Source organism: Dipodomys spectabilis, unplaced genomic scaffold (assembly GCF_019054845.1).
Source record: "Dipodomys spectabilis isolate Male_0828 unplaced genomic scaffold, ASM1905484v1 ptg000002l, whole genome shotgun sequence".
Taxonomy (NCBI): Eukaryota; Metazoa; Chordata; class Mammalia; order Rodentia; family Heteromyidae; genus Dipodomys; species Dipodomys spectabilis.
In genome coordinates, this window is record NW_024870679.1 from 47,349,863 (window position 1) to 47,420,212 (window position 70,350).

The window sequence follows — 70,350 nt, forward strand, 5'->3', positions numbered from 1 at the left end:
AGTTGAACCTGTCTGTTCCCCCAAAATAATGATTAATGGAGGCAGGAATTAAGTATCTGCCTGAGCCTCACATTGTCTAATGGAGAGGATGACCTCTGTTTCCTTCATCAATACTGGCTTCCCTGCCATCCCTCATTGTTCTCAGGCTGAGTTGGGTGTGTAAATCCCTTAGGTGTACTATTCAGAGGCAAACCTAATTTGTAGAAATTGTTCTCTGAAACCCAGGAATAAACTCTTGGCTATTTTCAGACAAAGATAGAGGTAGGAGTCTGTAGAAATGAGCTGGGAAAGAAGCTTAAAATACTCCACATTCCAGAAACACCCTCCCTTCCCCCCAGGAGATGGCTTTATTCCCACTCAGTTTCTTTGCAAAGTAGAGTCAAAGGAGCTGCTGCTCAGAGCCCTGTAGCTGGTGCTAGCTGTGTGGGTTTAGACAAATGGCTTAATTCTCTCAGCACCAACGTTCTAGTCTGTGAAATGGGGTTGACACCACCCCTACTGTCTAGGTTATTGTAAGGATTAAGATATGCAAATCAAGCCCACTCTGCTGGTTCCAACCTATAATCCTAGCTACTCCAAGAGGCTGAGATCTAAGGTTCGTTGTTCCTAGCCGTTCCAAGCCAGCCCAAGCAGAAAAGTCAGTGAGACTCTCATCTCTATTTAATCAACAAAAAGCCGGAACTGAAACAGGAAGCGTGGCTCAAGTGATAGGGTACGAGCCTTGAGTTGAAAAAGCATAACAAGAGTATAAGGCTGGAGTTAAAGTCCCAGTACTGGTACAGGGAAAAAAGAAAAGAAAAGAAAAAGAAGACTTGCCAAACTGTTAGTGCCCTATCATTTTATCAAATGCCCTTGAATTTTTTTCCAAAGTCTACTAAGGGAAGAAAGTACCATGAATCAGTTTCAACAAACAACCTCTAAAAAGGGACGTAGTAGAGCACAAAAAGCCTAAATGGAGTTGTGGCTCATGTGGTAGATCATTATCCTTGAGCAAAATTAATTCAGGAACAGTGCTCAGGCTCTGAGTTCAAACTCTATGGCAAGCACCAAAAAAAAAAAAAAAGTATTCTAGTAACCCAAGTCTGCTTAATCCAACATCTAAGTTAGGTTTGTGACCCAGGAAAGGCAAGTGGGGGAGCCAAGTAGAAAGTTTATCTAACAAGAGACTAAACTTGAAATTTTTATAAATATCATATCTCCATATATTGCTTACTTACCAAGCTGTGTTTTAGGATCACAGAGGGCTGCTGCTACCTTACAGAAGAATTAAGAGTTCAAAGCTTGATTGAGTAGAAAAGTCTATGAGACTCTTATTTCCAAATAACCGCCAGAAAACTGGAAATGGCACTGTGGCTAAAGTGGTAGAGCACTCGCCTTGAGCTGAAGAGTGCAGGGACAATGCCCAAGCCTAGAGTTCAAGCCCCATGACTGACAAAAAAAAAAAAAAAAGAATTAAGAGTAGCTGTGTGGTTTTTTTGTTTTTTGTTGGTCATGGGGCTTGAACTCTGGGCTTGGACACTGTCCCTGCACGCTTCAGCTGAAGGTGAGTGCTCTACCACTTGAGCCACAGTGCCACTTCTGGTTTTCTATGGTGCTTTATTGGAGTCTCATGGACTTTCCTGCCCTGAGTGGCTTTGAACCATGATCCTCAGATCTCAGCCTCCTGAGTAGCTAGGATTACAGGCGTGAGCCACTGGCATCCATTTTTTTTAATTTGTTTTGTTTTTTGGTGCCAGTCCTGAGTCTTGAACTCAGAGCCTGGTTGCTGCCCCTGACCATTTTTGCTCAAGGCTAGTGCTCTACCACTTGAACCATAGCTCCACTTCTGGCTTTTTTGGTGCTTACTTGGAGCTAAGAGTCTCAAGGACTTTCCCACCCAGGCTAGCTGCAAACCATGATCCTCAGATCTCAGCCTCCTTAGTAGTTAGGTTTACAGGCATGGGCTACTGGTACCCTGCTAGCTTCTCTTTTTCCTCAGGACCAGAACTTAAGTTTGGTAGGCTGAGGCCTTTGTTTGAAGGTTAGAGCTTTACACCTGAACCAAGCCTCCAACCCCTTACCTGGGTGGCTACGTCTCATGTGCCTATAATCTTATTTACTTAGGAGCCTGAGATCTGGGGGATATAGCTTGAAGACAGGTCTGGTTGAAAAGTCCATGAGATTCCAACTCCAATTAACCAGCAAAAAGCCTGGCAGAAGGTATGGCTCAAGCAGTAGAGAACAGCAAAACAAGCTCAAACCCCTGAGTTCAAACCCCATATGAACAACAACAAAAAGAGTACCAAGTGAAGTTGTAGCTCAAAGTGGTAGAGCACTAGCCTTGAGCAAAATATCTCAGGGACAGTGCCCAGGCCCCAAATTCAAACCCTATGACGAACAAAAAATTAAAAAAAAAAAAAAAAAAAGGGGTAGCTTCTTGACCTACTTAGGCTCTACAAGTTCAGACAGTCTATACCAACCTAAGTCTCTGCTATAAGGCAGGATTAGTGAAGGCAAAGCAGCCTTCTTTGACCATGATGCGCATAGCCTTTCCGAGCAGCATTTTCTGTTCAGTCCCAGACTAGGCCTCTTTGGAGCAAGACTATCCAACTCAGTAGTACATCAATGCTTCCCAGTGGTTGACTGCCATGGAACATTTGCTCCATTCAATCTCAGTAAGTGGCAGAATATTGGCCCAAAAGAGACCTTCAAGGGACAACTAAAGTGATGGGATTTCATGTTTACTTCCTCCTCCTCTACCCTCCCTGATGTTCAAGCAAGTTGACCTGGTTCTAGAGTGAGGTGAGGCTTGGAGATGAGTTTTTTTTTAATTTTTAATTTTTTTTTGTCGGTCATGGGGCCTGAACTCTGGGCCTGGCCGCTTTCCCTCAGCTCTTAGGCTCAAGCTAGCTCTCTTCCACTAGAGCCACAGTGGCACTTCTGGCTTTTTCTGCTTATGTGGGGCTGAGGAATCAAACCCAGGGCCTCATGCATGCGAGGCAAGCACTCTACCACTGAGCCACCTTCCCTGCCCCGCACACTTTTTTTTTTTGTGGATCCTGGGGCTTGAACTCGGGGTCCAAGTGCAGTTCCTAAGCTCTTTTGTTCAAGGTTAGTGCTCTACCACTTTGAGCCACAGAGCTACATCTAGTTTTATTGTGGCTAATTGCAGACAGCCCAGGCTGGCTTCGAATCACCATCCTCAGATCTCAGCCTCTTAAGTAGCTACAAGTGTGAGCCCCCAGCACCAGGCTTCACAGACTTTTTTCTTCTGCCTAGGCTGTCTTTCAACTGCAATAATCAGATCTAGAGTAGCTAGGATCTCAGCTCTGAATCGCTGGGATTACAGGTGTAAGCCCCTGGTGCCTGGCTTCTCTCACCTTTCATTTGCAACAAGTTTACAGTGACACTATGTGCAGGTAAGAGAGTCTTAGTTTTCCTTTCATTAATTGAAGAAAGAAAAGTCACACATTACACAAAAAAAAATTCTGAGAGAACTCTTCAGAAGACATCTTGCTGCCAGGTACTGGTGGCTCACACCTGTAATCCTAGCTACTCAGGAGGCTGAGATCTGAGGATCCAGGCTCAAAGCCAGCCTGGGCAAGAAAGTCTGAGACTATTATCTCCAATTAACCACCAGAAAACCAAAAGTGGCGCTGTGGCTCAAGTGGTAGACTGCTCGCCTTGAGCTGAAGAGTCAGAGACAGCGCTCAGGCCCAGAGTTAAGCCCCACGACCACCACCACCAACAACAAAAAAAGACATTGTGCAAAAGGTCATCATAGCACTAAGATAAGTCCTATCTGGAAGAATATAGGACTTGCTGGGCACTCGTAGTGTATGCTTGTAACCCTAGCTATGCAAGAGTCTAAGATCTAAGCATCACAGTTCAAAAGCTACCCAGGCAGACAAATCTGAAAGACTCTCACTTTCAATTAATCAGCAAAAAGCCAGACATGAAGGTGTGACTACTTTCAATTAATCAGCAAAAAGCCAGACATGAAGGTGTGACTCAAGTGGTAGAGCACATGCCTTGAGCAAAAAAGCTAAGCAAAGCTGGGTGCCAATGACTCAAGCCTTAATTCTAGCTACTCAGGAGACTAAGATCTAAGGATCATGGTTCAAAGTCAGCCTGGGCAGGAAAATCTGTGAGGTGCTTATCTCCAATTAAACACCAAAAGCCAGAAGTGGAACTGTAGCTCAAGTAGTATAGTGCTAGCTGTGGGCAGGAAAGCTCAGGGACAGCACCCAGGCCCTGAGTTCAGCTGGCACCAAAAAACCCAAAGAACAAATAAACAAAAACAACAACAACAACAACTTCATAATTTAGAAAGAAGTCCAAAGTCTATTATTGCTTTGTTGATTATGGGCAAAATCCTGGGAAATAACATGTATCCCTATCTCACAGGAGGTAAGGAAACTAAGACTAAGAAAGACATGATGAAAAGACCCAGAAGTGGTAGAGCTGGGATTTTTGAGCTTTCTGAAGCACAAATTCAGCACTCTTTGCAATTCACTAGAGAATTCATTTTCATGGAGTACTGAGCTGACATTGTTTAGGCATGTCTGAAATGGCATTTCAGGAACCCAGAGTGGAATGACCAGGTTAGCAACACGGTTAGAGAAATGCAGCCGACTGGGTCACTTGTGGCTACCCTGAAATAGTTTTCCTTGTATCCAGAAGACTCAGATGGTGTAAGCTGTCCCCACTGTGACATATTTGAGAAATCTTTTATTAGAAGATGTCCCAGAAGGCAACAGTTTAAAATCAGGCAATCAGAAATCACAACTAAATACAAAATTTCAGGTAAACTTGCCTTTCAAAATAAATCAGACCCTTGCAACAAGAGAATTGCCCGAGGTTTTTTTTTTCCTTGTACAAAAACAGTTAACACCACTTTGCAAAAGGCATACAAAAATACAGTATAAAACAAAACAAAACAACTCCCCCAGCAAATTACCCAGCAGCAGCTTATAAAACAGAAACTACTCAGGTGAGACATCAGTAACTTGTTCCATTCCTACACTCTCAAGACAGTTCTAGAAGTCAGTTGGCTCCCAAAAATCCTGCTTCCACAATTACAGAAGCTATTTCTGAAATTTCCGCAGAAGTTCTCTGAGGCTAGGAAGCAACCTCAGAAACAGATCACCATACACAGTAGGTTAGGAAGTAGCAGCTGGTTTTTCAGAGCCACAAATAGTGCTGACCACCTCTACCCTGCCCCTACTGTCTAACCCAGAGCCAGCAGGAATCTGCTGTCTGTGCAGAGTTCTGGAAGGGCTGCTCCTTCTTCCAGGCCAGGCTGCGCAGCTCCTGAGGTTGGCCACATGGCACCTGCTGGGTCAGAGCTGCAAGTCCAGCTGGGGCAATTTATAAGGGTTGGTTAAGCAGAGCTCCTGAAGGTGCCTTTACAACCACCAGGAAGCGAGTCCACCTTCTGGACCAATGGGTGAGTTCCAAAAGCTCTGCCTAGCACCTTAGTAAGGCCCAGGTTCTGGGAAAGGGATCTGACTCATATCACCTGGTAGAGAACCAGGCTGGTGGCTTGCAAAGCAGCAAGCTTCTTGGAGTTGCATGATGAGAAAGACAGGTTTACATGGTTCCAGTAGAATTTCAAATAGAGTCAAGGACGGAGACAAGAGGCAGGTAAGAAAGAGGAAATGGTACAGAGCTTCCTTCTGAGATGCCTTATACCTCCCTGCCTTAAGATTCCAAGATGGGTCTTAAATGGCCCTGGGGAAATAACTGGGTAAGGAACAAGTTCAAGAGTCAGGACTCCAAGCCTTCCTCGGTCTCGGGCTAGGACTGATTTTCCCTGTGTTTTGGGGAAACATGTCTGACCTGTGGGAAAGGATGCAGTAGAGCCCATTGCATAACAAAGGCAGAATGAAACAAACAACAACAAAAAAAAGTCCCTTGTGGGGGTGGAAAGGTCCCTCTCTCAGGGGAAAGGGCCCTATGAGCTCTGACTTGAAGAACTCAGAGGCCAAGCTCTTTAAATGTTCTCAAGGTGGCAGCATTGAGGGAGAATGGGAGAGGTGTTGCCCAACATCATTTTATATATATTTATATATATGTATATGAATATACATATATATATATATACACACACATATATTATATAAAGTTTCCACTCCTCAGCTACTGTAAAGTGTCTGACAGTGAGGTAATGGTCCATTGTTGATCAAGTCTGTGAGCTAGTCTTCACTCAGGACAGCTCGTGTGTCTCTTGGAAAAAGGAGCCTCAGAGAGCATCCAGGCCCAGCTGTCCTTGTGTCACCCCCAGAGACAGCAGTGGGAGCATCCTTTCCTAGCCCAAAGAGCCTGCCGAGTGTGAGATTTCATGCAGGCTGGAGCCCCTGACAACGTCCACCACCTGTTGCATAGCATCTGTCAGCCTTTTCTTCAGAGCTAGTGAGCTAGGCAGACCTCAAGACTCCTCAGTCAGCTGCCTGCTGAGAAAGCCAGAGGCGCCAGGGAGGACACAGCACTCACCATTGGTGAGGGAGGAGGGAGAGCTCGGTTTCAGGGTTTCCAAGAATGCAAGCCCTTATTGTGTGTGCACCGGCTGCAATGCATTCTGGGACCTACTGTTCAGACCATCGAGCCTGGAACCAAAATGTGCAAATTACTAGAGGGGAAAGGGAAGTTAAAAAATAAACGCGTGTCTTTGTAAGACAAAAGAGTCAGGCTTTTTGATCAGTTAGTAGCCACTGAGGTATGCGATTCTTTTCTGCAGTTGCTGCTGCCGGCACCGGAGCTGTCTTTTCTCGGTAGCCATCCTCTTCTCAGCTCCAACCAGGGCTTGCAAGTATTCCAAGGCCTTGCTTAAGATCACTACTTTGGGGGCCTTGGAGCAGCTGGCCAGGGTGGGTACCTGGTCCCTCAATGCCAAGAACCTTGAGCGAAGGTCATTCCGCCTTTTGCGCTCCAAGAAGTTATGGTTCTTCCTCTTGGTCACATCCTCAGTATCAGAACTGACAGGTTTAGGATGGCAAGACGGAGGAGTCTCACTTTCTACAGGTTCAGGGCTCACGATTTCTTCATCTTCTTCATCCTCCTTTTCCTCAGGGGTGTCTTTTTCCAAAGTCTCTTCCTGGGGATCTCTCTCTGGAGCCTCTTCTTGGGAGCAACTTTCTGGGGGGAAACGAGCCGCATAGTTGTGCTGCTGCTGATGGATGGATATATGGAAGCGTTTCATGCAGGGGTCCAGAGGGTCTGCTCGCACAGTGATGGTAACTGGCTTCCGTAGACTCAGAGACTGTCTCTTCTCCACCGTCACGACATCGATTTCTTCACCCTCTGTCCAAGAAGAGAGATGAAATGCATCTATTAGAAATGCATGCACAAACCCTACACCCTTAGCTTTCTACGGAGGGGCTACATAGAGACATTTTTCTCAATGTTGATTATCAACAAATCGAAGTGAGGAAAAAGGTGGTTGATTCATTTGTATTTGAGGTAAGGGCAGAGTGAAGGGAAAACAAACAAGAAGGAAAATATTCTCCAATTTCCTTTTGCACAGCAAGGCTTAGAAAAGAACAAAAGGCAGACCCAAGCCAACAGCCCCCAGTCGGCACAAGCTCTCCCCTCCCCCACTCAGGGGATGGAGAGAAAGAGCTACCGGCCTGGGACAAAGTTTAGCTATAAAGATCTTCCCCAGTCGGGCTCTTTCATGCCCCATCAGAATTGTAAATGAGGGGTCTGTGGGCAGAGCTGCCCTTTGTTCCTGCCCAGAACAGCCTGCACTTGGGAATTGTTACTTTTCACAAGTTATAAATCCTATTATTCTCCCACCTCTCTATTCTGCTATCCTTTCAGAGGAATATGCACAGAAGGGAGGGCCACAGGCAGTCCTTCTCACCCACAGAGGGGAGAGGAAAGGTTTCCCTTAGGGGCGTTTTGCTTCTGGGTTCAATGGGTTTCTCGAGTCATCCATCATTTATAGGTCGTCTGCCCCACCCCCTTCTTGGGACCAGAAGAAGGTTAGATTTGGAATCACAGGTCACTGAGAGCTGCAGGAACTTTACAAAGGTACAAGTGACCTTTCCAAGCTACCTACAGCAGAGGTAGAAAATGAGGAACAGAAGAATAACCCTGGATCGAAACCCCCAGAGACACTTGGCCATTTCCCTACCATTCCCTGGCTTGACTCTCTATTAGATTAACCCAACCAGGGAAGAGACAATTAGAAGAAAAACCATTCTGCTTCCCACATTTTGCAGCCCCCACACAGAAGGCTACCTTAATGCATTCTGGCCCCACAAGAGAAGAGCTTGGTTCTCAGCCTCTTTTGCATATCAGGAAGCTTGAGGCCCTTTGTCAGGAAGGCTTCCATTGTGTGGACAATCACATTATTTCTCCATTAATAAAACCTGACCATTCAGCCCTCCTGGCCCCAAAGCTGGTGATTGGCTGGCTAGGCTGTGTTTGGAATGTTGTTTTACTCAGCCCCTAGCTCCTATTGGCTGAGCTCTGCAGTCAGTCACACTCCCCACCCCCCCCTCATTGTTTGCAATCTGTTGCATTTTGTTCTAGGCCATGTGGCCAGAGAGTGAACCTGAAGCCCACAAACAGGTTCAGGTTTAAGAACAGGTCAGAAAATGATTCAGAAGGCTTTCCTCTATCACAAACCTTTACTTTCAGTGTTAAACCTCAAGGCTGGTAAAGATCCATGTAAGGAAGAAATCATTTATGACCTGCTTCACTTTTCAAAGTAGTTCTCTGCCTCTCCCAGATAAGGAACTATCTTCAGAGGGACAATCGCATTGCAAAGGGAGAAACTGAGAGACCCAGATCAGCCACATCTCCTTCCTTATCACTTCGGTGATGTTCTGGGTCTTAGACTTCTAAACTCCCGAAACAATACTTTCTACTCTATTATTACACCAGCCCTTGTGCAGATACACCTTTATTGGTTTCTTGATTTCAAGACTTCTGTTCCAGCCATTAAACAAACACAAGCTCTTGATGAAAAGAGAAAGCAGGCTAAAAAAAGACCCTAATAGTGAATGGGGAGGGAGGATGGAGTATCTTAAGTTTTTGTTATCCTCACTCTTTCCCTTTAGTGCATGACAACTTCCATACCCCATATCCAAATTCTCAAAACACTCTTGTTAGTTATTCTTCAAAGCTAGTTTTTTTTCCCTGTCTTGATTATGTGCCAATAACATCAGTCTGCACCCTACAAGAGTACCCTCTACAATACTTCTCATGGGTGGAGTGGACTAAGAGACTGGGATGAGAACATCCTCTGGTGATAGAAGACACCAGTCTGCCCTCAGTGAGGTTTGCATTTGTGTCAAGTATTGGAGAGAGAGTATGGCCTCAGTACCTCATCCACACATTGGCACAGAAAAAGGGCCAGGGCCAGTGAACTTTTGTTAAACTCAGGAGAGCTGCTGAAGCCCTCAGATGTATTAGGAGGAAGCTAAGACATCTTTGTACCTTACATCAAAGCAGCAGGTGAGGTATAACCTTTCTCAGATAAGCTATACATCAAGCAAGAAGTGCCTGATTGGGATAGAGGGCTGGGAGAAGCTGGCTAGATGGTAGAAAGCTAGGCTCACTTCTAGTGGTTTCCTGACTTTAAGGCCTCCGTTTGTCATGTTAAAGAGAAACATTTATTCCTCTCTTACCGGTCTCACAAGTGATGTACAGTGGTAAAGGAATGTACAATAGGAAATCATTCCCTCTTTTCCTCTTCCAGGAGGAAACTATTGGCATTTTAAAGTAAAGCAGACAGGGGATGGAGATTTTTGTTTGTTTGTTTTAAAGGATGAAGATTTTGGCTTTGCAAAAAAGCTCCTCAGCTTCTTCTCTCCCTAACGGAGTGTGTTTCCCAGGAGGAAAAAAAAAAAAAAGGCAGTAACAAAACAGCTTCAAGCTTGGAGTGACTCCTAAGGGACTTCTTCCAACCTTCCAAGGACAGAAATCCCCTACAGTCCAGCTGGAGTATTTATTATTCTTTAAGCACCAACCCTCACCGAGTCTCCCTTGTCCCCAGAGGCTCCAATCACCATCTGAGGGACGCTGGCTCCCTCCTCACTTCTCCAAACTGTTTACCAACACACCCACGTGCCAGACAGACACTGCTAGGGGCTACCCCGACAGCTTCAGCTAGAAAAAAAAAGGGGGGAGGGAAGGTGATAGCAAGGCTTGAGAAGAGCCAATGCTCGTGACCTCAGACGGTGTTAAAGGTTTGGCCACCCATGGGGGTGCCCCCTCTCCCTTTTAGGTGGCCCGGGGTCGTCCTTACCCGAATCGCTGGGGCTCTCAGACCCCGAGCAGGCCTGGGGTTTGGGCTCGCTCAGCTGACAGGGGGTGGCAGGCGCCGGGGTGCTGGCTTCTAGGCTGGGAGTGCAGTCCGGGGTGGCGGGTGCCTTGGGCGGGTTCCCCCGCGGCACGCCAGGGGTGAGCCGATCGCTCACCACTCTCTCCAGCCGTTCCCTGGCGGAGAAGCCGCTCCACATGCAGTCACGGCGGATGATGGAAGCGTAGTTCCTGCCCCAAGCTTTCGAATGACCCCGACATTCCGCTTCGTCCCCTCCGGGCCACGGCTCCGGAGGACCAGCCCCGGAGGTTGGGTCCCCGGCGGCGCCGAGATCGGAGCCCCAAGGCGGCGACGTGGGGGGCGACGGCACCAGCTCGAATTTCTTCCAGATGTCCTCGCTGGGCGCCGTGGAGCGGTAGAAATCCTCCCCGCAGTCATAGTCGTAGAAATAGTGCTGGTAGGAGTCGAAGTCCATGTCCGCTCCCTGCGGGAGGGCAGCGGGGACGTGCAGACTAGGGTACCCGCCCGAAGGAAGAGGCGACCCCAGGCTCTCCGGCGCCCCCGGCTAGCCGGGCTCCGGTCCCTCCCCAACCCCACCACCGGGCTTGCAGTCTGCGCCCTGCCCTTCCGTCCCAGAGCGCCTGGCCCCGGGTCACAGCGCCCCGGGAAGCGGCTCCCAGCGCGCGGACCAGGCAGCGGGGAGCGAGTTCAAAGCAAACTTTGCCAGCACCGCCCGCAGCGGAGCGCGGCTCCCAGGGCCCCTCTGGGCCGGGCCGAGCGGGGGCGCGCGGCGTTCACTGGGCAGCCCGCAGTCAACTCGCGTCCCCCTCCTCCTCCCCCGTCCCCCCCCCCCCCCCCCCGCTAGGGCCCGATACCATCCCCGGGACCCGCGCCTATGCCTGGGGCCACCCGCAGTCTCACCTCGCTCCAGCCGCCCGCCACCTGGAGCGGACTGGCTCCCCGCCGGCTCGGGGCAGCCTGGCAGCCTGCACACACACACATGCGCGCCGCCGAGCGCGCGCCCCGTACTCACGAGCGCGCCCCTCCCCGCGCGCGCGCCCGTCCGGCCCCGGCCTCGCTCGAGCACAGCGGCCGGCGCGGGAGCGCGAGCTGCAGGCGCATTGTTTCCCGGCTGCCTTATATCTCGTCGCGCGCCCCGGGCTCGGGGACTGGGGGGGTGGACCCTAGGGAACAAGCCCCGCCCCCTGACCCGCCCCTCTCCCCGCAGTCGACAGGTGGGGCCTGCCGCACCCCCTGGCAGCGCCGGTCAGCTCCTTTCCATCCCTTGTAGCCCCTTACTAAATAAATGGCACCCTGGGGAGCGCGGAGCTCCCGCAGCCCATGGGTCGCCTGGTGGAGGCAGCACTCTAGAGAGGCGCCGGTGGTCCCCCGCCCGCCGACCTAAGGCCCGTCGAGCCCGCTCTGGGCCAGAGAACAAGACTACTCCTCGCCCCACCCGGCGAGCCTACTCCCCTCCCTTCCTCCTTCCCCCCCACTCCTCCCCACCCCGCCCCGCGCCCCGACGGCTTCAGGTGCGTCCGGGTTGCGGCAGGGGCTCCGGGAACTGCACTTCCACCGCGCCACCTGGTGGCCCTCAGCTCGGATCTAGAGTTAGCTCGGTCATCGCTTCGTTAACGTTGGCCCATTCAAGTTTAGTGGCCCAATCTCGAATGGTAGTGAATGAGAATAGTGAAGATTTCGACCACACATTCTGAGCCTCGAGTTCATCTGTAAAATGAAGGAATGGGGACCCTAACCTCCCAGGGTGTAGGGAGGATTTCCGAGGATAAGAATATCTATGGGGCTGGGAAGGTGGCTCAGTGGTAGAGTGCTTGCCTTGCATGCATGAGGCCCTGGGTTCGATTCCTCAGCACCACATAAGCAAAAAAAAAAAAAAAAAAAGCCGGAAGTGGCGCTGTGGCTTAAGTGGTAGAGCGCTAGCCTTGAGCTGAAGAGCTGAGGGACAGCGCCCAGGCTCAGAGTTCAGGCCCCACGACCGGACCCCCCCCCCCCAAAAAAAAAAAAAAAAGAATAGGGAAGGTGATAGGATCCATGGACGCGGGGTTGGAGGGGCTTAATCTCTGGAGCCTGCCTGGGGGCTGTCAGTAGTCTGGAATACATTTTCTCCAAGTCAAGGTCAAGTTGTCATCTACCTTTCTTCCTTCCCCTATTTCCTCATCGCAGCCTTACTCCCTCTTTTTCAAGGAAAAAGAATTTGGCCTATTGATGTCTGTGAACTTCATTAAAACCCTTGCTTTCCCACTAACTGTAAAGGTCTGAGATGTACACCTAAAGGAAAACTTAAAGATAGCAGCCAGGGAATCTAGAAGCCTCTACCTGGTATTTGTTTACTCCTACCCAATTGCCTCCTGTCTCTCTCTCTTTCTATTCGACCTTTGTGGTCCAAGAGCCCCAAACTACACACAGTTGGCAAGCAATTGGTTGTGATTGATGCAGAGGATTCAAGATTTGAGTTGATGTATGGGTGGACAGGAAGGCAGGGAAGATGACACCTTCAACTTTGGATTTGTCAGGTCTAAGGTAGATGTGGGACATCTCTGAAGGCAGGAACAAGCTCAGTGATTCTTTTGCAATTACTGCCCCTAGGACAGATTGTAGAGACAGTTGGGAACTGACTTACTGAGTGACCTAATCAACCAGATTGAGACAACCTGTATACCTGGCACTGCGTTGAATAGAAGGCTCAGAAGATTCCACATTTGGTTGCAGCCCTGAAGCACACGGATTGGAGACTTGTTTTCTGATTTACAGGTGTTTGGGATGGTTCCAGTACCACTCATGGTTTTTGCTTACAAGTGATAGAAACTAATCTGATAAATTTAGCAGAAAATGGCCATTGGATGAAAATATGGGTATATAATTCATGGGAGACTGGACACCTACCTATGCTTGGAGAATGGGCTTTTTTTTTTTTTTTCTAGAGTGGAGCCCCTACTCAGCAGCAGCAGCCCCTTCCTATATTTTCATTGTTGTAGATACTATCTGGGGGCAATCAGGAGTGCCCTCACTTCTAAGAGGAGGAAAAGAGGAAATAAATTGTCTTTTAAGCTGAGATCTGAGGATCTTGGTTCAAAGCCAGGCTAGGCAGAAGACTCTATGAGGTTCTCATCTCCAGTTTAACCACCAAAAAGCCAGAAGTAAAGAGAAGGCTCAAGTGTTACAGTGCAAGCCTTGAATGAAAAAGCCAAGCAAGAATGCAAGGCCCTGAGTTCAAGCACCAGTAGACACACACACACAGAAAACCAGCAGAGATCTGGACTGCTAAGGAAGCCAGAGATCAGGAGATTTGCCAAGGCAATCATTGATATCACCAATGCACTCTTTGGGAATAAAAATACTGGTCTAGGGTCAGAGAAGATAAAGCAGCATCTTCTCTGAAGCCACCCAGTTCATTCTCCACCTGACTCATGCTGTGGATCACCAAGCAACCCTCTGAAAATCATTCTGTTCCCCCATGTAGATCCGCCCACAGGGAGAGAATGCACTCAACAGCAAACAGAAAGATCCAGGCTGCTTCAAAGCCCTGCTTCCCTTTAGAAATTAATGAATTGGCATCTGATTTGAAATATCAGTCTCATGAGCCTGGTTAATGTGTGTCTGTTCCATAGAGATGCTGCTGTTTTTAGGACTAACAACTGTGCTTTCTGAGCTAATGTCTGGACCCAGAATGGTGATAAATTCACCAAGGTAACAAATGCGCCTCTAGGGACATCCAAATTATCTGCATTTTTAAAAAAAATCTCCTTAAACACACACACACACACACACACACACACACACACATTTACCCCTCCCCCACTGAAGCATCTGAGTTTATATATATACATAGCAAAAGAATCCCAGGATTTTCCCTCTATGTTTTTATCTTCCTTTTTCATGGTCTGATTCCTGCTGAAGTTGTGAGCACAAAGAAACCAAACTAATGGGAGAGAGTAGATTCTTCCTGCATTTTTCTAGGCCTTTGAGTTGCACATCAAATCCAGGAATTATGACCCACCCTGGTTTCCTGTAAGATTAACAACAATTTTCCCAGCTTTGTGCTCATCCATCTATCTATCTATCTATCTATCTGTATATATATACATGTATATATATATATATATATGTATATATATATGTATATATATATATATATATGTTTTTTGTTTTTTTTTGTGAGTCCTGCGGCTTGAACTCAGGACTTGAGCACTGTCCTTGAGCTTCTTTTGCTCAAGGCTAGCACTCTACCACTTGAGTCAAGTGACACTTCCAGCTTTTTCTGTTTATGTGGTACTGAGGAATCAAACCCAGGGCTTCATGCATGCTAGGCAAGTACTCTACCACTAAGCCACATTCCTAGTCCCTCAACAATGATTTAAAAACCAACCATGTACTCGTACTATATCAGCAGTTAAAAACTGGATGGTGACTTTGAAGATAGACTAGGGAAAAAAACCTTCAATGATCTCATTGGCAGAAAGAGATGGCAGAAAGTGCTAACATTTCTCTGTCTCTGTCTCTGTCCTTCTCTGTACTATGACTTGAACTCAGGGCCTGGGCACTGACCAATAGCTTTTTCACTGAAGACTGACCTTCTACCACAAGAACTCCAGCTCTACTTAAGACTTTTTTGGTGGTTAATTGAAGATGAGTGTCATAGACTTTCCTGCCCAGGCTGACTTTGAACTGAGATCCTCAGATCTCAGCCTCTTGAGTAGCTAGGATTACAGCCCTGAGCCACTGGCACCCAGTTTGTAATTATTCTTTTTTTTTTTTTTGGGTCCGGTCATGGGGCCTGAACTCTGGACCTGGGCGCTGTCCCTCAGATCTTCAGCTCAAGGCTAGCGCTCTACCACTTGAGCCACAGCGCCACTTCTGGCTTTTTTCTTTTTGCTTATGTGGTGCTGAGGAATCGAACCCAGGGCCTCATGCATGCAAGGCAAGCGCTCTACCACTGAGCTACCTTCCCAGCCCCCTGTAATTAGTCTTTTAATTGGCTTTGGTACCTAATATTTCCATATTATACAGTTAGTCTAGTTTTACTGACCTTGAAACTTCTATTGACATCCTAGAATAGAAAATAACTAATACTTCTCTTGTCTACTCTCATGCTTCCCATTCTCTCCCAGTAGAATTATAGGTCAATTTTAAAATAAATATTTAGTATCCACACTATTTAGACTATACAAATATACCACCACTACATTTTCTTTCTCAAATAATTTTGTGTATATATGCCAGTTCTAGAACTTGAACTCAGGGCCTAGGTACTGTCCCTTAGTTTCTTCACCAAGGCCGATGCTCTACCACTTGAGCCCCAACTCTACTTCACACTTTTGGTTGTTAATTGGAGATAAGGAGATAAGAGTGTCATGGACTTTTCTGTCTGTCCTGATGTAGAAGTACAATACTCAGACCTCAGCCTCTTGAGTAGATATTTTTTTTTCAGAGTTCTTTTGCCTTTTTCTTTTGCTTACATTTTTCTATATCTGTTATGAAGTTAACACTACTAATTATTGCCAGAGCTACAAAGATCACTCCATATGATCATGATCAAACATCCAGGTAAATCAGTCTAGAAAGTTGCTTTTCTTCCCTTTCTCTCTTAGAATTGTTTTTCTTTGAGCCCTTTGTTTTCCTGTTCCAATCTGAACTTCATTTTTTTCTCCTCCTTGTCCTCCCGTCCTCCTCCTCCCCCTCCTCCTCCTCCTCCGACTTCTCCTCCTTCTCCTCCTCCTCCTTCGTCTTGTTCTTCTTGGTATAGGTCCTGGAGCTTGAATTCAGGACCTGGGAGCTGTCCCTGAGCTATTTTTGCTCAAAGCTAGCAATCTATCACTTGAGTTACAACTCCACTTCTGGCTTTTTAGTGGCTGATTGGAGATAAGCATGTCCCAGACTTTCTGGCAGGAGCTGGCTTTGAACCACAATCCTCAGACTTAATCTCCCAACTGGCTAGGATTACATGTTTTTTGTTTTTGTTTTTTGTTTGTTTGTGGTTTTTTTAAAGACAGGATCTCAGGCTGGCTCCAATCTCACCATATTCCTGCCTTAGCCTCCCAAGTGCTGACATTATAGGCATGTACCACCACATCCATCCAACCTGAACTTTCTGGTCTTGGCCTGTTTCACAATTGTCATCCTGTAACTTCCCTTCACTGTGATCCTGGAAATCCCCTCTGCTTCTCTCCTGTGTGGGATCCCTGTTTTCTGGAGCTCATTTCTTCCTCTTTCTTGGTTTACTTCCTCAATTTGGTAAAGCACATCCTCTAGCATCTGTTTGAGAAAAAGTATTTGGAAAATACAACTCTTTTTTTCCTTTTTGTGACAGTCCTGAAGCTTGAATTCAGAGATTGGGCATTGTTCCTGAGCTTTTGTGCTCAAGGCTAGTTCTATCCACTTTGAGCCAAAACACCATTTTTGGCTTTTTTTTTTTTTTTTTTGGTTGGTCTTTGGGCTTGAACTCTAGGCCTGGGCACTGTTCCTGAGCTCTTCAGCTCAATGAAAGCGCTCTACAACTTAAGCCACAGCACCACTTTTGTTTTTCTTGTGGTTAGGATTATAGGCGTGAGCTAGTTCCATTTCTGGCTTTTTAGTAGTTAATTAGAAATAAGAGTCTTATGGATTTCCCTGCCCTGCCTGGCTTTGAACCTCAATCCTCAGATTTCAGCCTCCTAAGAAACCTAGGATTACAGGTGTGAGCTACCCCCTGGTGCCATGTGTGTGTGTGTGTGTGTGTGTGTGTGTGTGTGTGTGTGTGTGTTTGTGTGTGTTGGATGCCATTGTCCACTATGTGATAATCTTTGGCTGCCATTTTCTTTTACATGAAAGAGAAAGGTGGCTGGGAATATCAGAGTGCTTGCCTAGCAGGTGTGAAGCCCTAGGTTCAATTCCTCAGTACCACATAAACAGAAAAAGCCAAAAAAAGCTCAGGGACAGTGCCCAGGCCCTGAGTTCAAGCCCCAGGACTGGGAAAGAGAGACAGAGAGAGAGAGAGAGAGAGAGAGACAGACAGACAGACAGATAGACAGAGGCCCATTAGAAGCAGATTGAGCCAGCCATCAATTACAGTCTCAAGCCTGTAATCCTAGCTACTCAGGAGGCTGAGACCTGAGGATCGAGGTTCAAAACCAGCATGGGCAGGAAAGTCCATGAGACTCTTCAATAAACCACTCAGAAAACCAGAAGTGGCACTGTGGCTCAAGTGGTAAAGTGCTCTCCTTGAGCTGAAGAGCTGAGGGACAGCGCCCAGGTCCAGAGTTCAAGCCCCACAACTGACAAAAAGAAAAAAAAAAAAAGCAGATTGAAAGCTATATAGATAGACGTCTGGGGGAGGGGCTGCCATTGGGTGAGTTCTCTTCAGGGCAATAGGGCAGTTTCACCCGAGACTCCTCAAGTGCCTTTGGTTTTCCCTCAGAGATGTCCTGTAATCCAGCAGGGCTGGGTTACAAGTGTAGCTGGCAGTCTCCTGGGAAGTAAGAAGAGAAATGAGAGAAGGGGAAGTTCCAGTTCTGCCCAGGCTCTCCTGTGCCTGGTACTCCTGAATCCATAGCCTCTCAGTTTAAGCTATCTCTTTTCAGGTAGGAGGAACACAGTCACATAGAGACAGGGTCAAGTTTAACTCCTTCCAGCCCATGCTCTAGACCTGCCAGCAGCTTCTGTGCTGCTGTTGGGTTCAGAGGCACTAAGAGATTGCTTCTTGCAGTGCTTTTCTCTCCTCTGCTCTGACCATCAGATGTACAATTCTTGCTTCCTGGTCTTTTGCTGAGTCAGCTAGTCCTTATCTGTCTGCTTTCCAGTTTCTCAAGGTTTGCAGACATCTCTCAATTGCCACTGTCTCTTCTCTTTTTCTTCACTCTACTTTTTTTTTTGAGCCAAGAGTCTTGCTATGTTGTCAGGCTGCTCTTGAATGAACTCCTGGGCTCAAGCAATCCTGCTATCTTAGCAAATTAAGCAACTGGGACGATAGGCATGCACCACTGAGCCCAACTTGACCTTTATGTAAATTGAGGTAAAATTCCATGACATAAAATTCACTCTTTTAGCTGGATGCTGATGGCTCATGCCTGTAATCCTAACTACTCAGGAAACTGAGATCTGAGGATCGCAGTTTAAAGCCATCCCAGGCAGAAAAGTCCCCATTAGACTCTTATCTCCAATTAACCACTCAAAAAACTGGTAGTGGAGGGCTGGGGATATGGCTTAGTGGTAGGTGCTTGCCTAGCATGCATGAATCCCTGGATTCAATTCTTTAGTACCACATAAAGAGAAAAAGCTGGAGTGGCACTGTGGCTCAAGTGGTAGAATGCTAGCCTTGAGCAAAAGAAAGTCAAGGATCTTACCCAGGCCCTGAGTTCAAGCTCCAGGACTGGCAAAAGCAAACCAAAAAACCAAAAAACTGGTAGTGGAGCTATGGCTATGTAGAGTGCTAGCCTTGAACTCAGGTACTGTACCCAGAGCTTGAGTTCAAGCCCCACTATTGACAAAAAATAAAAATAATCACTATTTTAGATATTTAAAGAGTATAATTCAGTTATCTTTAGTATATTCGTAAGGTTGAACAAACACTATCACTATGAATCTAGAACACTTTTATCACCTCAGAAACCTACACCCATTAAGCAATTACTCTTCTTCTCTCTCAAACCCTAGCAGTTACTTATCTATCTTCTGTATCAATAGATTCACCTAGGGCTGGGAAGGTGGCTCAGAGGTAGAGCGCTTGCCTTGCATGCATGAGGCCCTGGGTTCAATTCCTCAGCACCACATAAACAAAAAGAAAAAAGCTGGAAGTGGTGCTGTGGCTCAAGTGGTAGAGTGCTAGCCTTGAGCTGAAGAGCTGAGGGACAGCGCCCAGGCCCAGGGTTCAGGCCCCACAACCGGACCCCTCCCCCCCAAAATAGATTCACCTATTTGAACTATTTCAGACAATGAATTGTCATACAGCATATGGCTGTTTGTGTCTGGATTCTTTTTTTTTTTGTCCATTATGGGGCTTGTACTCTAGACCTGGGTGCTGTCCCTGCGCTCTTCAGCTCAAGGCGAGTGCTCTACCGCTTGAGCCATAGCACCACTTCCAGTTTTCTAGTGGTTTATTGGAGATAAGAGCCTCACGGACTTTCTTGCTCGGGTTGGCTTTAAACCGTGATCCTCAGATCTCAGCCTCCTGAGTAAGTAGGATTATAAGCGTGAGCCACCAGTGCCCGGTTTTGTGTTTGAGTTCTTTTTTTTTTTTTTAATACTATTTTATTTATACCCATATATGAAAAAATGGCTAAAACTATCACATTTATATACATACTTAAAAAAGGATTCAGTAACAAGTCATATTTAAATTCTATAAAGAACAATCATTAAAACACTGATTGGTTATAGAGAGCAGAGTAGGAAGAAAAGAGTAAGCTATAATTTTCCTTTTCATTAAAGAGAAGTACCCTCTGAATAAAACTCATTAGTGACACATATCTACACTGCAAAGTAAATATATATAAAGTTAGTGATTGTACTGATTTTATTACTTTTACTAAGCAAGCCATTTTATCTTCTCACACTCAGTACAAATAAAACACAATGGAAGAAAAATATGTCCTTGTTATTATTCACAATAAGAGGGTCTGCTGCGCCCTTGCAGTCTGGGAGTCCTGAATGATAGAGACCACTTGATGGCTCATGTGGACCAATGCACCATTTTGATTCTGATCCACTGAACAGGATCCCATCCGTATGTGGTGACTGCACTAACTCCACAAGAGCTGTGACAGACTGAACCAGTTCAGATTATCCCCATTATCCCCAGATCTTGCTAAAGAAAAGACCTTACAAATTAAATGTAATAACTGATCGTCTATAAATTACACCTACAGGCTGATTCTTTAGTATAAGGTGGAAAAGGGTGTTCTTTCTTACATACATACAGAGAAGTATTACTGTTGTCTAAAGATTGCTAGATTGACTTGTGGTTTTATAACAAGATAAGGTATACATCAAAACCACCATAAGATTAAGAAACTTCCACAACTTTGATCAGTTCTTCAAACAATGGAGCAAGTTCCTTTTCTAGGCTGACAATTAGCCCTGTGTTGGCATTGCTACTGGCTATGAAACTCACCACAAGAGGTAAACGATTGAACTGAACTACCTGGTAGGTGTTATAGTAACAGATGATGCTTTTATTCTTTCAAAGTCCAAGTGTGCTCCCTTGGTCTGTTGCAAGGGCAAAAATAGAGAGGAAACCAGGTCACAAAGCATGTTGGGGAGCATTATCATTGGCCACTTTGATAACAAGTACTCCATCTCTATCCGATACAACAATAGCATGGAGTCCTTCAACACTTGGTAACTTCTTTTTTTTTTCTTATGTGGTGCTGAGGAATCGAACCAGGGCCTCAGGCATGCAAGGCAAGCGCTCTACCACTGAGCCACCTTCCCAGCTTCACTTGGTAACTTCTTTTTTGTTTTTGTTTTTGTTTTTTTTTTTCAGTCGTGGGGCTTGAACTCTGGGCCTGGGCGTTGTTCCTCAGCTCTTCAGCTCAAGGCGAGCGCTCTACCACTTGAGCCACAGCGCCACTTCCTTGGTAACTTCTTATACAGGAATTGCTTTACGTCCTTTTCTTCTAAGTCTCAGATTCAATATCAGTTCAATAGAGATAATCATAGAATCTACAGCATGACACTGCTGGTAAAATTTATTGAGATGTATTATTTGCATACATCTGCCATGACAAACCCCTTTCCCTCGCAGGATCAATCTTGCAAGACTGGGTTTCTGGGCCACCGGAATATCCCCACTGTACTTAAAGAGGAATCCCCCCCCCCCCCCCCCCCCCCCCCGGCAGGTTGCTGTCACATGACTTGTGACCCCTCCCCCCCATTGGCGCCCCCAGAAGCATTTGTTATGCTTTCACAGCCAAGTGCTGTGTTTGGATTCTTTAAGCAAAGTGTTTCTAAGGTTCATCTATGTTGTGGCCTATATCATTACTTCATTCCTTTTTATGGCTGAATAACATTCAGCCATATATATTAATATATATCATTAGTACATTCATCCATTGATGGACATTTAGCTTGTTTCCACTTTAGGATACTTGGAATAATATTGCTTTCAACATCTATACACAAGGCTTTTTGGTGGGGGGGCGGGTAGGGATTGACTCAGGGTTTTACAAGCTACTTTTGAGCTATCTCACCCAGGTATATAAGTTTTTGAGTATAAACCTTCAGTTGTTTTGAGTCTATACCTTCAGTAGCAGAACAACTACATTTAGACTTACACATATACCTAAGTATTCTGGTATCTTCACAGCCTTGATAATATTTCTTATTTTCAGGCTTATCATCATTATTATTATTACTACTATGCATATCTTTAATTGGTGTGAGGTGATATACCATTGTGTGTGTGTGTGTGTGTGTGTGTGTGTGTGTGTGTGTGTGTGTGTGTAAAATGTGGGTCAGGACCTGGACATTGTTCCTGAGCTTTTTTGTTCAAGACTAATGCTCTACCACTTGAGCCACAGTTCCACTCCTGGCTTTTTGGTGTTCAATTGGAGATAAGAGTCACACAGATTTTTTTCTTGCCTGGGCTGGTTTCGAGCATTGATCCCTAGATCTCAGCCTCCTGAACATCTAGGAAAGCCACTGACACCCAGCTCATTGTGGTTTTGATTTACAGTTCTCTAACAACAAATAATGTTCAGCATCTTTTCATGGGCTTAATGGCCATTAGTGCCTATATATGTATGTGTGTGTGTATATATATATATATATACATATATATATATATATATATATATATTTCTTTTGAGAAATGTTTATTTCTCAGCCAGCCCAGGCAAGAAAAATCTGTGAGACTCTTATTTCCAGTTAACCAGTAAAAAGCTGAAATTGAAACTGTGGCTCAAGTGGTAGAATGACAGTCTCAAGTGGAAAAAAAAAAAAAAGCTAAGGGACAGCACCTAGGCTAAGGTCAAGCCCAATACCCAAACACACACAAAAGAATCCTTTGCCTACTTTTTCTTTTTGTTTATTTGGTTTTTGCTGTTATGGTGGTGGTGCTACTACAGTTTGAATTCAGGGCCTTGAGTTAGGCTGGCACTGTCCACTGAGCTCCATCTGTAGTTCTGCTTTTTTGATTTTTGGTTTGGAAATGAAGTCTAGTGAACTTTTTTGCTCCAGCTGTCCTTAAACTTCATCTTTCAGATTTCAGCCTCCTGAGTAGCTAGAATGACAGGCACAAGCCACCAGCACTTGGCTCTTTGTTCTTTTCTTTTCTTTTGCCAGTCCTAGAGCTTGAACTCAGCCTGGGCACTATCCCTGATCTTTTGCTCAAGGCTAGCACTCTACCACTTGAGCCACAATGCCACTTCTGGCTTTTTCTGTTTATGTGGAACTCAGGGCTTCATGCACTCTACCACTAAGCCACATTCCCAGCCCTTTTTGTTCATTTTATACTTAAAAAAAAATTTTATTGAGAAAATACCATACAGAGGGGTTACAATTACATGGGCAAGGTAATGAGTACATTTCTTTTCAAGCATTGTTGCCTCCTCCTTTGTTTCCCCTTCCCATCCCTTCCCATCCCCCCCTTCCCCCCCCCCCCCCCCCCCCGGCCCATTTAAAAAATTGTGTTGTCATTGTGTTGTTGCGTGGTAAGGACTTACTACTCTCTGGATGCTAAACCTTTATCAGAGATGATTTACAAATATCTTCTCAGTTTCCCATAAATGTCCTTTCTTTTTCTTTTCTTTTTTCCCCTTGTGCTAATCCTGGGGCTTAGATTTAGGGTCTAGAGTGCTGTCTCTTAGCGTTTTCTGTTCAATGTTGGCAGTCTACCACTTGAACCCACAGTTCCACTTCTGGCATTTACTAGTTAATTGGAGATAAGTGAGTGTCTCATGATCTTTCCTATGCAGTCTGGCTCTGATCTGTGATCTTCAGATCTCAGCTTCTTGAGTAGCTGGGGCTATAGACATGCTCTAACAGCAAGCTCTTTTCCCTTTCTTGCTTATTTACACACACACACATACACACACACACACACACATTTCTAATTTTGATGAAATCTAATTTGCTAATTTTTTTTTTTTTTAAACCAGTTGTGGGCCTGAATCTGGGCCTGGGCGCTGTCCGTCAGCTCTTCAGCTCAAGGTTAGTGCTCTACCACTTGAGCCACAGCGCCACTCCCAGCTTTTTCCTCTTATGTGGTGCTGAGGAATTGAACCCAGGACCTCATGCATGCAAGGCAAGCACTCTACCACTGAGCCACCTTCCCAGCCCTAATTTGTTCCCAGCCCTAATTTGCTAATTTTTATTTTTTGTTGCTTGTGGGTCTTTTTTTTTTTTTTTTTTGGGTCTGGTCGTGGGGCCTGAACTCTGGGCCTGGGTGCTGTCCCTCAGCTCTTCAGCTCAAGGCTAGCGCTCTACCACTTGCCACAGCGCCACTTCTGGCTTTTTTCTTTTTGCTTATGTGGTGCTAAGGAATCAAACCCAGGATCTCATGCATGCAAGGTAAGCGCTCTACCACTGAGCCACCTTCCCAGACCCTTGTGGGTCTTTTTTTGGGGAGGGGGGGGTCCGGTCGTGGGCCTGAACTCTGAGCCTGGGCGCTGTCCCTCAGCTCTTCAGCTCAAGGCTAGCGCTCTACCACTTGAGCCACAGCGCCACTTCCGGCTTTTTTTTTTTTTTTTTGCTTATGGGTGCTGAGGAATCGAACCCAGGGCCTCAAGCATGCAAGGCAAGCGCTTTACCACTGAGCCACCTTCCCAGCCCGATTGTGGGTCTTATATCTAAGAATCTATTGCTAAATCCAAGGCCATTACCCCTGTTTTCTTCAAAGAGTTTCATATTTTAGCTCTTTTTTTTGGGGGGGGGGTCCAGTCGTGGGCCTGAACTCTGGGCCTGAGCACTGTCCCTCAGCTCTTCAGCTCAAGGTTAGTGCTCTTCCACTTGAGCCACAGTGCCACTTCTGGCTTTTTTTCCCCTGCTTATGTGGTGCTGAGGAATCGAACCCAGGGCCTCATGCATGCAAGGCAAGCACTTTACCACTGAGCCACCTTCCTAGCCCCATATTTTAGCTCTTATATTTAGGTTTGTTATCCTTTTTGAATTAATTTTCATGCATGGTGCAAGGTATGGGACCAATTTTTCTCTCTTTTCTTTCTTTCCTTTTGTCCTTGTGAATTTAAATTTTTTTCCCCTTTCTAATCCATTTGCTGTCATGTTAGTGGAATTTCAGGAGTTAATGGAGATAAACATATGTGACCATTCCTCATATATAGCAAGAAATTCATTCTTCCTTTCAAACTACAGTTCTTACTTTCATTAGGCAGATTCTTGAGCCAGGTGGTCTGAGGGCTTTCGGGAGGAGGGAAATTTGATCTGAGCCTTAAAGATGTCTAGGATTCCAGACTGGGGACGTAGCTCTGTAGTAAAGTGCTCGCTGAGCAGGACAAGGCTCTGGATTTGATCCCTCTCCCAACCCCCCAAAACTCTAGGATTCCAGTAGAAGTAGAGATGAAGGCAGGAGTGGGTGAGAAAGAAGAGTAAGGCAGGGCAAGGAAGACTCTGGACCAGAAGAATTTAATCAGGTTAAAGTCTAGTTTCTCATCCCAGATCTGTGGCTCAGTTACCTCTGCTTGGCTTCAATGTAAAGCAATTCCTTGGAACACTAAGGAAGTGTCCTTACCTTAGGTACAGTGAGGAAAGAGGACTTTGTATCTTACACAACCAATCTGAGAAAGGGGCCAGGCCCAGAAATGCTTTAATTTTTTTTTTTTTTGTTGGTCCTACAGCTTGAACTCAGAGGCTGGGCTCTGTCCCTGAGCCTCTCTGTGCACAAGGCTAGCACTCTACCACTTGAGCCACAGTGCCACTTCTGGATTTTTATGTTTATGTAGTACTGAGGAATCGAACCCAGGGCTTCAGGCATGCTAGGCAAGCACTCTACCACTAAGCCACATTCTCAGCCCCAGCCCTGGTGCACTACTTTCTGCACCACATTTGGACTTCACTTCTGGAAGCTCATATACATCCATGTCCCTTTGCTCACAAACCTGTGATTCTCCATTGTTCTATTTCAGTTCCTGCCCCCCAGCCAGACATCCAAGCCTGGGTTGGCACTCCACAGACTGTTTTTAAAATCCTCAAAAAAAAAAAAAAAAAAAAAAGAGCCAAGCCAGGTACAGTGGCTCATGCCTGTAATCCTAACTACTCAGGAGGCTGAGCTCTCAGGATCACAGTTGGAAGCCAGTCAGAGCAAGAAAGTCTGTGAGATTCTTATCTTCAATTAACTCCCAAAAAGCTGGGAGTGAAACTGTGGTTCAAGTGAGGAATGCTGGCCTTGCCTGAGTTCAAGCCCCAGGACTAACACTAACACACAGAGAGAGGAGGGGTAGGGAAGAGCTGAAAACTGCTATTTGGGGAACCTAACTTTAAGCCAGACACTGTGCTGGACATATTACAGTTCAATGTAATTCTCCAGCAATGTTGCTAAATAGGACTAGCCACTTTACTGATGGGAAAACTGAGGGTCAGAACAAACCAGCACAGCCAGTATGAGAGATTGCAAACAGAAATCTTCTAATCAATCTCTTCCTTTTTGTTCCTTACCTTTTAGGATTTGAACTCAAGACCTTGGGCTTGGTAGGCAGGTACCCTATTACTGAGCCATCTCTATCACCTTCATCCTCCATTTCTCTTTTCTTTTGTGCCAGTCCTTGGGCTTGAACTCAGGGCCTAGATGCTGGACATCTTTGTTATAAAAAGCTGATTGTTGGGCTGAGAATGTGGCTTAGTGGTAGAGTGCTTGCCTAGCATGCATGAAACCCTGGGTTCGATTCCTCAGTACCACATAAACAGAAAAAACTGGAAGTGGTGCTGTGGCTTGACTGGTAGAGCTCTAGCTTTGATAAAAAGAAGCTCAGGGACAGTGCCCAGACCCAGTGTTCAAGCCCAAGGACTGGCCAGAAAGAAAAGAAAAGAAAAAACAAGAAAAGAAAAGAAAGTGGTGTGCCCTAGTTCTGCATCTGACTGACTCCATTTTCTCTTGTGTACCCAAAGCATGCACTGACTTCCCTCAGTGTTCCCCCTCAGAGAGTTGTGTGAAAGGCTAAGTTACTAACATAAAGTGCGTCTATTGGTTTGCTTTCCTAGATAGAGGATAGAGACCTGATTAAGAGCTGTGGATGGCTGGTACCCGAATCCGAAAGGCTGGTATAGCCAGTCTGAGTTGCCCCACATTGAGGAGGGGAGTAAGCTGGTTTTTTGGTTTTTTTTTTGGGTCCGGTCGTGGGGCCTGAACTCTGGGCCTGGGTGCTGTCCCTCAGCTCTTCAGCTCAAGGCTAGCACTCTACCACTTGAGCCACAGCGCCACTTCCGGCTTTTTTTCTTTTTGCTTATGTGGTGCTGAGGAATCGAACCCAGGGCCTCAGGCATGCAAGGCAAGCGCTCTACCACTGAGCCACCTTCCCAGCCCCTAAGCTGGTTTTTTTGTTGTTTTGTTTTGTCAGTCATGGGGCTTGAACCCAGGGTCTGGGCACTGTCCCTGAGTCTTTTTTGCTTAAGGTTAGTGCTCAACTCCCTTGAGCCACAGTGCCACTTCTGGTTTTCTGGTGGTTAATTGGAGATAAGGATATCACAGACGGGGCTGGGAAGGTGGCTCAGTGGTAGAGTGCTTGCCTTGCATGCATGAGGCCCTGGGTTCCATTCCTCAGCACCACATAAGCAAAAAGAAAAAAAAGCCAGAAGTGGCACTGTGGCTCAAGCGGTAGAGTGCTCGCCTTGAGCTGAAGAGCTGAGGGACAGCGCCCAGGCCCAGAGTTCAGGCTCCACGACCGGAACCCCCCCCCCCCCCAAAAAAAAAAAAAGAATCTCACGGACTTTCCTGTTCAGGTAGGCTTCCAATGGTGATCCTCAGATCTCAGCCTCCTGAGTAGCTAGGATTGTAGGCATGAGCCACTGGCACCCAGCTTTGGTTAGCTGTTTTTTTTGTTTTTGTTTTTTGGTCGGTCGTGGGGCTTGAACTCTGGGCTTGGGCGCTGTCCCTCAGCTCTTCAGCTCAAGGCAAGCACTCTACAGCTTGAGCCACAGCGCCACTTCTGGTTTTCTACAGGCATGAGCCACTGGCGCCCAGCTGTTTTTTAAAAATAGCCCTGAAGACTGAGATGATGATGGTGATCTAAGGAACCCCGGTGACAGTGCCTCTCACAGGGACCTGACATCTAGTGTCTAGTGCCTGAGGACAGTTGTGAAACTGTAAGGACTTTCCATAAGAAACATGTGAGTGTGCACAGCACAAACACACACGTGCGTGCGTCAATACTGGACTTAAGTTCAGGGCCTTGTTCTATTGCTTTGACCTTTTTTTTTTTTTGCCAGTCCTGGGGTTTGAACTCAGAGCCTGGGCACTGTCCCTGAGCATCTTTGTGCTCAAGGCTAGCGCTCTACCACAGGGCTACTTCTGACTTTTTCTGTTTATGTGGTACTGAGGAATTGAATGCAGGGCTTTATGCATACTAAGCAGGCACTCTACTACTAAGCCACATTCCCAGTCCTTGCTTTGGCTTTTTCACTCATGGCTGGTGTGCTTTGCCACTTGAGCCACACTTTTGGCATTTTGCTGGTTAGCTGAAGAGTCTCAGATTTATTTGCTCAGGCTGGCTTTGAATCAGGGTCCTCAGTCTTCTGAACATCTTGGATTATAGGTGTGAACAACCGGTGCCCAGCTAAGAAACTCTCCATGAGCGGTTGCATGAACTGTCTGCTTTGGGCCCAGGTAGAAAACAATCACCTGGAAATTACTCCTTTGTCCACTAGAGGGAAACCCAAGCTAGAGAGACGGAGAAGCCTACATGGAGGCCTGAGGATGAAGACAGCCATAGGCTGACAGAAGCAACCTAACCTCAGTACTGGACTGGTGCTTATTGTTGGGCCAGGATTCATTGCTGGGCTGGAACTGACCCCTATCAGTTTAGTAAGAGGCAGGCATGTATTCAAAAATCACAGCAACTGGTTGTTAAACATAGCCATTCAAATTTAAGTTATATAAACCTACACTTAAATAGATTATGTTAAAAACAAAGACTATAGGAACTGGGAATGTAGCTTAGTGGTAGAGTGCTTGCCTAGCATGCATGAGCCCTGGGTTTGATTCTTTAGTACCACATAAACCGAAAAAGCCAAAATGGCGCTTTGGCTCAAGTTGTAGAGTGAGAGCCTTGAGCACAGAGAGGCTCAGGGACAATACATAGGCCCTGAGTTTTCAAGTTTCAGCTGGCAAAAAATAAAATAAAAGCCGGGCGCTGGTGGCTCACGCCTGTAATCCTAGCTACTCAGGAGGCTGAGATCTGAGGATCGCGGTTCAAAGCCAGCCCGGGCAGGAGAGACCGTGAGACTCTTATCTCCAATAAACCACCAGAAAACCGGAAGTGGCGCTGTAGCTCAAGTGGTAGAGCGCTCGCCTTGAGCTAAAAGAGCTGAGGGACAGCGCCCAGGCCCAGGGTTCAAGCCCCGCAACCGACCAAAAAAATAAAATAAAATAAAATAAAAATAAGGACTCTAAACTCAACATTCCCTAATAGTTTTACTACTATCAATTATGGTGCAAATCCTATTATAAGAATGTTTTATTGGGCTGGGAAGGTGGCTCAGTGGTAGAGCGCTTGCCTTGCAAGCCTGAGGCCCTGGGTTCGATTCCTCAGCACCATATAAGCAAAAAGAAAAAAGCCGGAAGTGGTGCTGTGGCTCAAGTGGTAGAGCGCTAGCCTTGAGCTGAAGAGCTGAGGGACAGTGCCCAGGCCCAAAGTTCAGGCCCCATAACCGGACCCAAAAAAAAAAAAGAATGTTTTATTGTGGGCTGGGAAGGTGGCTCAGTGGTAGAGCGCTTGCCTTGCATGCTCGAGGCCCTGGGTTCGATTCCTCAGCACCACATAAGCAAAAAGAAAAAAGCTGGGGAAGTGGCGCTGTAGCTCAAGTGGTAGAGCACTCGCCTTGAGCTGAAGAGCTGAGGGACAGCGCCCAGGCCCAGAGTTCAAGCCCCACGACCAACAACAACAACAAAAAAAAATGATTCCCTTGAATGGGGCTGGGAAGTTGGCTCAGTGGTAGAGCGCTTGCCTTGCATGCCTGAGGCCCTGGGTTCGATTCTCAGCACCACATAAGCAAAAAGCTGGAAGTGGCGCTGTGGCTCAAGTGGTAGTGCGCTAGCCTTGAGCTGAAGAGCTGAGGGATAGCGCCCAGGCCCCGAGTTCAGGCCCCACGACCGGACCCCCCCTCCCAAAAAAAGGAATGTTTTATTGTTCATCTTTTTGTTTGTTTGTTTGTTTTTTGGTCCGTCATGGGGCTTGAACTCTGGGCCTGGGCACCGTCCCTCAGCTCTTCAGCTCAAGGTGAGTGCTCTACCACTTGAGCCACAGCGCCACTTCCAGTTTTCTGGTGGTTAATTGAAGATAAAGAATCTAACTGATTTTCCTGCCCAGGCTGTCTTTGAATGGCGATCCTCAGATCTCAGCCTCCTGAGTAGCTAAGATTAGAGGCGTGAGCCACCGGTGCCCAGCTTATTGTCCATTTTTAACTTTAGTAGCTTGAAACAGGTCATGGCAGAATGATCCCCCCCAACAGAGAATGATCTCCAGAATGGGTTTCCCTTCTACGAAACCCACAAACACCGCAAATCAAGGATCCCTTATCCTCTCAGGTTACTCAGTCCTTGCTAGGACATCCCTGCCTATGTCATTCACACACCACATGTTATGCAGAAGAGCTACGTTTCTACAGAGACATACTCAGAGATGGCCCTGCAGAGGAGGCTACCCCATTCTAGAAGCAGGTAGAAGTTGTTAGAGGTCCTCTGCGGGGAGCGTTGTTGTATTTGTTGGAGCAGTTTGGCCCCAAGGTGTTGGCCCAGGTTCAGGCTTTGCACTAGTTGCTCCCTCCACCCCAACAAAACCTGTTTGTACCTAAGTGCTCAGGCATGCCTTTCTGCCTGCCTAGCGTTGCAATGTGTTTCTAGATCTCCGAGTGTGAACATGTGCTTCCTCATCATAAAGAAAGCTTCCTGAGGACCCAGGGAACCTCCCACGTGAGTCTATCTCCAAGATCTGACTTAAGTGTCTGAGGCTAAATATTAGAGCAGCTTTACAGAACCCTACAGAAGTCAGATCTGGGCTGTTATGCCTCCTAGCTGCCCGACCTGAGAAAAAACATTTAACCAAGCCTGGTTGGGGAGGGAAGGGCAAGAGAGTGCTAGTGAGATCATCCATGTCAAGCCCTCAGCAGCTGTTCCGATCACCTAGGTCTTCCATGAAGTAGACTCAGCCTTTTTTTTTTTTCCCTTCCATACTGGAGCTTGAACTCAGGGCCTGGGTGCTGCTCCTCAGCTTTTTCTGCACAAGGCTAGTGCTCTACCATTTGAGCCACAGCTCCATTGCTGGCTTTTTGATGGTTAACTGGAGATAGAGTCTGACAAACTTTTCTGCCCATTCTTGATCTCAGCCTCCTGAGTAGTTAGGATTACAGGCATGAGCCACTGGCACCTGATTTAGAATCAAACCCACTCTGGGTGCCTCACTACTCTGGCACCGTATGTTAAGGAGAGAAGTAGGGGGCCGGTGGGGTCGGAAGGATGTGGGGATAACAAACCCAGGATGGCACAATTGGGACACATGCCAGGTCACAGAGCCAGGAAGTGGACCTTGGGACTGAACAGCAGCCCAAATGCTCCATGCACACCTCTTCCCCACCCGCCCACCTCTACCGGGGCCGGGGGATGGCAGCCGGACGCTGAGGGCCCGAGGCAGCGCTCAGGAAGCAGTGGTGGGGCTGTGCTGGAGCCTCAAAGCTGCGGAAGGGTGGGAGCAGCCGGCACCTGCATTGTGAGGTTCCCGTTCCCTGCTGAGCCGTCAGGGATCCCAGCAGCACATTCTTGGCGTCTGCTGCTGGGGCGGGACCCCGGTGTTAACTGGATGAGACCAGGATATCTGCACTTTCATTCAGTGATGCAAGCATGCATTCATCCACTCTAGCCCCTAGCAGTTGTTGAACTGGGGCAGCAGTTGATGCAGAAAAACAGGCCAAGATCCAAAGGACCTTCACAATTATAAGCCTTTATTTGTTCATTTACACGGAGGTTCAAACCACCACTGGCTAGCTGTGTAATCCAGGCCAAAACCCCAGTCAGCCTTCAGCCTTATCTCTTCTTACCCCTAACTTCTGCTTCTGCTTGCTTTCTTTCCTTTCTCTCTTTCCTTTCTGTCTTTCCTTCTTTCTTTCTTTCATCTTTTTTTTTTTTTGTCTGTCCTGGGGCTTGAACTCTGGGCTTGGGCGCTATCCCTGAGCCATTCAGCTCAAGGTGAACACTCTACCCCTTGAGCCACAGTGCCACTTTCTGGTTTTCTGGTGGTTAATTGGACATAAGAGGCTCACAGACTTTCCTGCTCAAGCTGACTTTGAACTGTGATCCTCAGCTCTCAGCCTCCTGAATACCTAGGATTACAGGCATGAGCCATCAGTGCCAACTTCAATTTGCTTTCTATATCTGTCATCTGTCTGTTTTATTCCACCTACATGAACAACATTTTTATTTTTATTTTTTTTGCCAGCATTGGGCTTGAACTAAGGGCCTAGACACTGTCCCTGAGCTTCTTTTGCTCAAGGCTAGCACTATACCACTTGAGCCACAGCACTACTTCCGGCTTTTTTCGTGTATGTGGTACTGAGGAATCAAACCCACGCTAAGCAAGCACTGTGCCACTAAGCCACATTCCCAAGCCCACTTCACCTACATGAGATCCTCACTTCTTCCTCCCGGTCACTAACTCCTTCTGGCCTCCATCCTAGTTGCGCTGACTCAAAGGCCTACAGGTCTCTTCTTGGTGCACATGTTGCGTCATTTGGACATGTTCAAGAAATCTTTTATTAGAAGAAGATGTCCCAGAAGGCAACATTTTAAAAGTCAGCCAATCAAGAATCACAAGCAAATAAAAAAAAATCTGCCTTTTACAATGTTTAACTTTCAGACCCTTGCAACAGGGGAATTGCCCAAGAGGTGTTTTTTTTTTTCTTTTTTTCTTTCTTATTTCACAATAATTAATACTACTTTGCAAAAGGCATACAAAATTTTAAAAAGGGACTGCCTCTAGCATCACCCAATAGCAGCTTATAAAATGTAAACCTCCCAGGTCTTCAAAAGAAAGAAGCTAAAATCTGAGTTTTAGATGAAATTTCATAACTTTTAAATGTTGACACTTTGAAAAAATCTTTCAAGCCATTGTTCAGGACTTCAGTTTGCAATTTTGGGTCCTACTAGTCTATCCTCCAATCTTGAAATGTCTTTTTTTTGGGGGGGGGCAGTCGTGGGGCTTGACCTCTGGGCCTAGGTGCACTGTCCCTCAGCTCTTTCAGCTCAAGGTGAGCACTCTATCACTTGAGCCACAGCACCATTTCCAGTTTTCTGATGGTTAATTGGAGATGAGTCTCATGGACTTTCCTGCCTGGGCTGGCTTTGAACCTCAATCATCAGATCTCAGCCTCCTGAGTAGTTAGGATTACAGACGTGAACCACCATGCCCAGCTTGAAATGTCTTTTTGTTTGTTTTTTTTGGTGGTCGTGGGGCTTGAACTCTGGGCCTGAGTGCTGTCCTTCAGCTCTTCAGCTCAAGGCGAGCACTCTACCGCTTGAGCTACAGCGCCACTTCCGGTTTTCTGGTCGTTTATTTGAGATAAGAGTTTCACGGACTTTCCTGCCTGGGCTGGCTTTGAACTGTGAGCCTCAGATCTCAGCCTCCTGAGTAGCTAGCTTTACAGGTGTGAGCCACCAGTACCTGGCCTGAAATGTCTTTTTTATGATAAAATAAAAATTATTATTTTTTAATTTACATTTTGAGGCTAGGAATGTGGCTTAGTGGTGGAGTACCTGCTTAGCAAGCATGAAGCCCATGCCCTGGGTTCAATTCCTCAGTACCACATAAACAGAAAAAGCCGGAAGTGTCGCTGTGACTCAAGTGGTAAGGTGTTAACCTTGAGCAAAAGAAGCTCAGGGACAGTACCCAGGCCCTGAGTTCAAGCCTCAGATGTGGCAAAAAAAAAAAAAAAAAAATTCCATTGGCCCAGCACTGGTGGCTAACACCTGTCATCATAGCTACTTAGGAGGCTAAGAGCTGAAGGTTGTGATTCAAAGTCAGGCCCTGCAGAAAAATCTGTGAGACTCTCATTTTCAGTTAATCACCACACAAAGCTGGAAGTGAACATATGACTCAAGTGATCGAGTACAGCCTTGGAGGAAAAAGTCAAGCAAAAGCAGGAGGCTCCAAGTTCAAGCCCCTATAGAAGCATGAATGTGTGTGCACACATTTGTAAGACACAGGACCTGGGTAAAATTAGCCCATGTGTTGGATGCAAAGAAGCAGTCTGAACCGATTAACAGTTTGTGAGGACCATTTATATTTGAGGAATAATGTTTATGTAATAAATTATGAGAATATTAGAGCAGAGCCTGAAAGACTATTGGGTCTGTCTCCCTAAGTGGCCACAGCATCTGGATCTCTCCCAAGAGCTTCAGTGCACAGGTGAACTGAGAAAGAGGCCTGAAGAAGGGATTCTCTCTCTCTCTCTCTCTCTCTCTCTCTCTTTGGTCAGTCCTGTGGCTTGAACTCAGGGCCTGGGCATTGTCCCTGACCTTTTTTACTCAAGGCTAATATTCTACCACTTTGAACCACAGTACCACTTCTGGTTTTCTGGTGATTAATTTGAGATAAGCTACTCATGAACTTTTCTGCTCAGGCTGCCTTCAAACTGTGACCCTCAGATCTCAGCCTCCTGAGGAAATAGGAATACTGGTGAGCTATCAGTAACCCACTCTTCTCCCTACCCCCCCTGCCCCACCCCCAAGACTTGGGGCTTGGGGCCTCTCTCTCTCTCTCTCTCTCTTTCTTTCTTGTCAGTTGTGGGGCTTGAACTCTGGGCCTGGGCACTGTCCCTCAGCTCTTCAGCTCAAGGTGAGCACTCTACCACTTGAGCCACAGCACGACTTCTGGATTTTTAGTGGTTAATTGGAGATAAGAGTTTCACAGACTTTCCTGCCCAGGCTGGCTTTGAACCATGATCCTCAGAGTAGCCTCCTGAGTAGCTAGGATTACAGGTGTGAGCCACCAACGCCCAGCCTCCATTTTTTTGGTTATTTATTTATTGCCATTTCTAGGGCTTGAACTCAGGGCCTGGGCACTGTCCCTGAGCTTCTTGTGCTCAAGGTTAGAGCTCTACCACTTGAGCTATGGTACTGCTTTGGCTTTTTCTGTCATTAATTGGAGATAAGAGTCTCATGGACTTTCTTGCCTGGGTAGGCTTCAAATTATGATCAGATCTCATCCTCCTGAGTAGCCAGGATTACAAGCATGAGCCATCAGTACTGGATCTGAAGGAAGAATTCCTATTAGAGTCTGCTATAGTCAGAAAAATGGTGAGGGGTGAGGTCAGGCAAGATCCAGTCAAGTTCAGGAGTTCTAAGTGCCCTTTAGGGGCTCTTTCCCACCCTCCAGGGCCCTTGGAACACTGCTGGGAAAGGGAGCTCAGAAGAGCCTGAGTAAAGCCAGATGCCAGTGGCTCACACCTGTAATCCTAGCTACTAAGGAGGCTGAGATCTGAGGACCACAGTTCAAAGCCAGCCTGGGCAGGAAAGTCCATGAGACTCTTATCTCCAATAAGATATTAGAAAACTGGAAGTGGCACTATGGCTCAAGTGTTAGAGTGCACACCTTGAGCTGAAGAGCTGAGGGACAGCGCCCAGGACCAGAGTTCAAACCCCATGACTGACAAAAAAAAAAACAAAAAAAGAGCCTCCTTAACTGGAGAGTGAGCTAACAAGATACCTAAGACATTGTTCTCAGCTGTGGGGAAGTCGGGAGGCAAGGGGCACCCAGAGATGCCATGGGGTCCTGCACGGCTGAGATCTCAAGCTAGCTGCAGGCCATGCTGGGGAGCCCCACCTCTTGTGATCAGGAGGTTTGGCGCCTTGGTTCTCATTAAGTGCCAATACCCTCACGTGCATGTTTTCTCTAATCATCGTGAAAATCCTATGAAGAAAATACAATTCCATGCCCCTCACCTCCCTTTCTTTTGAGGTCTGGGGATTGGACCCAGGACCTTACACATGTCAGTGTTCTACCACTTGAATCATACCCTTGCACCAATTGTCCCCATCTGACAGAAAAGGAAACAGACTCAGAGAGTAGAAGGCATGTGGCAAGGACAAATAGCTTAGGGAAGCAGAGTTCGGATGATAAGCCTGTCTCGACTTTCTCCTGAGGTGACCCCACTTCTGCAATGACCTCTCAGCCTCCACTTGGGCTCTATACCTAGTGTCTTGCTAGCCTTTACCCTTTCCTTCACAACCCCACCTACCAATGACTACCAGATCTTGTCAATCCCACCCCTCTAGAAGACCTTGTATCTGTACCATCCCTGACCTCATGGGTCACTCCGTTTAGGCCTTCCTGGTGCCCCTCCCCATCCACTCCTCACCCCTAGCCTCAGCCCTCTGTGTACACCAACCATCAGAGGTTTCTCCTACCACACCTGATCATGTCATTGCTCCTAACACCTGTCGAAGATATTTGATATCTCCTTGCCTTCTGGGTAAAGTTAAAATTTATGAGCAGGTCACCAGAGTTCATGGGCTCTCACTGCCAATCCCAAGAGCTCATGTCCACTGCCCCACGTGCGCCATGTACACTAGCCAGAACAGATCCTGGCGGGGCTTTCCTGCCTCTGAGCCAAGTCTGAGTCCCAACCACAGTCTCTCTTACCTTCCTGCCAACTGAAATTCTGCTTACCCTTCAAGCCTACTTCCATATGGAGCCAGAATGTGCCTCAGTTTCCCCTGCCAAACATGATCTGTATCTCTCCCTCTGTGCCTGGGATTGCATCTGAATTCTGTCTGGGAGGTTCTGCAAGTGCATGTGTTATAGTCTCACTCTGTCCCCTCCCTTCTGGCTCTGGCTCCATGTTCAGACCCTTGCCTTGGCTTGGAGGTGCTCCAGCCATGGCAACAGCTCCAGGTTAAGCTCTGAGCTCAGCCCCAACTTTAATTTTAGCCCTGCTCTGCCTCAAGCTTTGGCTCTAGCTTCTGACCTGCTGCCTGTTTTGGCTCAATATCCTAGACTAATAATGGGCTTAGCCTATGGCACTGGGACCAAAATTATAACCCATTTAATAACCTATTCTCTTCATCTCCAGTTCCACTTTCCTACACAGAAGTTCCCTGCCTCAGTGCTCTCAATCAGAGGGAGATGAGAGGGTGAAGCCTGAGAACACCACACAGCCTAGGAGGATCACTCCTTCTGGGGACCAACCAGCCTTTTCATCCCAGCCAACCTCAGGGCACTCATCAGAGCTGCAGGGACAAATATTTCTCTATTCAATGCAAGACCCTACTGTTTACTGGCAGTGAGGCTTTGAGCACCTCTTTGGGGTCCTTGTTCTCTTGTTTGTAAGTGTAGAGAACAAGCTGGGCACTGGTGGCTCACGCCTGTAATCCTAGCTACTCAGGAGGCTGAGATCTGAGGATTGCAATTCAAAGCCAGCTTAGGCAGGAACGTCCATGAAACTCTTATCTCCAATTAACCACCAGAAAGTGGGAAGTGGTACTGTGGCTCAAGTGGTAGAGCGCTCACCTTGAGCTGAAGACTGAGGGACAGTGCCCAGGCTCAGAGTTCAAATCCCACGACTGACAAAAGGCTCAGGGACAGCACCCAGGCCCTGAGTTCACACCCCAGAACTGGTACCAAAATAAACAAATAAAAAAATGCAGGGAACTGATGATTTGATAACTGTAAATGAGTCCGTGGAGCTTCAGCACCGGCACATGGTAGAGGTCAACAGCCACGTGGCCCTTTTCTCTTCGCCCTTTCACCAGGTCCACAAGGTCAGCTCCCGTAAGTGCCCTGCACATTCCACAGTGCCTGTTGCACAAAGGTTTACTCCTGCTACCATGACATTGGTGGGCCTGGCATCACTTTGCTTCCAGGCTGTTGGCAGGGATTATTGTCCCCAGGGCATGTTGGGCAGCAGTGGTGGAGCTGAGGCATTGTAATGGATCCCCTGCCCAGAACTCCATGTCCCTGACGTCAGGGGCAAACATCAGTTCATAGGGTACTCGGCGAAAGGGCAGTCTCCCTTCTTTGCTGTGAGCTGGGTAGACATGTTTGGGTTGGGGAAATGGGGGTGCTGCCCTCTCCTTTCCCAATGCCTCACTGAGCCTCTGTCTCCTCATAGCTTGGAAAGCAAAGATTCCTATAGAGAACTTTCCCCCACCCCAAACATAGGAGCCAGCATCAGTGGGTACAGGTGAGAAGTGCATACATGTGACATAGTATGTAATGAGTATAGGCATGTTCGAGTATCATGTGCATAGTGCGTTTATGTCTGCATGCAACATAGGTATAAGTGGTATGTGAGTAGGGGAGGACTCTGCCCATATGAACTTTGTGGTGGATGTGACTTGCAAGTGAGAACAATTATGTCTATGGAGATAGCAGATGACCTGGATATGTGGCATAAGCCAACTGTATTGGGTCATTAGGTGACCTGCATAAGGTGTTGTGGCTGAAAGACCCTGTGAGCAGAAGTCTGTCAGGCAGTATTGGCATATTTGGGATTCCCTGCTGAACTCTCTGAGGTGACCTAGACTAAGGTCATTGTCAATTGTTGCGGTACCAGACAGTAGGGGCAGAGCCAAGGGACTGAGTTCATTTCTGTAGAGGTTCCATGCACAGCCGGCTGCCCTGCCCCAATATCTGCAGTCACATCAGGGAAATAAATACAACCTTTGGAAGGCCTGAGGATGAGGCCCCAGCTGGCAGCTTGTATGGACTAAGCACCCCACAAAGTAGTCTGCCATTGACAAGCAACTGAGGCTTCTGGGGCCAATGGCCATGCTGTCCCTGACCAGTTACCTCAGCCTTTCCACTCTGCTGTGGCGTTTCCTGGGCACTCCTGCCAAGGGCACTTGGCTCCACAGCAAATCAGTATCTCTTGGTGACTGAGGCAAGTCTAAGGATTTCTAGGGCCAAGACACACCCAGGCTGCAGATCTCTGCAGGGTTCAATTTTAATTGAGATAGGCCTCTCCCCATTCTACCTCTTTTCTCAGAAGGGACTGCCTCTCACCCCACCAAAGGGACTTCTTAAACAATGTGATCCTATCTATGTCTTTTGCCATACCTCATTATACACTCCATGATGGAGAACTCCTAAACTACCTGCATTTCCCAGAAACACCCTCTTCAGCCACTGCCTAAAATATTCTTCTCTGCTTGGCTAACGTGGGGTTCATGTCTCAAAATTCAGAATAAACATCGACTCTACAGGAGACTTACTGAGGCTGCAGCTTCTAATATCCATTGTCTTGCCTGTCCTTAATCACTGAAGCCTGGATTTTACTGCAACTATAGTCAGCCTGAAATAATAAAAACTCTTTTCTGGGAGCCTATGGCTCATACCTGTAATCTTAGCTACTCAGGAGGCTGAGATCTGAGGACTGCAGTTTGAAGCTAGCCTGCGTAGGAAAGTCTGTAAGACTCTCATCTCCAATTAACCATCAAAAAGTTAGAATTGTGTGTCAAATGGTAGAGCACTAGTCTTGAGTGAAAAAGCATGCTGGCTCTGAGTTCAAGCCTTAGCACTGGCCTGTGTGTGTGCACACACACACCAAAAACAAAAACCCTTTTTTTCCAGAATTCCTGGCAGTTAGGTTGGGCTATGTAACAAATACTGGCAACAGCTTGCAGGCAGAAATGCTTTTGTCTCACTTCTAGGAACTAAATTTATAGGAGATTAAGAATGTCTACCTCCTTCACTCCTTCATCCTGTGGGCTAGCTGGAACACAGATGTGATCATTAGAGCTTAAATAACGGTATTGGACAATGAAGTAGAACATTGTGTTAAGGATGACATAGAATAACAGAGCAATAAAATGAAAAGCATGAAGGATCTGACGATCACAGATCCACCCTACTAGCTCCAGACATGTTATTCCCACACTTCTAACTGGGTATAATGACTGTCATTTGGGGGTTTTGGTCACTTGCCACCAAATAAATCTGGGACTAATGGATTCATTTTTCTTGAACCAGTTACCTTTTCTCTCCTCAGCTCTCTCCCTGTAAAGGCACTCAATGGTAATTGCTTGGTATATCTGCTTAGAAGACTGTAAGGGCACAGGGAAGAACCCACGTCATCTTCCAAGTATGGTGTCTTAGCAACTCCCAAAATGTTATTTGTATGAATAAAAGTATAAAATACACTTTCAGCCATTCAAACATGAATTGGAGTTATTAGAACTTTTTGGAGTTACTAGTACAAAATGAACATTAAAGTAGTGGAAGACATGAGGAAGAGAAAAAGGGGACTAAAGTAGGAGTTTCCCTGGAGCATTATCATTTAAGGTCATGTTGAAGGGAACAAAACTTTTGAATAAGGCTGGGGATCATGGTTCAAAGCCAGCCAAGGAAGGAAAGTCTATGAAATTCTTATCCCCAATCAACTACCAAAAAGCCAGACATGGAACTATGGCTCAAGTGGTAAAGCACCAGCCTTGACCAAAAAGCCAAACAAGAGCACAAGGCTCTGAGTTTCCCAGTATTCTGTCTCTCTGTCTCTGTCTCTGTCTCTCTCCCTCTCTCTCTCTCTTACACACACACATACACACACACAAGATCTAGGCAAAAGGCAGTAGAGCAAGTAGCTGAGAGATCATGTGACCATATGGTTTCTTGGTTTCCTACTGTAGCTCACAGTAAGTTAGGACATGAGTAAAGAATCATCTGGGACTGGCCTAGGAATGTGGCAGGAGAAAGTATTGGCAGGAGTCATGCCAGTCCTATGGATGGAGGGACCAGATGAAACTGGGAAGGACTCTTAGGCTGTGAGAAGACAGAAGGGTAGAGAAACTGTCCTGATGTGTTTCCCAAACCCATCAAGTGACATGGGAGGGAATGTAGGCATGAGATAGTGGAGAGAATTTTAATGTATTTAAGGATGTAACTTATAGTAACTAGTTCATAGAGTGTGTAGGACAAATAAAGTTTACCAAATAGCATTTGTTTGGTTCTGCTGGACTCCAGCCTCTCTCAAATTCCTCAAGAGGTCTGAGAAGCCCATTGACTTTTCATGGATGCTTGGAGAATTAACTCATGAAGCTCTCTCCTTTATCTCATTTCTGCTCAAGATCTCATCTAAGCTAGATGCTGATGGCTCATACTTGTAATCTTAGACTCAGGAGGTTGAGATATTAGATTAAAGGATCAAAGGCAGTCAGGGCAGAATTTTTTTTTTTTTTGTCCGTCATGGGGCTTGAACTCTGGGCTTGGGCGCTGTCCCTGCGCTCTTCAGCTCAAGGCGAGTACTCTTCCACTTGAGCCACAGTGCCACTTCTGGTTTTCTAGTGGTTTATTGGAGAGAAGAGCCTCACAGACTTTCCTGCCCGGGCTGGCTTTGAACCACAATCCTCAGATCTCAGCCTCCTGAGTAGCTAAGGATTACAGGTGTGAGCCACGGGTGCCTAGCAGGGCAGAAAAATTTGTGAGACCCACATCTCCAATTAACCAACCACCAAAAGAAGCCAGACGCTCAAGTGGTAGAGTACTAGCCTTTAGTAAAAAAGCTAAGGGACAATTCCCAAGCCCTGAGTTCAAGAACCAGTATCAGTACACAAAAATAAAATAAAATATCTCAGTGCCGTTGATCCTTCACAATGACAATACCCAATGGGGACGCTATCACAGAGAAGTCCCTTTAGAGAAGACCCATTGCTGCTGCTGTTCCCCTCAACCCCAATATGTTCACTAGGGCTCAAACTTACTAAGGCCCAAGGGCACTGGTGTAAAGGGAAGCTGAGGTCTAGGATTTAAGATTCTAGACTCAGAAGATCTGGCTCTACTGTTTAGCAGCTTTGTGACCTTGTTCAAATAGATCAATTACTCTGAGCCTCTGTTTCTTTAACTGCAGAGAGGAAGATAATAACTTACTTTATGAGCCAAGTGCCAATGGCTCTAGCCTATAAGTCTAGCTATTCAGAAGGCTGAAATCTGAGAATCTCAGTTCAAAGCCAACCCAGGCAGGAAAGTCTATGAGACTCTCATCTCAAATTAACCAACAAAAAGGGGGTATTGGAGCTGTGATTCAAGTGGTAGAGCACCAGTCTTGAGCACAAAAACTCAGGGAGAGTCCTGGCCCTGAGTTTAAGCCCCAGAACCAGCACACACACACACACACACACACACACACACACACACACACACACACACACGTATGGAAACCACTTAGCCCAAGGCTGGCATAGAATATGCAGTTAATAAATGTTGATGATTATGACTTTTGTTATTGTAACCCTTGCATTCATTAACTCGTTTAGCAAAAAAGCTCTAGGCATTCCCCATACCCCCATATGCCCTGCACATCAGGGAAGATGTGTTTCCTACTTTTTCCCAATGTATTACGCAGTTCCTCAGCCCTCTTTGGCTTGGCATATGGGGTTTGCTCTGCCTAGATAGTTCTTCACTCCTCAGCTGCCTGGTGAATTTGCCCTCATGCTAAAACTAATGCTTAGTCTCCTTAAGGCACTTGCCTGGACTCTCCAGGCAGGTCAGATGCCTCCTCTAGATTCCCACATGCCTAGGGTGTTCTCATTGCACAACTCAGTAAGGGAGGAGACAGTCATATAGACCCTCAGAGTTGTGCAACATGGCAACTATTCCCATAATACTCCTGTTCTCTATCATAATTTTTATCTCATTCTTACCATAATGATTTATTTACCTCTTTAGGCCTCCCTCAGACTCTGAACTCCTGGAGCACTCTGGCTGACACATGGTTAGGTTTCAGGAAAAGATCTTGATAAACTTCCTACATTGTAAGTCTTCTAAGCTGGCTGGGGAGACGGAATGAACCAAGACAAAACCAGTGAAGAAGTAACAGGACCAGCAGTTCCCAACCCTGAGGCTTTTCCAAGACAGAGCCATAAGGATGATGCAGTGGTCAGTGGGAATCTAGAGACAGAAAGAATGAGGATGTACTTGAAAAATCAAAGACTCAGCCAGGCACTGGTGGCTCATGCCTACTCAATAGACTGAGATTTGCGGATTGATGTTGGAAGTCAGCCTAGGCAGAAAAGTCTGTGAGACTCTTATCCCCAATTAACTATCAGAAAATCAAAAGTGGAGCTATGGCTCAATGGCTCAACGTGGTAGAATGCTAGCCCTGAGCAAAAAAGGTCAGGGACAGCACTCAGGCTCTGAGTTCAAGCCCCAGGACCGACAACACACACACACACACACACACACACACACACACACACACACACACACAAAACCCAAAGACTCACATTCCAACAAAAAAAAAAACACAAAAAACAAACAAACAAAAAAAACCCCAAAGCCTCACACTTCCAGCTGGGCACCAGTGGCTCATATTGTAATATTAGCTACTTAAGAGGCTGAGACCTAAGGATCACAGTTCAAAGCCAGGCAGAGTAGTAAAGTTCATGAGATTTCCACAACCCTCCCCCGCCCTCGCTTTTTTTTTTTTGCTCATCCTAGGGCTTAAACTCAAGGCCTGGGCACAGTATCACTGAGGTTGGTCCACATTTTACCCACTATCATCCCCACTTGATCCAAAAAGTCGTCAGTTCTCATTGGTAGAAAGACATTGAAAGATCAAAACTGTCATGTCTGCTGGGCACTGGTGGCTCACACCTGTAATCCTAGATACACAGGAAGCTGAGATCTGAGAATTGCAGTTTGAAGTCAGCTGGGCAAAAAAATTTGTATAACTACCAAAAATCCAAAAATCGAGCTGTGTCTCAAGTGGTAAAGTGTCCCTGGGGCACAAAAGCTTGGGGACAGCATCCAGGCCCTGAGTTCAAGCCTGTAGATGGGCACATGCACGTGCATGCGTGCACGTACACACACACACACACACAAACCCAAAACAAACAAACCAAACTGCCATGCCCAGTCTAAGGCAATTGACCATAACTTATTTCTTGTTCCCTCCGTTTTTCCACTTGATACTATTCTAAATTGATTAACAGACATTTGGGTAATGTTCTACTGTTTCAGATCCTGTCGATCTTGTCCCACGTGGCTTGTATATGTGTTTACTGCATAAAGCTTAATGGCTGTTTTTTGCCTGTCATGAACTTGAAAAAGTTGTCTGTTTCTAAAGATCTAAGACAGAGGAATAAAGTTTGGAACTAAGTGTATGTACTTGGGGGTGGTTAGGGCTAAAGGGCAACATCCTGTGAGTAGATGTTGATTGTTTTCCCCTTAGGTTAAGGTATGTGCTGTGTGTATAACGTAAGATCATTGCTTCTTGTACAGTTCCCTGTAGGAATTCCTGTCCTCTCAGTGAAGTCTGGCTTCAGGTCCCCCTGGTGCATGAGGGGACAAATGAGAGGGTGGGGTAAGCAGAGGAGACCAGCCTACCACTAGCAATCTTCCCTGGAGGTCAAGAAAGCACTGGGGAGTGACCAGCCGGAGCACAAGTAGGAGGGAGGGATGGGACCTTGAAGAGAACAAAATGTGGAGTGGTCCATGACAAGGAAGGAGGTGATCAGCGCAAGCAGCTGAGCTCGAGTGAGCCCTGAGAATGGCTTTTTCTGGGAATTGAGAGCTTTGTAGTTGGAACACAAGGTGAGGCAAAGTTTCCAGGAAGGAGGTGGGGAAAGACTCAGACCCGGGCCCTGGCTGTTGTTTCCCTCCCATGCTGTCCCACAAGAATCCCGGCTGTGGGCTGCACCTTGGTTTCCTCACTGTTCTCTGCTCAGCTAACAAGCAGGATGGCCTCTGGTACCTGAGGACACTTTGCATGCAACCTGCCCTGCCCTTCACCCTTCTTCCTGGTGTCCAGGGAAACCCTAAGGCAGCGCAAGGAACTTACTGCTGCCTTTTTGGGGGACTATTCTCCAAGGGTGGAGCAATGCTGAGTCTTCAGGAAGAGTGCAGTCAAAAGGGGGCTTAAAAAGCTGCAACTTAGCCGGGCGCTGGTGGCTCATGCCTGTAATCCTAGCTACTCAGGAGGCTGAGATCTGAGGATCGCGGTTCAAAGCCAGCCTGGGCAGGAGAGACCGTGAGACTCTTATCTCCAATAAACCACCAGAAAACCAGAAGTGACACTGTAGCTCAAGTGGTAGAGCGCTCGCCTTGACCTGAAGAGCTGAGGGACAGCGCCCAGGCCCAGAGTTCAAGCCCCACGACCGACAAAAAAAAAAAAAAAAAGCTGCAACTTGCCTTTCTGTGACATTCCTCTCTATTCCCATCCAGCCAAGCCCAAAGTCTGGAGTTCAGAGACTACACTTTACTGATAAGGTCTAGCACTTTACTGCTTAAGGTCTAGAACCCAATCTAAGTTGGGTAGGGTGGCTTGAGCTTGAATTTCTAACTATATGGGAGACAAAGATTGGGGGAATCATGGTTTAAGGCTGCCATGGGCAAAAAGAAAGTTGAAAGATTCCATCTCAACCAAATGGTTGAGCCTGCCTTTTATCCCAAACTATAGTACAATAGCTCAGTGCAATAGTGCGTGCCTGTTCTTAGCAACACAGAGAAACACAAGTAGGGGGATCACATACCAGGCCAGCCTAGACATACAGCAAGACCCTGTCTCAAAAGTAACTAATGCAGGGGCTGGGAAGGTGGCTCAGTGGTAGAATGCTTGCCTTGCATGCATGAGGCCCTGAGTTCGATTCCTTAGCACCACATAAGCAAAAAAAAAAAAAAAAAAAGCAACTAATACAGGCTGGCAATGTGGCTCAGTGGCAGAGTGCTTACCTTGCATGAGTGAAGCCCTGGGTTCAATTCCTCAGTACCACATACACAGAAAAAGCTGGAAGTGACTCTGGCTCAAGTGGTAGAGAGCTACTGTTGAGCAAAAAGAAGCTCAGGGACAGTACCTAGTAGCTAGTGCAAAGAGGGGGTAGAGGCATGGCTTAAGTAGTAAAACATCTCCAGAAAGTGCAATGCCTAGAGTTCAAGTCCTAGTACTGCCAAATAAGTTTTTTTTTTTTTTGTTTGTTTGTTTTTGTGCTAGTCCTGGGGCTTGAGCTCAGGAAGCAGGTAATTCCTGAGCTCCTTTTTGCTCAAGTCTAGCTCTATACCACTTGGACCACAGCTCTACTATTGCTTTTTAGTGTAATAAGAGATACGAGTTTCATAGACATCTGCCTAGACTTTGAACCACAATCCTCAAATCCCACCTCCTGAATAGCTAGATTCCTGGCTAATTTTTTAAAAATAAAAATAATAAAAACAATTTAAAAATGCAAGCACCAATGGTTCATGCCTGTAATCTTAGCTACTCAGAGAGTTGAGGATTCAACTTTGAGTTCAAAGTCAGCCTGGGTGTGAAAGTCTATGAGACTCTAATCTCTAATTAACCATCAAGCTTGAAGTGAAGGTATGACTCAAGTGGTAGAATGCTGGCCTTATACACAAAAGCTCAGGGACAGTGCCAAATGCTGAGACAGTGAGTAAAAGCCACAGGACTGGCACAAAACAAGTAAATAACAACAAAAACCCAGTCCAGCCCCAAAGTCTAATCCAGAGCCTAGAAACAGAGCCCAGAGATCAAAGCCATTCTGGTGCTAACAACATAGTCTAGTGTAGAATCTAGAGCCCAGGCCAGCCTCAGGCAGCCCAACCCTACTCCAACAATACTCCAAAGTCCAGATCCCAGAACCCAAATGGCAGAACTCAGACTACAACTCAGACAAGTCCCAAAGTCCAACCCAAGCCAAAGACCAGGGCTCAGAACTTAAACTGGTACTCTACCTCATAGACCCTAAGTCTAGAATTCAGTGTCTAGAAGCTATGACCAAAGTCTAGAGCCCAGAGCCGCCAAAGTCTAGCTCAAAATCCATTTAAAAGCCTAGAATCCAGCCAGACTCTATCTTAGCTCTAGAGCTCTTAGTCTAGCCTAGCAGTCAGGGTGGCCTAGAACTCTAAACTCAGCTCGAAACTTAGCTTGAACTCAGGGCCTGGGTACCATCTCTTAGCTTTTTCACTCAAGGCTGCCACTCTACCACTTCAGCCACATCACCACTTCCAGTTTTATTGGTGGTTAATTGGAAAGAAGTGTCTCATAGATATTTCTGGCTTCAAACCATGATCCTCAGATCTCAGCCTTCTGAGTAGTTAGGATTTACAAGTGTGAGTCACTGCCTTAGTAGTTCTTGATATTCTTATTTTTTCAGGTATGGTCTCCTTGGTTCTGCCCAAGTAAGACTGAATCATGTTCTTCTTACTTTTTTTTTTTTTTTTGGTCAGTCATGAGGCTTGAACTCTGGGCCTGAGTGCTGTCCCTCAGCTCTTCAGCTCAAGGTGAGTTCTACTACTTGAGCAACAGTGCCACTTCCGGTTTTCTGAGTATTTATTGAAGATAAGAGTTTCATGGACTTTCCTGCTTGGGCTGGCTTTGAAAGGCAATCCTCAGATCTCAGCCTCCTCAGTAGCTCGGATTACAGGCGTGAGCCACCCTACCGGCTCCCGGTTATGTTCTTCTTACTTACAGTCTCTCTTGTAGCTGGGATAACAGGAGAATATTACCATGTTCAGTTTTTATTGGTTGAGATGGAGTCTCACACTTTGCCTAGGCCGACTTCAAACTATGATTTTCCCAATCTCTACCTCTCAAGGAGCTGGGATTACAGGCATGAGTTCCTGCTCCTGGCTAGTGTCTTCTTCATAAAGCACAGAACTGAGGCTCAGAAGTCACTTATCACTCAGCCCAGGCCTGAAGCCCAGCCCAGAAGGCTTCCCTGGGGAGTGATCCATTGACTCATGGGATCCGATGAATCAGTTTCTTCACCTCTCCACTCAGAGTTCATTCCATGACTCCATTCAACGCTCTGGAGGATGAAGATGCAAGGGCTTTTTCCATCTGAGCCCCATGGCTTACCGACTCCCCATCTACCAAGAGCCCAGTCAGCCCTAGCTGCTCAGTGTTCTTCACTCACCATCATCATCACACTTCCATTGAAATATGGATACTGGGTCTCAGTAACAGCATCTTGGTGTCTTAATAGCCAATGGGCACTTTTCACACAGTTCCAACATCTCTAGAGGTGATATAAGTCATTCTGTGAACTGCAGCTATGTTATGGGTTATTCAGCGCTATGTGGTAATACAGTTCGTTCTTTGAACTGCACACGTGTCATGAGTGGTTTAGCTCCAGGAAAAAGTCTTGCTCTAGCCCCAGCCCCCTGATTGTTCCACCTTACTTGCTTTGCTCCTGCAAACATACTTTTGATAGGTTTAGCTCCTCTACCAATCATGTGATTTTTGCCATAATAAGCTTTGTATTAACCACATTTGAGGCTGTGAATTCTTTTGGGACATGAGTCTGCAGTTGCCAGCTGTATAATAAAGACTCCCGATACACCCTCTCAAAGTGTAGCTTCTCTGTATCTTGCTGATCAAATCCCTGTATAACACGATGATGTCTTAGGTATTCCTTTTGCCTCACATGCTCTTGCCTGTCTCAGGAACTCCTACTCATTCTACAGGGCTTGACTCCATCATCACCTCCTCTGTGAAGCCTTCTGACTTCCACCTCTCAAATCAAATCTAGTATTCTCAATTCTAGGTACTCAGAGCTCCATTAGGCCTTTGCCACCTCATTGGGTCACATTCTGATTGTATTGTATTTGTCTCTACAACTAAATGTGACCTCCTCCAAAGGACAAGATTGCTTCATGCATCTCTCTTTCTGGATAGGACCAGGGAAGGCTTAACAACTGCACTGACAAGGCCACTTTGATACTTCCAAGCATCCTTTTGTGCCTTTCAAAACCCTGTCCCTGGGGGGCTGGGAAGGTGGCTCAGTGGTAGAGTGCTTGCCTTGCATGCATGAGGCCCTGGGTTCCATTCCTCAGTACCACATAAGCAAAAAGAAAAAAGCTGGAAGTGGCACTGTGGCTCAAGTGGTAGAGCGCTAGCCTTGAGCTGAAGAGCTGAGGGACAGTGCCCAAGCCCAGAGTTCAGGCCCCACGACTGGACCAAAAAAAACAACAACAAAAAATCCTCTGTCCCTGCCCTATATGGCCTCTGTAGTATGTTTATTTATTTGTATGGTTTGATTTGAATTGGCTTGGTTTTTGAGACAGCATCTTTCGCTATCTCAAGCTGGTCTTGAACTTGTGATCCTGAGTCTTGGGAATGTAAGTGTACATCAACACACCTGGCTAAAGCTCCTGCATTTATTTTTTCATTTGTGACAATTACTTTATTTATTATTATTATTATTTTGGGTCCAGTCGTGGGGCCTGAACTCTGGGCCTGAGCACTGTCCCTCAGCTCTTCAGCTCAAGGCTAGTGCTCTACCACTTGAGCCACAGCGCCACTTCCAGCTTTTTCCTTTTTGCTTATGTGGTGCTGAGGAATCGAACCCAGGGCCTCAGGCATGCAAGGCAAGCGCTCTACCACTGAGCCACCTTCCCAGCCCGACAATTACTTTATATACACAACAGAAAATATTTTTCTTTTCTTTTCTTCTTGGTCGGTTGTGGCACTTGAACTCTGGGCCTGGGAATTGTCCCTCGGCTCTTCAGCTCAAGGCTAGCGCTCTACCACTTGAGCCACAGCACCACTTCCAGTTTTTAGAATGGTTTATTGGAGTTAATAGTCTCATGGACATTTCCTGCAAATACTGGCTTTGACCCACGATCCACAGATCTCAGGCTCCTGTGTAGCTAGGATTACAGGCGTGAGCCACCAGAGCCCCACTTGAAAATATTTTTCTTGAACAATACAATTGGCTAATATGGTTGCCATCAAGTTACTGGAAAATTCTTTTTTCTTTGGTGACATTAGATATTGAACTGCTCATTCACTTGCACCACAGCTCTAATCCTTTGCTTTTAGTCTGATTTTCAGATAATGTCTCTCAATTTTGCCCTAGACTTGCCTTACACTTCCATCCACCTACTTCTGCTTCTTAGTAACTGGCACTAGCTTGCTTTTTTTTTTCCCCTACCCATTTCCCTATGATTCTGTGCCCTCCTCCGAGCTTCCCTCTTATGTGCACATGTATACACCATATGTGGGGTCAAGAACATAGAGTCATCAAAAACAATGCGACAAATTAAGAAGAGGTCCTTTGTTTCTTTTTTTTTTTGGGGGGGGGGTCCGGTAGTGGGGCCTGAACTCTGGGCCTGGGCGCTGTCCCTCAGCTCTTCAGCTCAAGGCTAGCGCTCTACCACTTGAGCCACAGCTCCACTTCTGGCTTTTTTCTTTTTGCTTATGTGGTGCTGAGGAATTGAACCCAGGGCCTCGAGCATGCAAGGCAAGCGCTCTACCACTGAGCCACCTTCCCAGCCCCAGGTCCTTTGTTTCTTGAGTCCTGTTTACTTTGTCCTATCTCGTTGTGTTTTGAATTTAGCATCCACATATCAGGGAGACCATGTGCCTAGCTTATTTCGCTCAACATTTGTTCTAGTTCCATCCATTTCCCTGTGAAAGCCATTATTTTGTCCTTTTTAATGGCTGCATAATATTCCATTGTGTATAGGTACCACAATTTTTTTTTTTTTTTTGTCGGTTGTGGGGCTTGAACTCTGGGCTTGGGTGCTGTCCCTCAGCTCTTCAGCTCAAGGCGAGCGCTCTACCACTTGAGCTACAGCGCCACTTCTGGTTTTCTGGTGGTTTATTGGAGCTAGGAGTCTCACGGTCTCTCCTGCCCGGGCTGGCTTTGAACCGCAATCCTCAGATCTCAGCCTCCTGAGTAGCTAGGATTACAGGTGTGAGCCACCAGCACCCGGCTAGGTACCACAATTTTTGGATCTATTCATCTGTATTGGGGGATCTGGGTTGTTTCCACATCTTGGCTATTGTGAACAGTGCAATAAACTGCAATAAATATGGAGGTGCATGTGTCCTTAGCTCCTGCATTTCACTTAAATCTTAAAACATAAGAAATCACCATGTCTTCTCAGAATGTGTTACACCCTGCCAATTAGACAAAAGTTAAAGGAAGAAAATGATCATTTGTTGACAGCTACCTGTAAGTGTTTTGTATACAGATGTTATCTTGTTGGGATACTGTTAAGCTTATAGATCAGATAAACAAGACTCAAAGAAGTTGTGACCTGCCCAAAGTCATACAGGTAGTCATTGATTGAACTAGACTCAAACCCTGATGAACCTGATCCAAATCCAAGCTCTGACATTCTCTTTCTTTTTCTCTGTCCCTCTGTCTTTGTCTCTCCGTGTCTCTCTGTGTCTCTTTCTCGGTGTCTGACTCTGTCTCTGTCTCTCTCTTTCTCTCTTGCCAGTCCTGGGGCTTGAACTCAGGCCTGGGTACTGTCCCTGAGCTTCTTTTTTATCAAGGCTAGCACTCTACCACTTGAGCCATAGTGCCATTTCTGGTCTTTTCTGTTACGTGGTACTGAGGAATTGAACCTAGGGTTTAATGCACGCTAGGCGAGCACTCTACCACTAAGCTACATTCCCAGCCCTCTGCCATTATCTCTTGCTCTTTAACTCAGGGCTTGGGCCTTGTCTCTAAGCTTTTTTTTTTTTTTGGGGGGGGGGGGGTCAGTTGTGGGGCTTGAACTCAGGGTACTGACCCTGAGCTTTTCTGCTCAAGGCTAGTACTCCACCACTTTGAGCCATAGCTCCACTTCCGATTTTCTGGTGGTTAATTGGATATAAGAGTCTCACACAGACTTTCCTGCCTGAGTTGGCTTTGAACCTCAGTCTTCAGATCTCAGCTTCCTGAGTAGCTAAGATTATAGGTATGAGCTACCAGCACCCCAACTGTCCCTGAGCATTTTTGCTCAAGGTTAGTGCTATACTCCTTGAGCTACAGCTACATTTCTGGCTTCCTAGTGATACTTGGAGATAAGAGTCTCACATACTTTCTTGCGTGGGCTAGCTTCAAACTGCAATCCTAAGATCTCAACTTCCAGAGTAGCTAGGATTATAGGCATGAGCCACTTACACCATCTCTTGCTCTTAATTAATATGAGATCACAGCATTATCTTCTAGAATGTGGGGCCAGTCACTAAAAGCCAGAGATCCTGGCTTGCCAAAGTAGAGATGAGAAACAGAAATCACAAAGAAATTACACACTGAGCTAGTGCAGATGGATAAAAACAAAGCCCAAAGAGTTGGGCAGGACTCCAAGTGTGCCCCAAGCCTTGTTCTACTCCCGTCAAACTGACCTGAGTCCAGTGAGCTGGCAAGACCTAAGGCAGGGCACCTCCTTTTAGAGGTGGTGTGAGTATGAGGAGTGTAGAGTTCTGGCCAGCCAGGAAGGGAGAAGTATTTGTCAGGCCAGTAATCCCCACCCTCTCCTCTGAAGTTAGACTTTGGGATCTTTCCCAAGGAGTTTCTCACCTGATCTCATGGGCCATCTGGTAGCTTTTCCAGTGCTGCCTTGGACAGCGTGGCCCTTTGAGCCAAGAGTGACATCATCTAGCTTCTTCTCCATCATTCTTATGCCTCCTTGGCAGTCAGGGTAGAGCTGTCATGTTCTTCTAGGGAGAAGGTCTTTGAACTTGGGAGAGTGTGGGATGAAAAGACCCTGACATACTGCTTGTTGTTGATGCACACAAGCTAACCCAAATAATAACTCGGCATTCCCTATGCCCTTTTGTCCCTGAGAACTAAGGCTCATAAGTCAGATCCATTGCCCTGCCCAGCCTGAAGCCTAGCACAGGAGTCTGTGGAACAAGCTATTGCATCATGAAATCAGGCAAATCAGACCTTGAACTTAGGGCCTGGGCACTATACTTTTACTTTTTCACAAAGGACAGGTGCTCTGCCTTCCATCTTTTTGCTAGTTAATTGAAGATGAGTCTAATGGACTTTTTCTGCCAGGACTGGCTTCAGAGCACGATCTTCAGATCTCAACCTCCTGAATAGTCAGGATTATAGATGTGAGCCACCGGTACCTGGCAGGTAAATCAGTCTTGAGGCCTCTCCCATTCCACAATTGCCCAACCAATAGGCAAGGCAAAAATTGGCAGCCTGAAGTTGCTTCAAGGACCCTTGGATACTTCCTCCTTAAAGAGCCTCTCTTGGGATCCTGAAGGGGCCCTCTTTCCTATTTTCTGCTCTGTCTCCTTCTCACAGGACAAACAAAGGAACAAGATTGGGAACATGCAGTGGCATCCTCATCCCTGCGGTTATTCCAGGAAGCCCTGCTCCAGGCACTTCCCTCGTTAGCCTGGCCCTTCCCTCGTTAGCCTGGCCCTTCCCTCGTTAGCCTGGCCCTTCCCTCAGAAGAACCACCACCCGAGATATAGATATGCTGGTGGCTGCCAAGCCAAGTGGGGCTTGGTTCTTTTTCTCCAGAAATCAGGGTGGTAGATCTGCCAGTTAGAGACTAAAGAGATCTGTCTCACCATTGGATGACAGACTGCAAACTACCTCCACCTGGCAACAATGGTACCCAGCAACACTTTGGCGCAGCAGTCATATCCTAGCATCAGCTCTTCGCTAGCTCCGCCAGGTAATCCTGTCCCTGCAGCGTTCCAGATGTAAATCTTCCCTCTTAACTATTTACAAGCAAAATTTCTCCCCTCTAGCCCACTCTGGCTTTACTTGGTGTGGTTTTGCCCAGGACATGAGTAACGAGGACGATAACAATAAGAAACCATTTGTATATGTGTCTGGGGCTTGAACTCAGTCAGGGCCTCAGTGCTGTCCCTTAGCTTTTTCGGTTCAATCCTAGCATTCTACCACTTCAGTCACAGCTCTATTATCCAGGAAAAAAAAAGCTGGTTATTTGGAAATAAAGAATTTCTCTGACGCTGGGCGCCGGTGGCTCATACCTGTAATCCTAGCTACTCAGGAGGCTGAGATCTGAGGATCACGGTTCAAAGCCAGTCTGGGCAGGAAAGTTTGTGAGACTTTTATCTCTGATAAACTACTCACAAAACTGGAAGTGGCGCTGTGGCTCAAGTGGCAGAGTGCTATCCTTGAGCTGAAGAGCTGAGGGACAGTGCCCAGGCCCAGAGTTCCATGACCAAAAAAAAAAAAAAAAAAAGGGCTGGGAAGGGGGCTCAGTGGTAGAGCTCTTGCCTTGCATGCATGAGGCCCTGGGTTCGATTCCTCAGCACCACATGAGCAAAAAGAAAAAAGCTGGAAGTGGCGCTGTGGCTCAAGTGGTAGAGCATTAGCCTTGAGTTGAAGAGCTGAGGGACAACACCCAGGCCCAGAGTTCAGGCCCCACAACTGGACCCCCCCCCAAAAAAAAAAAAAAAAAAGAATTTCACGTACTTTCCTGCCCAGGCTGGCTTTGAACTGTGTTCTTTATATCTCTTGAGTAGCTAGGATTACTGAAACCACTAGTGCTTCACTCAAGAAACTATTTTTTTGGTCATGGAGCTTGAACTCAGGGCCTGGGTGCTGTCTCTGAGCTCTTTCACTCAAGGCTAGCACTCTACTACTTTGAGCCACAGCACCACTTCTAGCTTTTTCTGTTTATGTGGTACTGAGGAATTGAACCCAGGGCTTCATGCATGCTTGCCAAGCATTCTACCACTAAGCCACATTCCCAGCCCCAAGAAACCTTTTTTTTTCTTTTTTTTAATCAGTTGTGGGGCTTGAACTCTGGGCCTGAGCTCTGTCCCTGAGCTCTTCAACTCAATGCAAGCACTCTATCTACCACTTAAGCCACAGCGCCATTTCCAGTTTTCTGGTGGAAAATTGGAGATAAGAGTCTCACGGATTTTCCTTTCCAGGCTGGCTTTGAACTGCTATCCTCAGATCTCAGCCTCCTGAGAAGCTAAGATTAAAGACATGACCCACCAGTGCCCGGCAAGAAACAAAAATTGTAAATACTTATTACTCTGTGCCAAGCACACTTTGCAAAGAATAGCCCTATATGATACATGATACACATGTGTGTTTGGGGGGGAAGGGGGAGCGGAGGGGAAGGACAGGATCTTGCTGTAAAATATAAGTGGGTCTCAAACTCATGATCCTCCTGCTTCAGTGTCTCAAGTGCTGGAATAATGCTCACGTGCCACTACACTGGCAATGAGATAGGTACAATTAGTATCCTCAATTTGTAGGTGGGAAAACTGAGGCTCAAAGAATATTTCTCCAATAATAAAAAGTAACAGTAGAACCAGGCTATGAAATTCAGGTAATCCATTTCTGATATCTTTGTATTCAATACTGTTTCTCTGCCCCTCAGGAAGCTTAGGGGATTTGGCAACCTCTCCAGCAGCCCTCTGGAAAGTATGGTAGGATATATAAAGAAGCCCACCAGGCTAGGGTTGATTGGTGCCTTGTGAAGACACAGACAGGTAGAGGGTAACAAGCTGGGAGGGTGGGCTGGATCCAGAAAGGGAATGTGTGGTTTGAAGGGTACAACCACAGAGTATGGAGCTTCCTTCCCCTCAGGAAGAAGCGCTGGTTAGAACTGCTGTTCTACAAGAAAAAGAAAATGCTGTGAAGAATGGGGCCTCTTCTCAGCTTCAGGCTCTAGGGGCTAGTACAATTGGTGAGGTTGAGATCTGCTCATCATGGCCTGGAGTCTCAGCAAAGCCCCTTGGCCTCCAGGCCAAGGAAGAAAGGAAGTAAATGGAAAATTCTCAAGGAGCTTAATGGAGTCATATAGTCAGGACTGTAGGAGCCTGGGAAAACAGCAACTAAGCACTGCATCCTAAAAAAAGGGGCCTGTTTTTCTGTTTTGTTTCGAGTTGATCTGTTTGTGTGGGTATTGGAGTTTGAACTTAGGACCTGAGTGCTATCCCTTAGCTTTTTCACTTAAGGCTGGTACTCACTTGAACTATAGCTCCACTTCCAGCTTTTTGCTGGTTAATTGGAGATAAGAGTCTCACAAGGAAGTGGTGCTGTAGCTCAAGTGGTAGAGTGCTTGCCTTGAGCTGAAGAGCTGAGGGACAGAGCTCAGGCCCAGAGTTCAAGACCCACGACCAACAACAAAAACAATAACAACAACAAAAAGTCTCACAAACTTTCTTGCCTAAATTGGCTTTAAATCACCATCCTCAGATCTCAACCTCCTGAGTAGCTAGGGTTACAGGTGTGAGCCACCAGTGCCCAGCTTTGACTCTGGGTTTGTAAAGTGTAATCCCTATTTTTCCTCTTTTAACCCCTGCTTTATCATTTGTAGAAAAGTGGTCATAAAAACAGCTTCTCTATATCCCACCAGGAGGAGTCACTATCATGATATACACAAAGCAAAACAAAATCACTTAGTGCAGTACTTATCCAGTACACAGTCAGTGTTCAATAATTAGTCAGTGCTCTAATTCAGTTCCTAGTGAATGGGAGTCTCCAGTTAGTTGCATGTTAATGGAGGAGCTCTCTCTTAACAGACAATATGGATGGACGAGTTGAAGTTGCAAAGGGCAGACTGGATCTAAATTTAGAGAAAAAAAAATCTCTAAGCAATAGAGCCAGCATTCAAAACTATTCCAACAGATTGGAACAAGCAAGATGAGGGTCCACTGTGAGCTTTAAGACCTTACACAAAGCTGAGGATGGGGGAAGAGACCTGACTTGACCTCAGCTCTGGTGAAAAGGATCTGAATGATTTAGTTAACCACAACCTGATGGGAACTAATCATGAGAGAGAAAGGCTCTGAAGCCTAGCAGTCTTAGGCTGCATTAACAATGTGTCGTGTCCAGACTGGGGGAAATAATAGGCCTATTGTGCTGGCTTGGTCAGGCCATATCTGGAATCTTGCGTTGCTACACTGACAGACTGGAATCAGGCCAGGAGGGGGACCAGCCTAGCCTCAGCTCCCAAGCACTTGTGCTGAATGCTTCCTGTGCATTTTCTTGTTTCATCCCCACACGACCCTATTAAGTAGGTCCTATTAATGTATACAACTTATACACAGGGAGGTTGCGTTAGTTAGGATCAACCACGCAGCCAGTACATGGAGAAGCCGGGGGCTTTTCTGAATGGGCTCCTCGCATGCTTGAAATCATCATTCATTCACTACACACATATTTATTAAATTCTTATAATAACTGGCACCTGTGGCTCACACCTAAAATAGCAGTTACTTAGCAGGTAGAGACAAGGAGGATCATGGTTTGAGGTCAGCCTAGGTAAAAAGTTCTCAAGATCTCATATCATAACCAATATTAAAAAAAAAAAAGCTGGGGCTGGGAAGGCGGCTCAGTGGTAGAGCGCTTGCCTTCCATGCATGAGGCCCTGGGTTTGATTCCTCAGCCCCACATAAGCAGAAAAAGCTGCAAGTGGTGATATGGCTCAAGTGGTAGAGCACTAGCCTTGAACTAAAGAGCTGAGAGACAGTGCCCAGGCCCAGAGTTCAAGCCCCATGACTGAAAAAAAAAAAGCTAAAAGCTGACACAGTGGCGCAAGCCTGTTATCCCAGCTACACAAGAAGTATAAATAGAATGACTGAGGTCTAGGTCACCAGGCATAAACACAACAACCTATTCCAATCATAACAGAAAGGAAAAACAAAAATGGGGGTGTGACTTCAGTGATAAAGCACCTGCCCAACTACTAGTGCAAGCATGCACACACGCACATGTGCGTGCATTCTCTCTCTCTCTCTCTCTCTCTCTCTCCTCTCTCTCCCCCCTATGATGAAGCAAGCCCCAAATCTATGTAGCTAGATAAGAAAAAGATGTATTTGCTACCTTCCAGGAAAGGGTGATCTGGTAGGGGTACAGAACACTTGTGGAATGTTGTGATCCTATAGGAGTAAAGATTTTAAAACTGGAAGGGTTCATAAAGTCCACTTTAGCAAACTGAGTCTGGAGAGAGAGAGAGAAGAGGAACAGTACCATGTCACATAGGGAGGGAGATGTAGAAAGGACCTAGGGAGACATGGGAGAGATATGGGGGCCAGTTCATTAGACTTTTTTTTTTCCCCCGGTTATAGGGCTTGAACTCTGGGCCTGGGTACTGTCTCTGAGTTCTTCAGCTCAAGGTGAGCACTCTACTGCTTGAGCCACAGTGCCATTTCTGGTTTTCTGGTGGTTAATTGGAGATAAAAAGTCTCATGGACTTTGCTGCCCAGGCTAGCTTTGAACCATGATCCTCAGATGTCAGCCTCCTGAGTAGCTAGGAGTACAGGCGTGAGCCACCAGTGCCTGGCTATCATGACCTTTTCATGGTATTCCACAGCTTTACTTTGTCTTACTTCTAGCTCACCAAAGGACTAGGAGCTGTGTGCCCAAATGGAATCTGCTGGGCACAGGAGGAATCTTGGTGTGGCCATCCTGGCAAGCCAGACCTCATTTATCTTCTATGTAATCAGGGTTAAAGAATAAAGAAGCCTAACTCAACAGAGCCACAAGAACTGGGATGAAGGGCCTGTGAGAATCCCAGCAACCCCTTCAGAGACTAGCGAGAACTGGCCTTCACCCAGCCCCAAGTATCTGGAAAGTCTGTGGTGATGTTGGCAGAGGTGGAAAAGATTGTTCTTTTCTGGCATCTATGCCTGACCTCTGTTTTAGTCTGTGGTCCTCTTTCAAGGGCCACATTCCTCTGTATCTTCTTTCACAAATCCTTTCCTTGACTGTTTCAACCCAAAGGGCCTCTGTAGCTTTGTGTCTCCTAGAGCGTCTTGTTGGGGAGGTACTTGTGCACCCTTTTTCAGTAACGTATGTCAAGAGCAAAGACTCTGGAACAGGACAAAACCTTCCAGTGCCTGCTCCGCCACATAACAGCTGTTCCTTTTCCTGGAGTCTCCGTTTTCTCAGCTGCAAAATAGGGATAATAATAGTTTCAACCTCAGATAGAGACGGTGAAGGCTGTCCATAAAAGGCTGATCTTATTGTAAGAGTGCCTGTGGGCTTGGCTCTTCTCCACCCAGTGGGAAGGAGTGGCCACTGGGTGCCTCAGTTTTTCCGGTCCCATCACTGCAGGGCCCCTTAGTTGCCAAAGACAGGAAGAAGGAATGGTGGATTTCTGGAGGTAGGGAAATTTAGGAGAGAGGCCGGGAAAGTAGTAGTCTATAATCTCTATGTTTAGGAGAGGGAGACACTCAACCAGCCTCCAAATTTTGAAGGGACACTGAGCTTCAGAGTCCCTAGTTTTCTTATACCCTGAAAAGGGAGGGGGTTTAGAATTCGTAGTCATTGGGCTTGACTCAGGGAGAACTCACTCTGGGGTCCAGGAGGCTTTGAGCAGGTCATGTTCAGTCTTGGGCCTCAGTTTCCCTGAGGAAACCTCAGATAGGTCTCTCAGCCTTCCCTAGGCTGCAAGGATGGTACACAGTCAGATGCCAGTTCCAGGGTTTGAAAACGTGGCTCTCTGAGAGAAATATGTCCTATTTAGAAATAAAATTCCAGGTAAGCCAGTCAGTGGCTCACGCCTGTAATCCTAGCTACTCAGGAGGCTGAGATCTGAGGATCCCAGTTCAAAGCCAGCCTGGACAGGAAAGTGCTTGAGACTCTTTTTTTTTTTTTTTGGTCGGTCGTGGGGCTTGAACTCTGGGCTTGGGCACTGTCCCTGCACTCTTTAGCTCAAGGCGAGCCCTCTACCGCTTGAGCCACAGCGCCACTTCCTGCTTGAGACTCTTATCTCCAATATACCACAAGAAAACCAGAAGTGGCACTGTGGCTCAACTGGTAGAGCGCTAGCCTTGAGCTGAAGAGCTGAAGAGCTGAGGGACAGGGCCCAGGTCCAGAGTTCAAGCCCCACAACCGACTTCCCCAAAAACAAAATCCAGGTAGTAATCCCTTACATATTATTACATGCTGGTCTTACCTTCTCCCAGGTTGTGGTACAAATATATATATTTGTGGTACAAAAAAAAAATATATATATACATATATATATGTATATGTATATATACATATATATATATATATAATTTTTGCCAGTCCTGGGCTTGGACTCAGGGCCTGGGCACGGTCCCTAAGCTTCTTTTGCTTAAGGCTAGCATTCTACCACTTGAGCTACAGAGCCACTATCTGCTTTTTCTGTTTATGTGGTACTGAGGAATTGAACCCAGGGCTTCATGCATGCTAGGCAAGCACTTCTACCACTAAACCACATTCCCAGCCCAATATCTGTCTTTATGGTGATATTATCACGTTGAATTTTAAAATATGATGCACTCACGGTCTTCATTATTATAAAAGATATCTCAAAAGGATAATAATGTTTTATTTATTTTTATTTTTTGGGTTTGGTCATGGGGCCTGAACTCTGGGCCTGGGAGCTGTCCCTCAGCTCTTCAGCTCAACGCTAGCGCTCTACCACTTGAGCCACAGCACCACTTCCGGCTTTTTTCTTTTTTTTTTTTTTTTTTTTGGGTCCGGTCGTGGGGCCTGAACTCTGGGCCTGGGCGATATCCCTCAGCTCTTCAGCTCAAGGCTAGCGCTCTACCACTTGAGCCATAGCGCCACTTCCGGCTTTTTTCTTTTTGCTTATGTGGTGCTGGGGAATCGAACCCAGGGCCTCAGGCATGCAAGGCAAGCGCTCTACCACTGAGCCACCTTCCCAGCCCCCCGGCTTTTTTCTTTTTGCTTATGTGGTGCTGAGGAATCGAACCCAGGGCCTCAGGCATGCAAGGCAAGCGCTCTACCACTGAGCCATCTTCCCAGCCCGATAATAATGTTTTAAAATTTATGTTTTACTTGACTTCTCATCTCCTAGGCTATCAATATTGTCAATAACGAATGGATGCGGTTCTTGTTTTCATCTGGAATATTTATAGTGATTATTTTATTAGTCTTATTATTATAAAACCTCTGGAATGAGGTGGTGATAACAAGATTCGAGTCATTTTCCTTAGTGCAATGGAAATCAGTGTAATTACTTCTAGTTTGGAGGTAATAGATTGTTCAGGCTCAGCTGTTTGCTACGATTTCTATTTAACTTTTTATTAGAAATGCCTATTGAAATACAAATGTTGTTTTGGTACATTCATATAGTATCGTCTTGAGAGTCTTAATGTGTTAAGTTGTGCTGTACTTGTTAAGAGGATACAACGTTTATGCAAGAAAGAAAAGTAGACCAATGGAGCAAAATAAAGAGCCCTGAAAAAAAAGAAAGAAAAGAAAACGTGGCTCTGTGGCTAGGCGCCGTGGGGTGGGTGGGGCATGATGGGGGAGCCGGCGGGCGCTGTGATTGGCTGGTGGCAAGGCAGCGCGGCTCAGGGATTGGCCCTATGCTGGAGGGCCGGACCGTAGCTTTTAAGAGGCGCGGAGGGGGGCGTGCAGGGAGTGTGTGCCTGGGCTGCTTCCCGGCTCGGCTGGTGCGCGGCGACCGGCGATCGTGGTGGTGGCGACGGCGGCTACGACGCGAGCCCGGAGAGAGTGGGGGCCCACGGAGCAGGAGAGCATCCCGGCGTCCCAGTCCCGGCCTCAGACGGCGTGGCCCGCGGGTCATGGCCAAAGGAGAGGGCGCCGAGAGCAGCTCCGCGGCAGGACTGCTGCCCACCGGCATCCTTCAACCCGGTGAACGCCCGGCGCAGGTGAAGGTAAGGGCCCAGCGCGCCAGGAGTAGGCAGGGGGTGTTGGGCCGACCAGGACGGGGGTACAGGAGGGCGTCAGAGGTTAGATCTGGGCTTGGGACAGACACTCGGGATAGCTGGGAGCTGGCAGGCCTAGAAGCAAAAGGGAGACCGCGGTGGGGGGGGGGGGGGGGGAAGGAGCATGCCCCCGGGTCAGGCAGTGATGGAGTAGGTCTGCAGCCAGAGGAGGCGCCCTCTTTTGCTCACTCACCCCCTTTCCGCATTTCCGCGGAAGTCCCTGCGCCTAGCCTGTACTGGTACTTCAGTGCTTAGCGGTTCTAGTTTATCGCCTTAAAAGGTGGAGGGACCTCAGAAATATGGGGACCCCTATTTAACCCCCTACTCCCTAGAACCCCCACCCCACCCGCCGACTCTCGCGCCTCAACTCTGCCGGGGGCCACTCAAGTTCATTCATAAGAACAAGGGCTCTGCTCTTAAAGGAGCCGCGCGGTCTGGAGGCGTTTGTGTAAATGTGCGTGTTCGAGCGCGTGGCGGGCATCTACCTCAACTTTCCGCCTCAGCCTGTCTTAAGAACTTATTAAACGACCACATGAAAACAGGAGTTCCCCACCACCACCATCACACCCCAGGAAGGGATCTCTGGCAATAGATCCACTTGTGAGGTGCTCGCCTTTTAATTTTATTAACTGATCCCAGGAAGGAGCCGGGTGAGCAATTATGCTGTTACCATGTATGAGCAATCTCTTCTTTCCTGGGGCAATGCTAAGCCTCTTACTGCCCCACCCAGAAAGGGTCCATTCTGTTACCTGGAGGCCTTATCCTCCCCTCTTCAAGGTCCCCTAGGAGCTGGAAGGGATGTATATGTCTGGGAGCTGGAGGGGAGGACAACTCCTGGATTTGATTGAATCCTGGGACTGCCTACAGGGACCAGGGAGCTCTGGGACAGATGGAATGAACAGCTGTGTCTGCAGCCAGCTGGGCTGGGCCCCTGCCACTGAGCTCTCACCCAGGAGGCAGGTGGATATTGGCCTCTGAGCCAGGGCAGGAGTCTGGGTTGGGCTCAGGCAGCTTTTGGCAGCAAGAGGATTTTCAGGTTGTGGCAGCTAGTACCAGGTGGGGACAGGTCTGCTGCCTTCTGGAATTTGGAAAGGAGCAGTGGCCTAGGTCCTGGGAGTGGTTCTTTAAAGATGGTGTGCAGGAGGTGGATTAGGAGTAACTTCCTCTGAGGTATAATTTCTTTTCCCCCCAAGTTCTTAAAAACAGAGGCTCTCTTTCTCTTCTTTTGCAGGAAGTCAGATTTCTCTCGGTGGGTACACAGCAAAGCCGAGAGTTGTTCCTCCTGGCAGTTGGCTGGAGGAATGGTCTATGGAGACCAGGATCTTGGGCTTCTTTTCATCCTTTTCTTCTCTTCCCAGAAGGAACCGAAAAAGAAACAGCAGCTGTCCATTTGCAATAAGCTCTGCTATGCTGTTGGAGGGGCTCCCTACCAGGTGACAGGCTGTGCCCTGGGGTTCTTCCTGCAGATCTACTTGTTGGATGTGGCTCTGGTGAGTGGATTGAGCCCTCTAGGCTCTTCTAGCATTCTGAGATGGGAAAGGATAGGTACCCCTCAGTTTTCCCCATCTGTAAAACATACCCCAGATCCCTGCTGTACTCTCCCAGTCACAGTGAATGGGGGAATAAAACTTTCCAGAGTATCTAGGAAGGGAAGGGAAGTCTCTCTCCCCTCAGGAGTCTTACTTAACTGGCAATTCCTGGTTGCCTGGCAAAAGCAATAGAGCCCTCTGGGGGTGGGGGTGGGAGGTGGTAGAGAGCAGTTAAAGGAGAATGGGACTGACTAGTGATACTGTTCTCAGAAGATACTGTCACACCATGTCCCTGGCTGGAAGACAGTCAGCTGGCTTGGCTCAGAGGTTAGTGGATGTTGCCAGGCTTGTGAAGGAGGTATATTCCGCCTTCACCTGAGGAACAGTGGCCTGTCAGTTGTCAGAGAGGCCTTCAAATGCTTTGTTAGGTTAAAATTGTCCAGTGTATAGGGGCTTTGATTGAGAGGGATGCTTTGGGTGAAGCTGGGCTACTTTTTGCTTTGAGAAGCCTTGGCCAGCAGCCTGGCATCCTGAGAATTCGCCCTGTCTGGAGGGGACAGTGGAAGACTGAATAGCCATGGCTGCCCGGGCTCCTGCCCTGGCTGTCTTTTCTGTGTAACCTCTGACTTGGCAGGCAGGTCATCTTCATTGTATCCATTTACAGGTGGGGAACACTGAGCCCCAGAAAGGATAAATGATTCATTCAACAGTTAGTTTTTGAGTAATTCCCATGGGTTAGGTTCAGGTTAGGGTATAATTCTGACAAACCTACAGCTGAAGCATTAAACTGTATGTAGCCAGTTTTGGAGTTGAAGGTGGGGATCTGATTAGTGGGAGCTACTGTGTGGAAGATGCTGCTAGATTTTTAGAGCAATAGCAATAGCAGGGTTGTGATGGATGCAGAGGAACCCAGAGAATCTAAATATAGAGACTAGAGTTTTTGGTAGTGGATAACTTGAGGAAATGTATGTCTACATGTCTCTGTACTGGGGCTTGAACTCAGGGCCTCATGTTCTCACTGGCTTTTTCACACAATGATGGCACCCTACCACTTGGTCTGAGACACCAGTTGCAGGATTTTGTTTTGTTTTGTTTGCTGGCTAATTGGATGTAAGAATCCTATGGATTTGTCTGCACGAGCTAGCTCCAAACCATAATCCTCAGATCTCATCCTCCTGAGAAGCTAGGATTAGAGGTATAAGCCACTAGCACCCAGCTGATGGGCAAGCACCCAGCTGAGCCAAGACAGAGCTTGACCCTGTAAAACAGGTAGCATAATTCACATTACACACATGGAGAAACTGATGCACACTGTGATTATTCAGTGAATGTTAGTTCTCATATCAGGTCTCTCACATGAGAGAGAAGGAAGCAAATGATTCTAGATTCATTCTATTTGATGGGATGTTTCTTTTTGGCGGGGTCTGGTCGTGGGGCCTGAACTCTGGGCCTGGGCGCTGTCCCTCAGCTCTTCAGATCAAGGTAGCACTCTACCACTTGAGCCACAGCGCCACTTCCAGCTTTTTTATTTTTGCTTATGTGGTGCTGAGGAATCGAACCCAGGGCCTCACGCATGCAAAGCAAGCGCTCTACCACTGAGCCACCTTCCCAGCCCCATTGATGGGATGTTTCTAAGGGAAGCAGCAGGTTGAAAAGCTTCTAACACAGGCCTGTTACTATCAGAGAAAATGCTATTGTAATTTTATTTTTCCCTCACAGTACTGGGAATTGAACCCAGGACCTCACACATACAATGTAAATGCTCTGCCTCTGAGCTATATCCCTGCTACTATCATTCCCCCACCCCCCCTCCCCATCCTGGGGTTTAAACTCTGGGCCTAGGCACTGTCCCTGAGCCTCTTCGTATTCAAAGCTAGCGCTCTACCACTTGAGCCACAGTGCCACTTCTGGCTTTTTCTGAGTAGTTTATTGGAGATAAGAGTCTCACACTTTCCTGCCCCAGCTGACCTCAAACCATGATCCTCCAATCTCAGCCTCTTGAGTAGTTAGGATCACAAGCATGAGCCACCAGTACCTAGCTACCACTAACATCACACTGAGATTGCACTGGGCAATCTCCCCACTGTTCTGAGGCTCAGCACAGCGTCTCAAGGGCCTAGCTGCCTTTGCCTACTAGTGAGGACTGAGGTGAGTAGAATGAATGAGTTGTCATTTGTGTCTTCCCCATTGTAGGTGACCCCTTTCTCTGCTTCCATCATCCTCTTTGTGGGCCGAGCCTGGGATGCTGTCACTGACCCTCTGGTGGGCTTTTGCATCAGCAAGTCCCCCTGGACCCAATTGGGTCGCCTCATGCCCTGGTAAGTGGAAGATGCAGAAGGCCAGGCTTCCTGTTTATCTGCCTCTTCTTGGTCCTTCTATCTCTTGTCACAGGCTGGAGGGGGTAAGGAAAAGGGATGATGTAAAAGCCTGAGTGTTGAAACCCCAGCTAAAACCTCAGCTGCCCAGACGTGGTCATGGGACACCTACCTAGCCTGTTTATTCCTAGGCTGGTCCAAGTGCTAGGCTGGCTAGCTTTCCTCAGCCTAACCTCATGGCTCCCTGAAGTCCATTCATTCTTAGCAAACCTGGACTTCTATCTTCTACTTACCTCTACTCTAGTGACAGAGGTAGGTCTTAAGAACAGTGGGGAGAGTGCACTCCAGCTAACTTGCCTGGGTTTGAACTCCAGATTCATTACAATTATCTGTGCAATGTTGAGCAAGTCACTTAACGTCTCTGAGCCTTAAGTGTCCTCATCTAGAAAATGGATAAAATAAGAAACGTCTCATAGGGCCACAGTGAGGATTAAATGGTTTTTTGTTTGTTTTTTTTTCTGGTACTGGGGTTGCTCAAGGCTCTACCATTTGAGCTACAGCTCCATTTCTAGCTTTTTGGTGGTTCATTGGAGATAGGAGTCTCATGGACTTTGCTGCCTGGGTTGGCTTTGAACCATGATCCTCAGATCTTAGTCTCCTGAGTAGCTAGGATTACAAGTATGAGCCACTGGCACCCAGCTAAATGTTTGTTATGAAAAGCATGAGAATAGTGTCTAGGATATATTAAGTAATAGAGAACTTGGCACTCCTTCAGGGCGGTTTGTGCTGGGCAGGGGTTAGGGACAATACTGGGAATAAGATTGGAGGCCCATAATCTCTAATGCTTTAGATGATGTGAACTACATTTTTCATTGTTACTTACCCTATACTGCTCTGTCTCAGGCTGTGGTACAAGGAAGGGGTAGGAGGGTGGAGGCGGTTCCATAGATCAGACAGCAAGGGAGACACATACAAGACAGGCCAGGCTGGGCCTCTGGTTCCCTCCAGGACATCCTGCTTCAGGGAGTGTGGGGGGGAACACCCCTTTCATCTCCAGCCCATCCAAGCTCAAGTGGGCGCCTTCCTGCCCCAGGGGCGCCCATACCTGGTCTCCGGCCTTCAAAGCTCTTCCCACAGCCCCCACATCTCCACAGCTTCCTTTCCCACGAGGCCCCCCACCCACCCCAATCCTGCCAGTCCCTGGCGAAGGCCCAGGTTAGAGCCTTTGATCCAGGCATTAGGGAGGACCAGGGCCAGGGCCCGGCCCACATAGCCTGCCTTACCTGGGCAGGCTGCTCAGGGCTCCCTAAGCACCAGCCCATGAGACTTGGCTCATTGCCGGTCTCCTGGCAGCCAGTGGAAGGCGGGACTCTGTGCCACATCTCCTCATGAGGCCCGGCCAATGGGAGGCAGCTGCTCCACCAGCCTAACACATGAGGTTACTCCCAGTCACAAGGGGCTCCTCAGCGCTGCTCAGATGCCTGCAACCCGGGATGGAGTGTTTGGGGAAGGCCAGGAGGAAGCCTTGTTTTCTGCAAAGACACTCATTTGGATTTGTGTGGGATGGGGTAGGCAGAGCCCAGCAGGTCCTCACTGCCTGAGAGAGGACCTGAGTACTCTGGGCAGGTGTGGTAGCTGTTTGAGAAAGTTGCTTGGGGCCCTCTCGGATGCATTCTGCCTCAGTTCTATGCTTGTCTGAGCATTCACTGGGTGGCTCGTGGGGCCAAGGGGCTGCTATGTACATGACATTCCTATGTATACAACACTGACAACCCTTGGCCCCTCATGAGTGTTGAGGACCTGGTACCCTTTCACATGTAATATAGGAAAATTGGGGGCTCATTAAGGTAAATCCTGCACACTCTCTCCTTCCAGGTCACAGATCACTCTTGCTCTAAGCCCGAATTTTTATTTAACTATTTATTCATTCATTTGTGCAGGTCCTGGGGCTTGAACTCAGGGCCTGGGTTCTGTCCCTGATCTTTTGTGCTCAAGGCTAATTAATGTTCTGCCACTTCAGCCTCAACTCCACTGCTGGCTTTCTGATGGTTATTTGGAGATATTTCCTGCTTGGGCTGGCTTTGAACTATGAGCCACAGATCTCAGCCTCCTGAATAGGATTACAGGTGTGAACAATGATGCCTGGCTTCTAAGTCTTGATTTAGATCCTGTCCTCCAGAGCAGAAAGACTGAGATTTGCTTTTCCTGGCATTCTCAGCCAGCAGTGAGTGGCAAGGTTTCAACAGTGTGACTCAGGGAGGCTGAGAAGCAGAAGGTGGGGCTTGTGGTTAGACCTGAGTTGAGTCCCAAGCCCAATGCCCTGTGTGTGGCTGCTCTGTTGATGTGATCACAGCAAACACTAAGTACTCCAAGCACTGTTCTACATTTTCCTATTTAAGTCTCAAGACTTCTTAAAGTCTCTGAAGTAGAACCTAAGCCCTTCCAGTAGCCTCTGAGGTGTCCCATTTCTTCTCCTAGCTTATCTTTTAATTCCATCTCTCTTGCTCACTATGCTCTAGCCCCACAACCTTGATATTCCTCAACCTGGCTAGGCATACTTCTGCCTGAGGACCTTTGCACTGACCATTCCCCAGCCCACCTGCTCTTGCCTCAGACATCTGCCAAACAAGTTCCTGGATTCATCTATCTTTGCAGTTACTATCTGCTCAGTGAAGCCTAGATTTTCTGCCCCTGCAAATGGAACACCATTTTCATTTCTGATTCTCTGCATCCTGCTGTATCTCTTCTCTCCATAAACCCTTACCACCCTTCTAATATTTTATATTGCCTTTTTGTTTTATTTATTTATTGCCAGTTCTGGGGCTTGAACTCAGAGCCTGAGCACTGCCCCTAAGTTTCTTTTGCTCAAGGCTAGCACTCTACCACTTGAGCCATAGCACCACTTCTGCTTTTTTTTTTGTTTTTTGTTTTGTCTGTCACGGGGCTTAAACTCTGGGCCTGGGTGCTATCCCTCAGCTCTTCAGCTTAAGGCTAGCACCCTACCACTTGAGCCAGAATGCCACTTCCTGTTTTCTGGTGGTTTATTGGAGAAAAGAGTCTCATGAGCTTTCCTGCCCGGGCTGGCTTTGAACTGTGATCCTCAGATCTCAGCCTCCTGAGTAGCTAGGATTACAGGCATAAGCCACTAGCACCCAGCTCACTTCTGGTTTTTGAATGGCTAATTGTAGATAAGAGTCTCACAGGGACTTTTCTGCCCTGGTTGTCTTTGAACTGTGATCCTCAGATCTCAGTCTCCAAAGAAGCTAGGATTACAGGCTTAAGCCAATGGCTTCCATTAGAGCCATTTAAAAGTGTTCAGCAAAGTGACATTAAATCCATTCACATCTTTGTATGACAATCACCACTTACATCTCCAGTACTTTTCTTCTTGAGACAGGCTCTTTCTCTAACTCAAGCTGGCTTCAAACTTGCCATCCTCCTTCCTCTACTTCTTGAGTTCTGGGATTACAGGCCTATACCTATACCACCGTGCCTGGCTTTCCTCTATGCTGTTTTTTTTTTTTTTTAATCTTCCGGGACTCTGCACCAATTAAACGAATCTTATTTCTCCTTCCTTTCAGCCTCTGCCAACCACCATTACTTCCTGTGTCTATGAAGTTGAGGGCTTAGATTTGGTCACCTCCTAAGTTACATTGTGCAATTGTTCTTTTGTGTCTTCCTTTCAGCCCAGTTCTCTCCAGTATAGGATGGGGTCAACATTTCATTATTAAAGCTGAAGAATTTTTTTTTTGCCAATCCTGGGACTTGAACTCAGGGCCTGGGCACTGTCCCTGAGTTTCTTTTGCTCAAGGCTAGCACTCTACCACTTGAGCCACAGCACCATTTCTAGCTTTTTCTGTTTATGTGGTACTGAGGAATTGAACCCAGGGCTTCATGCATCCTAGGCAAGCACTCTACCACATTCCCAGCCCAAGCTGATTTCTATAATTTATTTTTTTATTTTTTTTGGGTCCGGCCGTGGGGTCTGAACCCTGGGCCTGGGCACTGTCCCTCAGCTCTTCAGCTCAAGGCTAGTACTCTACCACTTGAGCCACAATGCCACTTCCGGCTTTTTTTCTTTTTGCTTATGTGGTGCTGAGGAATCGAACCCAGGGCCTCATGCATGCAAGGCAAGCACTCTACCACTGAGCCACCTTCCCAGCCCCTATAATTTTTTTTTAACTGCAATTTTTTTTGTCTTGTCTTTTTTGGTACTGGGGATTGAACCCAGGACATTGCACTTGCTAGGCAAGCGCTTTGCCACTGAGCTATATCCTAGCCATGATTTCTATAATTTTAAATAAAGTTTATCTCTTCTGTTTGCCAATTAGGATATAAGTTCTACAAGAGTGATGATATATTTTTAAACGACTCTTCTCTCCAAGAAATTAAAATAGCATAATTGACACTTAATATATAAAGTAAATACTGAGCGGGAAGCATGTGCTATTTTTTTTCCTCTCATTTTACATATGAGGAAACAAGCCTCAGAGAACTTAAGAGTTTGTTTTTGTTTTTTGCTGGTCTTGGGGCTTGAACTCTGGGACTAGGTGTTGTTCCTGAGCTTCTTTTGTTCAAGACAAGCCCTCTACCACAGTGCCACTTCTGGCTTTTTTGAGTAGTGTTTTGGAGATAAGAATCTCCCAGAGTTTCCTACTGGGGCTGGCTTCAAACTGCAATCCTCAGATCTCAGCCTCCTGAGTAGTTAGGATTACAGGCCTGAGCCACAGTGCCCAGACAAGAGTTTTGGTAGCTGGTTGGGAGAAGTCAAATTGGATCCCTAAAGTGTTACTCACAGGCCTTCCTTTTAACCTTTATATACCTTGCCTGTCACTGTACAGGCTGCAAGATCAGTCCATAGAGTCTAAGCACTTGTGATAGGTGAGACTTACATATGGCAGACCTCCCTTGCCCTAACCCTCCATCTTCCTTCACCTACAGCTGGCCTTCCCTACCCCACTCCAGATTCCTTCCTTGTGTACAAATGATGCCTGCACACAGGTGAAAATATTCAGATGCTAGGATTGTTCCTTCTCTTTCCCTCCCTGTTCTACCAAGGTCTTGGCCTCCATTCTCAGCTCCCCTAGCCTAGAAGTCCCTGCTGCTAGAACCTTAGCAAAAGTCAAGGTCTGATCTTGATCTTCTCACGCTCCATGTTCAGGGTTTCAGCCAGGGATCCTGTCCCAGTGGACCCTTCCAGGTTTGCCCATTAGCATCTTCCCAGAGGCCCTGAGATGGATAGATTAAGGAGAGGAAATGCCTTCCTGGTGGGTACCCAGTAGAGCCTCTGACTGGGCCAAATTCTTGGGAGTTGTAGCTTCCAGCCTCCTCTTCAACCCTCTCCCTTTCCTCAGGATCATCTTCTCCACACCCCTGGCAGTCATCGCCTATTTCCTCATCTGGTTCGTGCCTGACTTCTCACAGGGCCAGACCCTTTGGTACCTAATTTTCTATTGCCTCTTTGAGACACTGGTCACGGTGAGTATATCCCCAGCCTCCCCTTTCTCCACACTTCTGGGTGTCTCTGGGGGCAGGGGTGAGGCAGTCCCTGGGCCCTCCTCATTTGTCTGCCCTCTGTCTGACTGGCAAAGGTCTTTGTTCTATGCCAGTGTTTCCACGTTCCCTACTCAGCGCTCACCATGTTCATCAGCACGGAGCAGAGCGAGCGGGACTCTGCCACTGCCTATCGTAAGTCTCTCCTCAGCTGGCCTGACCTTGCCCATAGGGGACCCTGGGTCTTTTACTTCCAGATCCTCCTGCTATACTTCTT

General features: G+C 46.9%; 2 protein-coding genes and 1 pseudogene across 3 annotated transcripts in view; 1 reads left to right on the forward strand and 2 right to left on the reverse strand.

Annotated features, from left to right (window-relative positions):
• Positions 1–4,690: 4,690 nt before the first annotated feature.
• Mycl (MYCL proto-oncogene, bHLH transcription factor) lies at positions 4,691–11,282 on the reverse strand. The gene is made up of 3 exons (XM_042685489.1): positions 11,174–11,282; positions 10,238–10,736; positions 4,691–7,281 (listed from the first exon to the last, which is right to left on the reverse strand). The coding sequence occupies exons 1-3, from the start codon at positions 11,252–11,254 to the stop codon at positions 6,683–6,685; spliced, it is 1,179 nt and encodes a 392-aa protein (XP_042541423.1). The 5' UTR covers positions 11,255–11,282; the 3' UTR covers positions 4,691–6,682.
• Positions 11,283–20,102: 8,820 nt separating this feature from the next.
• Positions 20,103–20,594, reverse strand: LOC122103814 (annotated as a pseudogene).
• A 39,907-nt stretch (positions 20,595–60,501) lies between these two features.
• The window catches only part of Mfsd2a (major facilitator superfamily domain containing 2A), a 14,354-nt gene continuing 4,505 nt past the window's right edge, over positions 60,502–70,350 (forward strand). The window contains exons 1-5 of one of the 2 annotated variants that reach the window (XM_042680681.1): positions 60,502–60,685; positions 62,095–62,226; positions 64,459–64,583; positions 69,935–70,058; positions 70,190–70,268. In XM_042680681.1, the coding sequence (XP_042536615.1) occupies positions 60,593–60,685; positions 62,095–62,226; positions 64,459–64,583; positions 69,935–70,058; positions 70,190–70,268 (553 nt within the window). In that variant the 5' untranslated portion in view covers positions 60,502–60,592. The remainder of the gene's footprint in view (positions 60,686–62,094; positions 62,227–64,458; positions 64,584–69,934; positions 70,059–70,189; positions 70,269–70,350) is intronic. The other variant, XM_042680688.1, reaches the window with a different exon arrangement.

Excerpts from the sequence above, each read along its gene's own strand:
- Mycl (XM_042685489.1), bottom strand. The coding sequence starts at position 11,254 with ATGTGTGTGTGTGCAGGCTGCCAGGCTGCCCCGAGCCGGCGGGGAGCC. Across the intron at positions 10,737-11,173 it reads TGGCGGGCGGCTGGAGCGAG|GGAGCGGACATGGACTTCGA; the intron begins GTGAGACTGCGG and ends GCCCTCCCGCAG. Across the intron at positions 7,282-10,237 it reads TGAGAGCCCCAGCGATTCGG|AGGGTGAAGAAATCGATGTC; the intron begins GTAAGGACGACC and ends CTTCTTGGACAG.